The following is a 72089-nucleotide window of genomic DNA, read 5'->3' as shown; positions in this document are numbered from 1 at the left end:
AAAACTGATATCAGGGAAAAAGTAAAAAAAGTGAAAAACAAAAATGAAAAGCCATAGCTCTCTTCTGTCAATGTCCCTATAAAATGGCTTTGAAAACCAGAACAAAAAAGGATTTAACACAGTAACTAGTTGCCTAAAATGGATGCCGGCCAGATGGGCAAACAACAGCAACAAGCAAGGAGGCATGGATAAGAAAGAACACATGCAGGCCTGTTGTAAAAGCACACTGACTGGCTGTACAAAATAGCCACTGGCCACAAGATCTAACAACAACAGGCAAGGAGGCAATGGCAACAGAGAACACATGCAGCCCTATGGCAAAAGCATTCTGACTGGCTCCACAAAATGGCAGCTGGCCACATGGTAAAACAACAACAACAAGCAAGAAGGCATGGACAACAAAGAACACATGCAGGCCTATGGGAAAAGCACACTGGCTGAAAATACAAAATGGCCACCGACCACAAGGTCAAACAGCAACAATAAGCAAGGAGTCATGGACAAGAAAGAACACATGCAGGCTAAGGGCAAAAACATACTGACTGGCTGCACATAATGGCTGCCTGCCACATGGACAAAAAACAAGCAAGTAGGCATGGACAACAAAAAAACACATGCAGGCCTATGGCAAATGCACACTGACTGGCTCCATAAAATGGCCATCGGACACATGGTCAAACAACAAGAAGCAAGGAGGCATGGTCAATAACGGCTTATGGATAAAGCACACTGGCTGAATACACAAGATGGACATGGGCAAACAACAACAAGAAGCAAGGAGGCATGGACAAGAAAGAACACGTGCAGGCTCAGTAAGACAGACTTACTGAACACAAAATGCCACCAGCCACATAGTCAAACAACAAGCAAGGAGGCATGACAACAAAGAATACACGCCGGCCCATTGACACTGACTACACAAAATGGCCATCAGAGACATGGCATGCAAAATAAAGACAAAATGGAGGTCTATGACACACACACAAATACTAGCCAGACAAAAGAAGCATGGTAAACAATGAAGCAAGCACTATCATTAATTCAGCAATGTCAAAAACGAAAAGTGTCAGCTATCTCAAATTTTACAACACGCACTCTCCTAAGGCGTGAAATTATCTCACCAAAATATACTTTCTGCAGAAAAAAAACATGAAAAAACAAAAAACAAATTTTTCATTTAATCAAATGACATCCTTGGCCTAAACTATAGATGCTTTAAAACAAGTCAACACAACACGGAAACAATTGTTTAATATACCCAATGATTGGTACTGGCTGGATGGCCCACTGGCAGAGTAGGTCATAAAATAAAATAAATGAAAATGCAAATTTAACAAACATGGAGAAAATGTACTTAACTGTGCACCTTTTTCCCTTATAAATGACAAAAAATAAATGCCCTTACCGCAACTCCAGGCCACCCACTACAACACCAATCAAATTAAAAAATTGAATAAATCTACAAATAAAAATATTGGTGTACGGTCTCTATCAAACAACACCTTTATCCAAACGTTTTTGAAATTACTTGTTGTGATGTCACAAAAAACAAAGTTCTTAAAATCCAAAAGAATATATGCAGCAGAAATTGCAGACAAAAAAAATGATCCTTTCTCCTTGGAATCCAAATGAAACGTGACCAGGAGATGGACAAAGTATTTAGAGGAGGCTTTTGGATAGGTAGCGGAAATTGGAGTCCCTGGGGCACTACCTTTCTGTTGAAAAGAAGCAACAAATGCTTTTTCCATTAAAAATCAACCTGAACCAACCTTTCAAGTAGAATATTCACTTGAAAAGGTATTTTCAAGTTGATTTTCCTGCCTCTCGAGTTGAAAATCTACTTGAGAAGCAGAGGCAGGACCATTAGCGATCATCGGCATCACAAAATGGCCCTGGAAGGCTCCTGGGGGCCAGAAATCACACTAGCGGGCAGCAAATCCTGTTCACGCTTGCAAGCATTTGTTTATGGAGCCTCGAGTGCATCAACTGGAATATAATTCCGCCACTGCACTGGATGGTGGAATTTGACAGGAACTCCATGCTTTATGCATAACTCCCAAATTCTTTCAACTACGCAAACAGAATTATATTTCCTCCCGGGCCTAATTGTCACCACATTTGTCCTCAGGAATAAAAAAAAATGCTAAAATACATATAAGGAGGCAGGCTAGGAATAACCTCCATAACATTGTTTTTTCTGTTGTCCCCAAAGGTGGGTCAGGGCCTGGGAGGGTCAACAAATAGGGGAGGAGGATGCAATGTGGCCCCCCTCCCTGATAAGATTTCAGCCCAATGGGCCCCATCCCCGGGGCCTGTTGCATGTACTAAATGAGAGGGGTTGTGTGTTCCTTCATCCCCAACCTGATTAGGGCCAAGGGGACCCCTATCCCTAGGGCTTACCATCATTTTTCGAGGGGAGAAGATGCAAGCTTCTCCTCCTTGATAGTTTTAAGGCCCTAGAGACCCCATCTTCAAGGCCAATATTTTAAAAGAAGGGGGGTGAGGTTACCTCTGCGAGTCTCTTCACATGTGGCCCACTTCCTGAGCTCACAATGCCACAGGTACCCCATAGCCTGGCACTGCCTCACTTACTCTGTTCTGGGGAGCCCACCATGGGTTCTTTTTCCTCACCCATGTAATAGCGGGCAGGGAAGACTTATCTGCACTTACCCGGCAGGAGCTTCAAAAATGTTCCTTCTGGTGGAAGCAGACATTTGTTTACCTGACTACGCTCTTGTGTGCAGGGAATCTCAGATTCCTCCTGACTGGCAGAGCATGCAAAAACACCTGCCATAGCTGAGTGGGAGCAATGCCAACTCTCGATTCCCCCGGTAAGGGTGCATGCAGGGAACCTGTGAGGCCACTGGGCCCTGGGGCCCCTCACAACCCTTAATGGTGTGTGCTGCAGGTTCCCTGGGTGGGAACTGGACCACCCACATTAGGCCCTGGAGGATGGAGTTCCTGGGTGCAACTATTGACCAGTTTATAATGCCTGTTTGATGGATTTATTTTGTGGACTTCTGAGATGGCACCCCCAACATATTTGCACATATAGATGTATGTGTGAATGGGAGATGCTGTACAGTGTTCTCCTAAGTGTAGCTAATAAGGCACCCCTGAATTGGGTATACCTCCAGAGATGAATGATCAGGACACCACAGTCTTGGCGCATGTCCTAGAAAGATTTGACCACAAGGTCTTTGATCATATTAACAACACAACAAATACTGCAGCCTTTTCAGATAGTCCAGGTGACCTCCGACTGCCCAATCTGGATTGTGACATTATGCCATAGAGATGCACTTGCATGTGAAGAATCTGATACTCCACCGATCATGCATCCATCACCAAGCCAGTCTTGAGGATTCTATGAGGGGGTTGCAGTCCCATAAGCCCCTCTGAGATCTAGTACAATACGTCACCAGGTCCCCTTTTTTCCCCCAGAAGGTGATGTTTCAGGGGAATCCAAAATGGCATCTCCCTGAAGGTTTTGATCATGTGAACTAACTGGGCTAGCTGGTCAAGTCAATAGCATCCCGTATGTGGCAGTCTTTATCCACCTCTTTTTTGTAGTTGCATAGAGTATGAGGTATTTTAGCTTTGATTGCTTGCCACACCATGTAAGTGACCATATACTCCTGTTCATTTGTTGAATAAAGGGCCTTGGTGATTGATAAAGGCAGGATCCCAAAACATAGTTAAATCTGGGCACTATGGTTATTTTTAATGTCTACACCATCCCCCATAGGGAACCTTCAAATGTTTCCACCTTACCTTTTAAACGTTTTTTTCCATCAGAGGGACCATTAACTAGTTTACCCAGGTATTTAAGACAGAGGTGTTTTCATGAGAATGGCAGATCCCAAAGGGATGCAGGATTCATGGTCTGAGTGAGGGGTGATATGATAACCTAAGATGCTTGAGAAGAGATCGATCAATGCCACTAGTGATTTCACAGATTGTTGGGGCCAGCACAGTATCAAAAGAATAACATCTATGTAAAGACAATTTTTTTGGTCTCCTGCTTCCATCTGTAGGTCCTCGAGCTCCCTATCTTGGCACATAGCCATCACCAGCTGTTGTAGAGTCCAACTGGAATTGAGTAGATGTGAAACCCCCAGAACTGGCCACCACCTCTGGATCAGGATACATGGTCTGCACCCACATCAACAACTTATGACCACACTATGGAACCCTTTTTGCCATCTGGGAAGAGGAGTACTTTCTCACCACCATCATCCCTAACCTGCCAGTTAATGTTAGACAGGAGTGTAACGTGGACGGTAGAGGCATGTCCTGGGACAAATCCAACCTGATTAGGGTGGATGAGGGCAGCATTACAACCTTTCAGGTGGCCTGACAATATTTTGGCTAAATGTTTTGTGTCAACATTGATCAGGGAAATCGGCCTATATCAGTGCACTCCAGGGGATCTCTATCAGGTTTGAGGAATAAGACAATCCTAACCTTGGTAAAGTCTAGAGAGAGTCTGTCCATGGCGAGCGCTTCTTGGATAACCCTGCACAGTATGGGTTTTACAATCTTGAAAAACATTCTGCCAGGTAGCCATCCTCCCCAGGCACTTTCCTTGTCTTCAGATCATCTATTGCCTGCAGCACCTCCTCCTGCATGACGTCTGCATCTAACAAGGCTGACTGCTCTGAGGACAGCCATTGGAGAGGGAGCATGTCTACCCTACTCCATGAACTCTGTTGGTGGTTCTGACCTTTAGAGCGAGAGTAGAAGTCATGTAATTGTCAGATTATATCACTCTGATGTGTCAAGAGTTCTGCCTTCCTGTTGTGAATAACTGGGATAGTGCGATAGGCCTCCAGCCCTTTCAGTTGGGAGAACATGATGCATTCAGCCTTCTCTCCCCTTCTGTAATGCTCCTGCCACAGAAGAAATAAAGCTTTTCGAGCTGTGTGGTGTACAACCCATTTAAGTTGTATTTAGCCTTCTTTAGCTCTATAAGATTGTCCAATGTGGGATGATGTGTATATGCATTTGTGAGAGATCTAATCTTTGTCTCTAGGGAGAGCCTTTCTCTATTCACCCATTTTTGGCTACCACTAAATCTTGCTTCATTTCCCCTTTCTGGATGCCTTCCCTGCCCCACAGTGTTGAATATGAATCGACTGATCCCACATTCTCATCCAACAACTGTTGGATCTGTGAGACCAATCAGTACTTGTTTGCAGGGTCCTTGTATCTAGTCATGTTCATATTCCACTGCTTGGGAGGGAGAGACAATGCTAAGATTCATAGTGAGTGCCACCATATAATGATCCAAAAATCCTTCTGGTATGATGCTCTACGCCTCAGACCCTCAATATGGTGAATGACAGACAATGTTGAAATAAAGTAATCAACCCTGTTGTGCATCCAGCTGATGCATGAAGTAAAAGTATAAACGCACTCCCTTGGGTTCAGCAGTTTCCACAGGTCAACTAAAGCGAAATTCGAGAGGAAGTCCTGCAATCAACATTGACAGATAAGCATCCTGAAGGATCATGAACCTGAAACTTTACAATGATGTATCTCCTGTACTCATCCACGCACGTGTTGTGTAATCTATAATGGAGATCCTTATGGATGAGTATGCTACTCCTTTAGTCCTATGACTTAATCTTACATTCTGTGTTGGGGTTTGTTGAATATCGGGGCATGCATAGAATACCCAAACCACAAAATTCCTATACAATTCATTACATTCTGGCGGTGTCGAACGAGTTTCCTGAATCAGTGCAATGTCGGGCTTCCTATGGCCCACAAAGAAAAGCATTTTTTCACTCTTAACATAGTGTGTAAGGTTGTTAACATTGCGGGTTAACAATGTGAATAATTTCATACAGCCTGGCATCTCAGATATGCGCCTTTGAGGATACTGGGGGGCTGAGAGGTGGCTGTGGAGATCTGGCAGTAGGACAATGCAAGGAGGGCTTTAGTGGGTGTTGCTGAGCAGGTATTAGTAAGAGCAACCCGACGGATTGGGGTTCAAGTGTGTGTGGGCGGAGCTAAAGGAGTATACCATTTAGAACAATGCTAACTTTTTAACTGAGTACTGTGTACTGTGTAATAAAGTATGGGCAGATAGCCATGCAAAGGAAAAAAGGGGAGGGATAGGAAAGAGAGTTACCGACCCACAAAAGGGAGGTCTCCTGTGAGCACCTGTGTGGGAAAAGGAGAAACCACTGATAAAGCGTCCCTTTATAATTATTTATTACACATCAGGACTCGTTTTAGGCCAATGAATCTTTTGACCCAGTTGAGAGACACCTTAGGACGAGATAGCTAATCAATATGTCAATCAATACATCAATAATGTCATCAATATTTATCACAAAAATACATTTCACTTTAGTCAAAGTCATTAATCAATTCAAGACTCTACCATGACCTTGCAGCCATGAATAATCACACCAGTTTAGTAGACTTTTATGAGTTTTATTCCCTATTAGTTACAATTCTAAGAGCAGATCCGTTAATCTCAAAACCAAGAAACACAATAGCATAGTCGCAATATGGCAACTTTGATAAGATTTCATTAAGGCGAGAATCACAAACATCAAAACATAACACAGTGTGAACATAGATCAATTTAGCAGAGTGTCAATAACGCGTCAGTTCAACAAAGCATAGATTAAGTTGCTTGTCTATTTGTGTCAGTTTAGTGAACCCCTGTCCTAACCACTGATTAGCATTGGTATGTTGGGCTTCATGCAAAACAATTTAGAACACCAATTTGGAAAACTTCTAACTATGGTTTCTGTCAAAAGTAAGCAGTTGGTACCTAGAAAGGAAAAGCAAACAGACAAATCACAAATGCATTGTCATAATTACCCTCCAGGTTGAGGTCAGCACACAGGTTCAGTCTTCGTCTTCAGGACATCAGTCAAATCGCCATCAGTCAGAACTCAGCTCCGGGGCAGAATGGGGGCACTTCCCTCATAAGGAGGTAAAGTGTGAAATGGGCAATCTAAGGACGAGGATGGTTCTAAGCGAACTAATAAGTCACCAAACAGAGTGACAAAGTTTCTGGATAAAATCAATAGCATTCCCTAACCCACCTAAATGGCTCCCCGTGTCGTGGGTTTTTATCCCTTTTTCGTTGTACATTCCCCTAAAATGTCATTGGTCGTTGGTTATATCCCACTATCTTTATCCAATGGAAAAACAAATTATGTCATTAATCTTTCACCCCATATTATTTTACAAGCTTCTCATTGGTTCTCCTGTTCGATGTCTTCAGAGATAGCACGTCCGGTATGATTTCATCTTTCTGTAATTCTTTGCACATCTTTTGGTCAGTAGTCCCATTGTTTTCACCGGTTTAAATGACCTTGTACATTACATTAATCTACACTGTTGCATTTTGTTTAATATCACTTTACAAGCAATGAAGAATGCGTGAGAACGGATCTACTATGGTTACATTCAGCTTCTAGTTTGAAGAAAACAAGGGGTCATTTCCTTTTGTGAGTCAGCACACTGCAAGATAGGAAAAATACATTTAATATGAGAGCCAAGCGGATAAGCTTCGGCTCATGCTAACTTAAGATTTCAGCACAGATTCAATAACGCAATCATTAATAATTAGTATAAACTTATTTAGTATAACATTTTATAAACATTTTAGTCATCATTATTAGTCCACGTATACATTGGCGGCCACTCTCCGTGGTCACATTTCAAGTGAACGTTTAAGCAAAATTTTACTACATCTGTTGCCAAACTCAACAGGGAGGAGGGTGTAGGTGGTGTTTAACATACAAACGCCACATTTACAGTATGAACCATCTGTAACTCTGGGGTCACAAGCAACTGCCTTACCACTGGTGATGTGGCCTTTGGCAACTCTAACACAGAGCTTTCGAACACTGGACAGCAAACCATGCAGAAGCCATTATATAATATAGAAGTTGAGATACAAGACATTCCCCAGAAAATGTGACTCACCACTCCCTTTTGAAAAATACAATGAAAGGCAAAAGTGACTTCCTATTTATCACAACCCCCACTACCCCATCCCCCATAATGCCCCCGTCCCAGAAAAGCACAGGTGTACTATAATCAAAATTGATGCTAGTCCTGCCAGGCTTACAAGCATCCAGGAACCACCATGACACATGTGTTGTACTCTGTTGGCTGACATAAAATAATTGTGCACTGCCTTGGAAGTGCTGGGGGCAAATATATATATATATATATATATATATATATATACATACATTGGTCAAAGTTTCTGGGTGGAACATCGGAAACAGAATACATATACATATATATAGAGAGAGATATAGATATATATATAGATATAGATAGATATAGATGTATATAGTTTGAGAAACTTTGACAGACGCGTTTCAGCACCTGACTTTTGTCAATGTCTGTGCCCTAAGGTAACTTTAACTTGCGCCCTGGCACAGTTTTCTCCTCAATAATTTTACTGGACATATTGCAGCTATATTACTAATGATACCACAGGTGTGGTATGAGTTATGTAATATATGGGGTAGTCTGCAATGTATGTGCGAAGGCGTGAGTTATAGTGACGTGAAATAACTCTAACTGATGAATTTAGATGATTTTGTGCGAATAAATTGAGAACCTACCTATAACATTCCTGTAACCATTGGCTTTTTAGGTGAATTTCTATGTTGTGTTTTAAATTATATTTCTTAACTATATAGTCACTTGAAATAACTCTAACTGCTGAATTTAGATGATTTTGTGTGAACAAATTCGGAACCTAACTATAATGTTCCTGTAACCTTTGGCTTTTTAAGTGAATTTCTATGTTTTGTTTCAAATTATATTTCTTAACTATAATGTCCCTGTAACCTTTGGTTATTTTAAGTGAACTGCTATTTTTTTAAATTATATTTCCTAACTGTAATGCCCCTGTAACCTTTGTTTTTTCAGTAAATTTCAACGTTTTTTTTTTACCATTAAGTAATTTTAATTACTTTAATTACTTTAGGATAATCCAACCACCACTGAGCACGGCCTTTGGCCATGCATGGCAGGGGCCTGCCGCAGGGCCTGCGTGTTGGCTGGGCACTACAGCCAACCCCCTATAACACATGTTTCCCACCCCCAGGTTAATGGATAAAGAAAATGGAAGCTGCAACTTTTCTGCCACGTTGTAGCCACCCAAACATGACCTTGCTTTTCCCCTAGATCTGAGAAGGATTAGCGGAACCTCTATAAACAAAATGGCCCCTTTTTTCCCATGAGGTGTCCAATGGGGTCAGGATACCGCTTTATACTTTTTTACACCGCTTTTTTCCAACCCCCCCAGTCAACACGAGAAACACAATTACAGCTGCAACTTTTCTGTCAGGTTGCAGCCAGCCCATCAGGGCCTTTTTTTCCCCAGATTAGCAAAGGGTCCCAAAAGCATCCCAGAAGGATCCCAGGGAAATCCGTGCCTCTAGATATATAAATTTATTTATTCTTTAATATCTAAAAAACTGCCAAATGGGTTTGCAACAAATAGCAAAAAGTGTGATCCCCAGACCAAAGGTATCTTTCTGCTAAATTTTGTGTAATTTCATCCAGAGGTTCGGGCTGCAAGCATATTTAAAGACTCTGTTGGAATTAACATGGGAAGTGACCTTTTTTTTCCCTCCACCCCTTTTCTCAGCCCCAGCTTGACGGATCACCCCGAAACTTTCCATGCACAACAGACTACTAGAGGGCACTTTTTGGGAGCATTTTGTGAAGATGTGTCAAACGTCATCAAAGATGATATAGGAAAGTCAAAAAATCTAGGTCCTAACTATAGTTGATATAAGGCCTCCCACAATCGTAGAGTCCAGCGGTGGTGGTGGGGTTGGGCTCCTCGCAAGAATTATTAAGCACTTTCTCCCGAAGAACATCCGAAGACTGGAAGAAATCACATCCACTCAGTGGCATGTGTGTCAGTTCAAAGGTTTATTTACATAAGCCCAGCAACAACAGCTTCAACTAGGATGGCAAAATCACGGGTCGCAAAGTGAGCACATGCCACTGAGTGCATGTGAATTCTTCGGGTCCTTGGATGTTCTTCAGGAGCAAGCACTTAATTTTATACATATATATATATATATATATATATATATATATATATATATATACCCACATACATAAATGTGTATATATATTGCGTTCAAGCTAGATCAAGCCTGTAACAATGTTGCATTTCCAAAATGCTGCACTCCTGTGACTTCGTATGATGCCCTTTTATTCTTACATAAAACAAAATCCCAACCACAGATTCATTTCGACTATCAAAGTCTTGTTCACTGTAAGACTTGTTCATGGTACTACAGAGAATAGGACCTTGATAACTGAAATGAGTCAGTGGTTTGGATTTTGTTTTATGTAAGAATAAAATGGCAATATACAAAGCCCCAGGAGTGCTGTGTTTCTTTTAGAACTGCAATACACATAAATATAAATATATATATATATATATATATATATATATATATATACATATATATATATATATATATATATATATATATATATATATATATACACACACACACACACACTTATAAATATGCATATATATATATATATATATTCGAAAGGTTAGGTTTCCGGTATAGCCCAGCTTCTTCCACCTTTCAGGGTCAGTGCACGTTACAGCCACCGGCAGCAATTATTGTAAAACTGAAAGTATGCCACTCCTTCTAGGCATAAAAAAGATGCACTCCAAAGTTCTTAGATACAAATTCAATTTAATGGCGATGCGTTTCAAACGATCTTCTTCTCAGCCCATAAACACCACAGTGCTCCACTCTCTTTAAAGAGACATAACCCACCCACTAGTAAACATAGTAAAAATAGTTTGAAACATCCCTCCATTCGATCATACTACTAAATACCAAAAAAAAGAAGACGAAAAAAGAGAGAAAAAAGGGGGGATGGAGAATTTACAAGAAACTCAAAATATGTAATCAGTACCTAATGTGATTTAGCGAAAAATAACCGTTCTTCAACATAAATGTAATATTAAGTCTCCAATATTGCCTACTGATCACTTTATATCATTTCCTTATTTAAATAATTTCTACCCATTCCTTTTTTTCAATAATTCGATTTTATAATAAGCTAGTTATAACCTCTCTTCACTTTTCAGAATTCAACTTGTATTTGAATTTTAATTTCTTAAATTTACATTTCACATCTCTGGCCAAGTGGCCATAATAATATGAAGCTTCAAATTATAAACATTTCAGTTACCATTATCAAGGGATAAATCAGCAATTTGTCTCTCTATGAAAAACATATGTCCTTATAACATATTACTTATCATGACTTTGAAAAGCCATCTAATGTAACATTCATTTTGGGAAAATCACCTGGGCCTAAAATTCAGCCCAAATGTACAAAAAGTTCCTCACCCATATTGAATCCCATCGGGGTCTTACTGTGAAGACAGACAATATATTCTGATTCCATTATGCCCTTTCACCACCTCTAGGAGAACACAGCACCCTATCAATGACAAAAAATGAAAGCATGTTAGGATTTTGCGAGTGCATTTCTCTCCAATGCCTTGCTACTGGATAATACTGATCACAGTTCTTTATTGCCCTCAAATGTTCAAGTATTTGCTTCTTTACAGGAAAAATTGTACTGCTCACTTATATTAGACCACATGGGCAGGTAAGGACATAACTGCAAAAGTCACTGTTGCATGTAATAAATGTATAAATTTTCTTACTTTGTCCATTTGGTAACAAAAAAGTATTCACGTTCTTACTACCTCTACATGCCTTAAATTTTCCACACTTAAAGAAACCTTTCTGTTCAGACAACCATCTTTCCTGTTTGGTCTTCATACTCAAATTTTTGGGCACCAGCATGTCTCGCAAGGACCTTCATTTACGGTAGGTGATCAGAGGGTATGATGTAACCTACTTGTCAATAACAGGATCAATTCTTATCGGATGCAAATGTTTAGTGATCATTGTCTTAATCTTTGCTGACTCTGAATTATAGGTGGTGATCAGTCTTACTGCCACTTCATCTTTTTTAGTTCTGGGCTTCTGAGTAAAGAGATTTTGTCTGCCCTGAGATCTAACTCTCTTTTTGACTGCCCTTAATATAACCTGTCGATACCACTCATCATTAAACAAAAATTAGTTATTCTCTAGGCAGAATTTCAACATATACAAAAGCATCACTGTGTGATCCTATAAGTAGATGGCCTTATCTGGAAAAAAGAAACAACAGGTCCCAATCCCCAACGCATGACCTATACATGTATATAATGAGATCACATCAATGGTAGACCTTAGATATGTAGATTGCCATGGTATCTCTTCAATTTTGGTGATGAAGTCAGCGCTATCTCTGCAATTTGGGGGTAGACTTAAAACATATGGCAGCAAATAAAAATCTAAATACATAGAAGTAGGTTCTAAAAGGCTGCCATTTGCTGAAATGATAGGTCTACCTGGAGGATTATCTTTGTTTTTATGAATTTTAGGGAGCATATAAAAGCAAGGTCCCACAGGTTTTATACATACAAAAATTAAAACTCTTCAGTACTCAAAAGACCTTTTCTTCTCCATTCAGTTAAGAGATTATGATAGAGCACAATGGATTGCTCATAATCATAACATCTTGACATCTCATAGTCACTTACCCTCATCCCACAGAACCACATTGCCCCCTTTATCAGAGGGATTGATTACAAAAGTAGAGTCTTGTGTCAATGATTTTAAAGCTGAGTTTTGAGGTTCATCTAAATTTTCAGCAAAATGTTTCTTACTCTTTCCATATCTTCATGAGATCCCCCACTACAACCTCATGAAAAGTTTCAGTACTATCATGAGGTGTATTGGGGATATACTTTTATTTAGGTTTAAAAGAGTTCAAAACCGTTCTATCCAATTCAAAATCCAACGTCACTAGAAAATCTCTCTCTGTGTCATAATCCAACATCCATCCTTCCAAATCACTCAAAGCCATGAGTCCCTCAATATCACTGAGGCATAAGCTGTCAAATGTATGGTCAACATATAGGGGATTAGATTGAACCTTCATCCTTTTGCCTTCTTGTTGGGAGAAGATCTTTATCAATTTGAATTTACGAATAAACAAAAACAAGTCTATATGTGTTCTGCAAAAATCCATATTGGCCACAGGGCAGAAAGACAGGCCTAATTCCAACAGAGATTGTTCACCTTCATTTAACTCGTGTGAGGACAAAATTTATAACAGTTAAACAATCCTTACCCATCATTTTTTCTTCAAGCTTAAAATTTTTAATTTTAAATTATCATTACATCTGCCCAAGCTTCTTCCTGGAAATGTGCTGAATCTGTCAAGCGCGGCAAAGAAAACAAGGGGGGTCTCTAAACAAGAATTTACCATGTAAACCGCAAAGGAGAATTTACTCTCTCATACAGAACAAATGGCTGAAGAGGTTTACACCAAATCTGGCAAAAAGTTAGAGCAATTGAAATTTGAATTGAATTCGGTTCAGCAGTTTCTGATAAATTCATATTTAAAGAATTTCTTGTGTTGGGCATAGAGAAGTTAATAACTTAGTTATATCTGGAAGGTTTGTTCTCAGGCGCGGATCCCCCACTAAGGTGGACGAGTGTTGTCCCCCACCAGCAGCAGCAGTTGCAAAACTATACTTATTGTTTTTTTGTAAACGGGGCGGGGCCACGGGCGATGACAGGGACTGAAGGGGAGGGCACAGCACTTTCCCACAGTGAACATGTACAGTATATTTGGTGGATGTCTCCGGCTGGTCAAATACCCATGCGCACTGGATACTCTCCAACCCAGCACTGTCTTGCTGGGTTGGAGATAGAAGGCGGACTCACTCTGCCTTGGAGCACCCTGGCTTGGTGCACCGAACAATCAGACCAATCAGAATGCTTCTGTCATGCTGCCAGAAGCATGACAGCAGCATGACAGCAGCGCTCAGATTAGCCGCAGGGCAGACTGGAAGCCTGTGCCTGGGGCTGCAGTGAAGGCAAAAGGAGCAGCCCGGTGGTAGTGGCGGCATGTTTTTTCTTTATTAAATTAATTTTCCCCACCCCTCCCACCATGCGCTGCCCTCCTCCTTAAACACGCTGCAAACCGCTCCTGCTTGTTCTGCTGGAGTCACGCAGGGACAGGCAAAATAGGGTCCTTTGATTGGCTCTGGAACTTGTGACTATTTTTCCGCACTGTGGATGACTTGTAGCCTTGTTAAATATGCATCTCAGTCATTTTGCTTAAAACTATAATACCACAAGAAATTACATAAATATATCCATTTCTAGAGTGCCCCAAACTAAACCTCCCTCATCGTACTTGTTATAAATGGGGTCTTTGGTTGGCATTCAGGTTACCCCCTGTCCAAGCAAGGACCCTCACTATAGTCAGGGAAAGTCACACACAATCCAAATTATCGTGTGCCCACCCTCTGGTATCTTGGCACTGAGCAGTCAGGCTTAATTTAGAAGGCAATGTGTAAAGTATTTGTGCAATAAATCATACAATGACACAATATAGCACCACAAAAATACACCACACAGTGTTTAGAAAAATATATAATATTTATCTGGATATTTGCAGGTCAAAATGATAAAAGATGCAAAAATGGGGTGTGCGTCGGTTTCGCCCCTTCACACATGGACTTGCGTCGTTATTTTCCACATGGGGAAGACGTTGCGTCGATTTCCGGCGCGCGGACGGGTCTCCTCTTTGGGTTGTGGGGTTTTCAGACGCCCCGGGGTCTGTGCGTGGAATCCTGGCCTTGTTGACCGGCTGCCCGTCGTTCCGGTGTGCGATGCGTGGAATTTTCTCCCTCACGGCAGGCACTGCATCGATTTCCCCTCTGGAACTCGGGTGGCGTTGTCCATGCGGGCCGTGCATTGAAGTTCCGGTCGCACCGCAGGCGCCGCGTCGATCCTTTCCTCCCGAAGTCGAGCGGCATCTTTCCAGTTCGGTGTGCAGTGAATTTTTCACTGCGGAACAAGCAGTGCATCGAATTTTTCACCGCACAAGGAGTCCAGTTGCAAGAGAGAAGTCTTTTTGGTCCTGAGACTTCAGGGAACAGGAGGCAAGCTCTATCCAAGCCCTTGGAGAGCACTTTTGCAGGGAAGCAAGAGAGCAGCAAGACAGCAGGGCAACAGCAAGGCAGCAGTCCTTTGTAGAAAGCAGTCAGGTGAGTCCTTTAGGCAGCCATGCAGTTCTTCTTGTCAGGGTGCAGGTTCTGGTTCAGGTTTCTTCTCCAGGAAGTGTCTGAGGTGGTAGGGCAGAGGCCCTGTTTTATACCCAAGTGTGCCTTTGAAGTGGGGGAGACTTCAAAGAGTGGCTTAGAAGTGCACCAGGTCCCCTTTCAGTTAAATCCTGTCTGCCAGGGTCCCAGTAGGGGGTGTGGCAGTCCTTTGTGTGAGAGCAGGCCCTCCACCCTCCCAGCCCAGGAAGACCCATTCAAAATGCAGATGTATGCAAGTGAGGCTGAGTACCCTGTGATTGGGGTGTGTCTGAGTGAATGCACAAGGAGCTGTCAACTACACCCAGCCAGACGTGGATTGTAAGGCACAGAAAGATTTAAGTGCAGAGAAATGCTCACTTTCTAAAAGTGGCATTTCTAAAATAGTAATATTAAATCCAACTTCACCAATCAGCAGGATTTTGTATTACCATTCTGGCCATACTAAATATGACCTTCCTACTCCTTTCAGATCAGCAGCTACCACTTCAACAATGTATGAAGGCAGCCCCAATGCTAGCCTATGAAGGGAGCAGGCCTCACAGTAGTGTAAAAACGAATTTAGGAGTTTTACACTACCAGGACATGTAAACTACACAGGTACATGTCCTGCCTTTTACCCACACAGCACCCTGCTCTAGGGGGTACCTAGGGCACAAATTAGAGGTGATTTATATGTAGAGAAAGGGGAGGTTTAGGCTTGGCAAGTACTTTTAAATGCCAAGTCGAGGTGACAGTGAAACTGCACACACAGGCCTTGCAATGGCAGGCCTGAGACAAGGTAAAGGGGTTACTAAAGTGGGTGGCACAACCAGTGCTGCAGGCCCACTAGTAGCATTTAATCTACAGGCCCTGGGCACATATAGGCGGTCATTCTGACCCTGGCGGTCAAAGACCGCCAGGGCGGAGGACCGCGGGAGCACCGCCGACAGGCCGGCAGTGCTCCAATGGGGATTCCGACCGCGGCGGTAAAGCCGCGGTCGGACCGGCAACACTGGCGGGCTCCCGCCAGTGTACCGCCGCCCCATTGAATCCTCCAAGGCGGCGCAGCTTGCTGCGCCGCCGAGGGGATTCCGACCCCCCCTACCGCCATCCAGATCCCGGCGGTCCGACCGCCGGGATCCGGATGGCGGTAGGGGGGGGTCGCGGGGCCCCTGGGGGCCCCTGCAGTGCCCATGCCACTGGCATGGGCATTGCAGGGGCCCCCGTAAGAGGGCCCCTAAATGTATTTCACTGTCTGCTGCGCAGACAGTGAAATATGCGACGGGTGCAACTGCACCCGTCGCACAGCTTCCACTCCGCCGGCTCGATTCCGAGCCGGCTTCATCGTGGAAGCCTCTTTCCCGCTGGGCTGGCGGGCGGCCTGAAGGCGACCGCCCGCCAGCCCAGCGGGAAAGTCAGAATTACCGCCGCGGTCTTTCGACCGCGGAACGGTAACCTGACGGCGGGACTTTGGCTGGCGGCCTCCGCCGCCCGCCAAGGTCAGAATGAGGGCCATAGTGCACTCTACTAGGGTCTTACAAGTAAATCAAATAGTCCAATTTATTGTGATCCAAGGTTACCATGTTTAAAGGGAGAGAGCATATGCACTTTAGCACTGGTTTGCAGTGGTAAAGTGCGCAGAGTCTAAAAACCAGCAAAAACAGTGTCCAAAAAGTGGAGGGAGGCAGGCAAAAAGTTAGGGGTGACCACCCTAAGGCTGTCAGGTCTAACAGTTCTTAATGCACTCTCCCCCTGACCTTAAAGTCTTCCCAGACCTCTCATTCTCCAAGCAAGCCTTATTGCAAGTCCCATCTTGCAGCTCTTGTCATCTTTCCAAATCTTGTTACAATACGAAACTCTCACTTGTACAGGAATATAAATGTTCACGATCAGTGTCTCTGAATGCAATAATCCAAGCTGAGCCCTCTGCCTGTAAAAAGACCTTAAATATGACGGTTTCCATAACAAAATACCATTGCAAACATAAAAAAAAATATTCATCCATTGGAGAGCGAAGATGAACTAAATGGGCCGGAGGCGTCAAGGAAAAAGGCTACGCCCTCAGCACCTGAACGTGGTCTGCGGGAGCAGGGAGTCGGCCGGACTCACCTGCATTCGCGCGCCAGATGTAATGCCCCTTCGTCGCTTGTGAAAAAGAAAATAAAGCGGCTTGGTGGCCAGAATGCGTCAGGCCGAATACGAATAGGCCCTTGATTGCTGTCACCGAATGCCACACGCTCAAACACTACTCTCCTTGTTTTCCTATGAGCCAGTCAAGCAGAGGAAAGCAAGGTAGGCTGCAGCTGAACGAATGGTCCCGGGAAGAGGAGGAATCTTCTATAAATGGTTAAACGAATACACTTACATTTTTAGAAGAATTGCATATGATTGAAATGGGAGACAGCCAATTAAAAAGAACACCAAAACGAACACACACGCGTTCTTTGCTGTTTTTGTGCCAGTTCGATTAATCAAAAACGTTAAAACGAAATTAATTAAAGTAAAAAAAACATGATAGTAAAGGTTGCTGGTGGGAGCATCAACTTCAGTTTGCTCCTGAGAAATGCTTTGGATCCTGACACATACTTTTGTCGTATAAATTAAATACTGAATTGCCCTGCTTGATAACATTTTACATATCCTTTGCAATTGACGTTGTCCCCGTGCCTCTCAGTTTACACACATTTAATGGTGTCAGTGATAAGAGGCCTGCAAAATGTTAGAGCATATGATATAAAAGTAGTAATTATCTGTAATTATTATTATTACGTTAGGTTGCACCAGTGGCAATAAGCAATAACAATTAGCTGCTGTTTTTGTGCGTTTTAGTGTATGGTATGATCATCATTATCGATGCTCTAAAAGCGAGAACCTTTTAATATATTGTGAAAATAGTAAATAGTGTTGTAAAATGCATAATTTTCACCACTGATTTAGAACATTTTTTTCGGGGGAATAATCAAACACCCTCCCCAACATCCACCTACTCTAAGAGGCCTTAGCAGTGGCCGACCTCCTTTTTTCGGTGAAGGCTGGTGTGACACAATCTGCCAGGGCTGCTTTTGGTCACATCTTCAGCCCTGCACGATCCGATCGGCACATTTAAATCACAAAATGAGAAGAAAATAACTCTTTGTGACACGAGTCCTCTTCATAGCCATTAAAATGATGTGAATGTCTTCCAATAAAATGACGTTATTACTCTTTAAAGAGACCAATATTTAGGTTAATGTACTTGGAAGATGTCTCTAAATTTTGTCTAGGCAAAACTAAATTGAAAAGGTTGTGTTGCATTTCAGAGCATTTGCAGGCTTTCCCAAATGCTTGAAAGGAATCTGTGTTGTTTTCAGGGATGAGGTCAGAGGGAGCTGAAGGTAATTAAAAGATAAGTACAAGAACAATTAAAAGATAACCGAGTATAGAATATGCTTTTGGCAAAGTCTCATAATTAAACTGTGCAACAAAGACGATTAAAGTTGTCCTAATAATCAGCTTTAATCCCCGTTAGCAAAAACACAAAGAAACACTGTGATTGCAATTGATACCTTTGTAAACAGCTAGGATAGGAAAGACTATTTAATTATCAGTCACAAATTATTATATTTAGATTAACATCAACTCACCTGATCTATCCAAAACACAGTACAAGTGTACTTAACCCCTTCACTGCCAGGCCTTTTCCCCCTCAGGTGCCAGGCCTTTTTTGGCTATTTGGAGCAGTTCGCACTTAGGCCCTCATAACGTTTTGTCCACATAAGCTACCCACACCAGTTTTGTGTCCCTTGTTCCCAACATCCTAGGGATTATAGAGGTACCCAGATTGTGTGGGTTTCCCGTGAAGGAGACCACGAAATTAGCCAAAATCCAGCAAAACGTTTTTTTTTGTTTTTTTTTTTAAATGGGAAAAAAGGGCTGCAGAAGTAGGCTTGTGTTTTTTCCCCCTGAAAATAGAACCAACAAAGGGTTTGTAGTGCTAAAAGCACCAGCGTCCCAGCTTTCAGGAACAGGAAGACTTGTGAGTCAGAAAACCACATTTTTCAACACAATTTTGGCATTTTACTGGGACATGCCCCATTTTTACAATTTTTTGTGCTTTTAGCCTCCTTCCAGTTAGTGACATAAATGGGTGTGAAACCATTGCTGGATCCCGAACAGCAAAACATTTCTGACAAGTAGATCAAATTCAGAATTTAGCAAGGGGTCTTTTGTGTAGATCCTACAAGGCTTTCCTACAGAAAATAACAGCTAAAATAAAATGAATATTGAAATGGAGGTGAAAAAACAGCCATTTCTCTTCACATTTTACTATGTAACTTTTTCCTGCGATGTCAATTTTTTTAAAGCAGTATACCGTTACGTCTGCTGGACTCTTCTGGTTGTGAGGATATATAGGGCTTGTAGGTTAATCAAGAACCCTAGGTACCCAGAGGCAATAAATTAGCTGCACCTTGCAATGGGTTTTCATTCTATACTGGGTATACAGCAATTAATTTGGTGAAATATAAAGAGTGAAAAATAGGTATTAAGAAAACTTTTGCATTTCCAAAATAAGCACAAGATAAGGTGTTGAGAAGCAGTGGTTATTTGAACATCTCAGAATTCTGGGGTCCCCATACTAGCATGTGAATTACAGGGCATTTCTCACATAGACGTCTTTTTTACACACTGTCTTACATTTGGAAGGAAAAAATGTAGAGAAAGACAAGGGGCAATAACACTTGTTCTGCTATTCTGTGTTCCCCCACGTCTACAGATAAAAATGGTACCTCACTTCGGTGGGTAGACCTAATGCCCGTGACAGGAAATGCAAAAATGGACACATCACATTTTTACATTGAAAACTGACATGTTTTTTAGAAAGTGCTTAGCTGTGGATTTTTATCTCTTTAGCTCAGCAGGCACCTAGGAAAAGCTGTCAAACCTGTGCATTTTTTAAAACTAGACACCTAGGGGAATCCAAGGTGGGGTGACTTGTGGGGCTCTCACCAGGTTCTGTTACCCAGAATCCTTTGCAAACCTCAAACTTTGGCCACATTTCAGTGACAGAAAGTTTTGGAATCTGAGAGGAGACACACATTTCCTTCCACCCAGTGTTCCCCAAAGTCTCCCGATAAAAATGGTACCTCACTTGTGTGGGTAGGCCTAGTGCCCCTGACAGGAAATGCCCTATAACACAACGTGGACACATCACATTTTCCCAAAGAAAACTGATGTGTTTTTTGGAAAATGCCTAGCTGTGGATTTTGGCCTCTAGCTCAGCTGGCACCTAAGGAAACCTACCAAACCCTTGCATTTTCAAAAACTAGACACCTAGGGGAATCCAAGGTGGGGTGACTTGTGGGGCTCTCACCAGGTTCTGTTACCCAGAATCCTTTTCAAACCTCAAAATTTGGCCAAAAAAAGCAAACACTTTTTCTTCACATTTCAGTGACAGAAAGTTTTGGAATCTGAGAGGAGCCACAAATGTCCTTCCACCCAGCATTCCCCCAAGTCTCCTGATAAAAATGTTACCTCATCTGTGTGGGTAGGCCTAGTGCCCGCAAAAGGAAATGCCCCAAAATACTATCTGGACACACCAAAATGATAAAATACAAAACTAACTGTTTGTGTGGGGGGGGCACCTGCGTTTTTGGTCCTGGGCTCATTAGCCATACAGGGAAACCTACCAAACCCAGACATTTCTGAAAACTAGACACCCTAGGGAGTTCATGGTGGTGTGACTTGTGTGAATTCCTCAGTTTATTCTTACCCAGTATCCTCAGCAAACTTCAAATTTATCTAAAAAAACACCCACATTTTTCCCACATTTCTGTGTGGGATCCCTGCACCGGGACAAATTTCCTGCGATCCAACGTTCCCCTCCATCTCCTGCTAAAAATGATACTTCACTTCTGTAGGTGGGCCAAGTGTCTGTGACAAGAAAGAGCCAAAAACATGTCGAAATTGAGGGGGAACCAAAGGGGGTCCAAAATGGCAGTTTGGAAAAAAACATTTTTAGGCTGACAAGTGGGGCAGATTTGTTATCGGTATAGATGAGACAATGCTGGGTGATAGGCATTTTGTGGATTCTTGCAGATTCCAGAAGGTTCCATCACAAAAATGTGGAAAAAATATGAGATTTTCAGCAAAGTTGGAGGTTTGTGGGGCTCTCACCAGGTTCTGTTACCCAGAATCCTTTGCAAACCTCAAAATTTGGCCAAAAAAAGCAAACACTTTTTCTTCACATTTCAGTGACAGAAAGTTTTGGAATCTGAGAGGAGCCACAAATGTCTTTCCACCCATCATTCCCCCAAGTCTCCTGTTAAAATGTCACCTCACCTGTGTGGGTAGGCCTAGTGCCCGCAAAAGGAAATGCCCAAAAATACTGTGACAAGAAAAAAGTGTCTGTGACAAGAAAGAGCCAAAAACATGTCGAAATTGAGGGGGAACCAAAGGGGGTCCAAAATGGCAGTTTGGAAAAAAAAAATTTTAGGCTGACAAGTGGGGCAGATTTGTTATCGGTATAGATGAGACAATGCTGGGTGATAGGCATTTTGTGGATTCTTACAGATTCCAGAAGGTTCCATCACAAAAATGTGGAAAAAATATGAGATTTTCAGCAAAGTTGGAGGTTTGCAGGGCATTGTGGGTAAGAAAATGGTGCAGGATCCATGTGAAGCACACCACCCTGGACCCATCCAGATGTTTAGTTTTTAGATGTGTCTAGGTCTTGTGGATTTTTGTACATGACAACGTCCCAAAGTCCAAAAAGTGCAGCCCTCACCATTCCAAGTGGGACGATTTTGAAAGTTAGCCAAGCTCTCTCTCATGGCCCAAATGTAAAACCAAAACCCAAAATAATCAAATGTCCTCTTGCTTGCCGTGGGAAAAGCTGTTTTACTGTGCGGGGGAAATCTGAAAGACTGTTACCCCTTTCAGTTGGGTTGGGGGCATGGTTATGCTGGTTGGTAGCCACCACCCACTATTTTTAGTTTTTTTAATTCCCTGGCATTAAGTAGACTTTCTGACCCCCCCGGGGTGGGGATCAGAACAACTTTGGCCCCATTCATGTGGGGTGGGGGTATGGCTATACCCCCACCCTCTTATTTTGAAACAAAAATCTTCCCTGGACTCTGGTGGGCTTTCTACCCCCTTTGAGGGCATATGGGCCTTCCAAAAATAGGCTAATAGGCAGATATGGCCAACAGTAATGTGCCCCCAAGGGGAGCGTCCCTTGCCCCCCAAACAAAACACACACACACCAATCCCTGGTGCCTAAGTGGTTTCTGCCCCCCAGGGGGCATATCAGCCTAATCAAAATAGGCCAATCTGCCCCCAAGGGGGGCAGAAATGGCATAAAGACAATTTGCCCCCCCCAGGGGAGCAACCCTTGCCTAAGGGGTCTCTCCCCTCAAGTGAAACTGACAAAAAAAAAACTTGTTGTCTAGTGGTTTCTGACCCCCCTGGGGCATATTGGCCTAATAAAAATAGGCCGATCTGACCCGAAGAGGGGCAGAAATGGCCTAGGGTTAATTTTGCCCCCAGGGGAGCGATCTTTGCCTACGGTGTTGCTCCCCATATATTAAAAAAACACAAACAAAAAAAAGATCCCTGTTGTCTAGGGGTTTCTGCCCCCCCTGGGGACAGATCAGCCTAATTATAATTGCCCAATCTGCCCCCAGGTGGGGCAGAAAAGGCCTAAAAATATTTCCCCCCCCCCCCGGGGAGCAGCCCTTGTCCGAGGAGCTGCTCCCCTCATTCACAATTAAACAAAACAAAAAAAATCCCTAGTTTCTAGTGGCTTTTCTGCTGCCTGATCACATCACAATCGGACAGCAGAAATAAAGAGAGAGAGAACTATTTCTTAATGCAAACTGTCATCTTGCACCCATTTTGGATGCAAGGGAGGCATTTTGTGATAAAAAAAAGTTGCGCTAAATGCTCTGGATAAGTTAGGATGAAAATCCTACCTCAAAAGTACATTTGGCAAGCACGAGCAGCTGTTCGCACTTGCTATTCATGTTCTGTTGTATTTAGCACTATTTCTCAGCACACAATGGGCCATATTTATACTTTTTGACGCAAAACTGCGCTAACGCAGTTTTGCGTCAAAAAATTTAACACGGGCTAACCCCATTCCAACGCGCCAGCTGGGCGTCATATTTATGGAATGACGCTAGCCGGCGCTGCTGCCTGGTGAGCGTAAAAAAAAATTACGCGAACCGGGCAGCGCTGGCGTAGGGAATAATGGGGGTTGTGCGTCAAAAAATGGTGCAAGTCAGGTTAGAGTAAAAAATGTTGACGCTAACCTGACTCGCGTCATTTTATGACGCACAACCACCATGGAAATGACTCCTGTCTTAGCAAAGACAGGAGTCATGCCCCACTGCCCAATGGCCATGCCCAGGGGACTTCTGTCCCCTGGGCATGGCCATTGGGCACAGTGGCATGTAGGGGGGCCCAAGTTAGGCCCCCCTATGCCACTTAAAAATAAAAAATTAAATACTTACCTCTACTTACCTGTACTTACCTGAGATGGGTCCCCCCATCCATGGGTGTCCTCCTGGGGTGGGCGAGGGTGGCACGGGGTGTCCCTGTGGGCATGGGAGGGCACCTCTGGGCTCCTTCCGAGCCCACAGATCCCTTAACGCCTGCCCTGACCAGGCGTTAAAAAATGACGCAAATGTGGCTGCACGTAATTTTTTAAGGCCAGCCCCCTCCTGTGCGTCATTTTTGCACGGGAGTTTAAATAAGGCGCAAAGGCCTTAGAGTCATTTTTAGCGTGGAAACACCTACCCTGCATCTCATTAACGCAAGGTAGGTGTCCACACTAAAAAATGACGCAAACTCCAAGAATTTTGACGCTAGACGGGTCTAGCGTCAAAGTATAAATATGGAGTTAGCTTTGCGTCGGATTTGCATTAAAAAAAAACGACGAAAATCCGATGCAAACAGAGTATAAATATGCCCCAATGTATTCACCAGCCTATTCTTGATATGAGGGCATTTTTGCATTAGAAAACAATGCTAAATGCAGAATTAATCTTCTCATGCGTAATCTCACAAAATGTGTCAGTACGGTGATTACGCTACACTGCATTACATTGTTATATCTACCTATAATTTAAACTGAGCTCAACCCCTGGTAGCTGTAGCATAGAGAAGACAGCACTAAGTTAAGAAATGAGTAAAGCATTTATAAGTAATAAAATAGTTAAAACTTCAAAATCCTGCTCCAATTAAAAAATGGAGAATAATTCAATTAGCAAAATCTCACCAAACAACAAAATTTAATAAGGGAAACAGGAGATTTTTCAATAATTTCAAAATAACATCAAAAACAATAAGGGCCTCATTACGAATTTGGTGGTCCGGCTGCCAGACCACCATGGTGAAAGCTACCAAAAGACTGCCATGTTTCAGATCTCTCAGACCACAGTATTACGAGTTACACAGGCAGGCCCACCAAAAGCAAGCCAAAAATCCAACCTCACCAGGACTCTGGAGGATAGGAAATAGGTGGCCCGACCACCGGCACCGCCAGGCTGTCAACCAACCACCGAACCTATTACAGTTTGAAAATCACGATGGCGGTCTTGCCATGGCAGCCCTCCAATCGCGTTGAAAACCACAGTGTTCAGTGGTCACCAGAGTAATACACAGCACCACATTGGATGCATTTAAAAACAACACAGCTGACTTACATTCACAAACTTGGCACACCGACAAACCACACCATAAAACACACCCCTTCCTACACCTCAGTCCTTTGCATTTCCACGCCGAACGATCCATGTGAAGCACACCACCCTGGACCCATCCAATGTTTAGTTTTTAGCTGTGTCTAGGTCTTGTGGATTTCTCTACATGACAACGTCCCAAAGTCCAAAAAGTGCAGCCCTCACCATTCCAAGTGGGACGATTTTGAGAGTTAGCCAAGCTCTCTCTCATGGCCCAAATGTAAAACCAAAACCCAAAATAATCAAATGTCCTCTTGCTTGCCGTGGGATAAGCTGTTTTACTGTGTGGGGGAAATCTGAAAGACTGTTACCCCTTTCATTTGGGTTGGGGGCATAACCATGCCCATACTGGTTGGTAGCCATCACCCCACTATTTTTTGTTTTTTAATTCCCTGGCATTAAGTAGACTTTCTGCCCCCCCCCCGGGGTGTGGATCAGAAAAACCTTGGCCCCATTTATGTGGGGTGGGGGTATGGCTATACCCCCACCCTCTTATTTTGAGAAAGAAATCTTCTTTGGACTCTGGTGGCCTTTCTACCCCCTTTGAGGGCCTATGGGCCTTCCAAAAATAGGCCAATAGGCAGATATGGCCAACAGTAATGTGCCCCCAAGGGGAGCGTCCCTTGCCCCCCAAACAAAACACACACACACACCAATCCCTGGTGCCTAAGTGGTTTCTGCCCCCCAGGGGGCAGATCAGCCTAATTAAAATAGGCTAATCTGCCCCCAAGGGGGGCAGAAATGTCCTAAAATAAATTTGCCCCCCCCGGGAAACGACCCTTGCCTAAGGGGTCACTCCCCTTGCGTGAAATTGACAAAACAAAAATTTAAATCCCTGATGTCTAGTGGTTTCTGCCCTTCCCCCTTGGGGGCGGTTTGGAGTAATAAAAATAGGCCGATCTGCCCACAAGTGGGGCAGAAATGGCATAAAGACAATTTGCCCCCCCAGGGGAGCAACCCTTGCCTAAGGGGTCTCTCCCCTCAAGTGAAACTGACAAAAAAAAACCTTGGTGTCTAATGGTTTCTGACCCCCCTGGGGGCAGATTGGCCTAATAAAAATAGGCCGTTCTGACCCGAAGGGGGGCAGAAATGGCCTAGAGTTAATTTTGCCCCCAGGGGAGCGACCTTTGCCTACGGGGTTGCTCACAACATATTAAAAAAAAACACAAACGAAAAAAAAGATCCCTGTTGTCTAGGGGTTTCTGCCCCCCCTGGGGACAGATCAGCCTAATTATAATTGCCCAATATGCCCCCAGGGGGGGCAGAAAAGGCCTAAAAATATTCCCCCCCCAGGGAGCAGCCCTTGTCCGAGGGGCTGCTCCCCTCATTCACAATTAAACAAAACAAAAAAAAATCCCTGGTTTCTAGTGGCATTTCTTCTGCCTGATCACATCACAATCGGCCAGCAGAAATGAAGAGAGAGAACTATGGGTGACATGTAGCAAACTTTTGCGACTCGCAAATGGCCCGATTCGCAATTTGCGACCCCGCAAAATCGGAAATGGGATGCAAAAATCCCATTTCCGACTCGCAAAATGCGACGCAAGCCATTACCGGCTCGCAAAATTTGCGACCCGCAAATAGCAAGTCGCAAATAGCAAGTCGCAATTTGCGAGTCGCAAACCGTATGCAATACCAACTCGCAAATTGCGACTAGTCTCAAAAAGCCCATTTTGCACTTTCAATTTACCACTAACTCAGAGCAGGTGGTAACCATTACCAAAGTATAAAAGGAGACCCAGAAGGAATCTGGGTTACTCAAGATGGCGGAGATATACCTGATAGCAGTGAGGCAGAGAGCCCACGCCGCCCAGCAGAGGAGGAGCCAGAGACAGGAGAAGATATACAGAATAAGGCAGACACTTTTCCAAGAAACTGAGGAGGAGATTTATGAGAAATATAGACTTAGCAGCGCAGCTATACTAGATTTAATAGAATTACTCAAACCACAGCTAGAATGCCAGACTGTGCGCGGCTGCGCCATCCCTACGCATGTGCAAGTGCTATGCTCAATGCACCTCTTGGCCTCGGGTAGCTATCAGGGGGTCATTGCTGTGGCAGGTGGGGTATCCCAAAGTGCACTCTCACGGTTCTTTAGGGCATTCCTAGACGCCTTACTCACACACATGTCGAGATACATATACCTACCCAGGAATGAGGCAGAAATCAACAGTACCAAGTTGGAATTTTACAGGATTGCCAACTTCCCCCATGTCATAGGATATGTAGATGGGACACATATACAAATATGCCCTCCTGCAAACCTGGAATATCTGTTCCGCAATAGGAAGTGTACCCACTCACTCAATATTCAGGTGGTATGTGACGCCCATTATGTCATCACTGACATGGTTGCTAAATTTCCAGGCAGTACTCATGACTCCTACATTTTCAGGCACAGTGGGATACACCAACGCCTAGAACGTGGGGAGTTTGGAGACGGATACCTCCTAGGTAGAGCTGATAACACCTTGCAACCATACACACAGGTCAATGTGGAAACCACCCATGCCCTGCTAACATTGTACTTTTTGTGCCAAACAGGTGACAGTTCATATGCACTACGACCATGGATACTTACTCCGTACCTAACACCCAGCAATGATTCTGAGAGGCGATACAACAGTGCACATAAGAGGACCAGGAACATCATCGAACTTACCTTTGGACTGCTGAAAGCAAGGTTCAGATGCCTCCACCGAAGTGGAGGTGCCCTCCAGTATACCCCAATAACAGCTTTCAAAATCGTTGTCGCATGCGCTATACTGCACAACATTGCCACCAGACGTGGGCTACCTCTCACCCCTGAAGACCCAGATTCTGAGGATGAAGAGCAAGAGCTACCACATCGCCATCATGGGGATAGGAGCATCGCAAATCAAGGCAGACTGAGACGGGAACACATTGCAAACCAATACTTTGGAAGGTACGTGCTAACTTTTACCACACTCACCAATGTAACACACAAAGAGTCCATGTGTTAAGTGGAAAGAACAAGTGATTTAATAAGTGCAAACACAAAAACTATTTACAATTGGAACAGTTCAGGGGCTTCAATAGTCCACCTGGCATGGGACACATTGACGTCATGTGCCCCAACCCCAGGACTGTGTGGAGCTCAGACCCTATGGTGGGCTCGGCCAGCATGGCTGGTACTAGGGGGGTCAGCAGTGCCCTGCCTTGTGCTTCCATTGCGAAGCACCCTGGTGTCACCGGCAGAGACACTGCTGACAGTGGAGCCCTACTCACTGTCCTGTGGCGTGTCGCCTGTGCCCATGGCCACCTGCCGTGCCTCCATTAGGTCTATAGCGTGGCTGAGACCGCCCAGTCCACATGCCACGTCGCTGGCAAAGTGGCCCATGTCCACCTGGAGGCTGACCGTGAGCCTAGACAGACCTGTTGTGTTCACAGCCAGCCTTACAATTGAGGAGGACATCCTGTTTAGGCGGTTCAGCAGCTGGCGGTCCCTGCGCCGTGCACTCTCTGTCTGCGTTAGCAGTCCTGCCACTAGTTGGCGCATGGAGAGTGCAAGGTCGCCCATGTTTGAACGGATCAGTTGCAACTCTGAATGTACCAGCTGCATACTGTTGCCATGATTGCGCTCCATGCGCTGCAATGCCCCGGTAATCCTCCTTAATTCCTGTGTCTGCAGGCGCTGACCCCGTAGGAGTGCGGCCTCGGTTTGTGATGTGGAGGCATCCCCTGACTTTGCCTGCGGATGGAGTTCCACGTCGCCTGCGATGCGGTGGAGGCCCTGTGATGTCTCCCGTGGCACTTTGGCTGGTACCTGGTGCAGGCTCACACACCACTACTGCAACAGGTGTTTCGTGAGGGGACATGGTGTCGGTGGTGCAGGTCGCAGTGGTGGCTGGTCCTGTTCCCTCGTGTGTCTGCTGGCTGACCAGTGGCCCCTGGCTGCTTGGGCTGGTGGGGGTGTCTTGTGGGAGACCTGTGGGACATAGGGAACACACTGTCAGTATCTACTATCTGTTATCAACTTCCTAATAAACTGTTGCCTATGAACTGCCTACTTGACTACATTGCCCATAATGCACCATACTGGTGTTTGCTACTCTGAAATGGAACTATTTTGGTTGTGCATGCTCCTGTGTACAAGGTGGGTGGGGGTATGGCATTAATGAGGGTACATGCATGTCACATGGTACTCACCGGTTGATGGTCCTGCCTCAGAGGTGTCCAGATCTCCCATCCCGCTTACAGCCTCAGGCTCAAGGGTCTCTTCTACCCTTTCCTCGAGGGGTGTGGGTGGTGGTAGTGTTGATGGTCCCCCTCTGGTGCCTCTTATCTCCCGGAGCCGCTCTGCCACCCTCTCCTTGGTCCGGGAGCGCAGGTCGTACCACCTTTTTTTCAGTTCCTCAATACTCCCGTGGCTGACCCCCAGGGAGTTGACTTTTTCCTGGATCTCCATCCAGAGTCTCCTTTTCTATGTCTCTGGCACGGTGAGGGCTGCCCTGCCAAACAACTGGTCATGGTGCTGACAACACTCCTCAGTCAGCCCCTCCAACTCTTTTTCAGCAAACTTCAGTTTCCTCTTCCTTGGGTTTTCAGCCATGGTTGCTGGAGCTCTGTGTGTTTGCAGTGCTGCAGTTGAAATGGGTGTGGTCCTCCCTCCTCCCAGGTGTATTTGTAAACTTCCTGGCTGTGATGTCATCATCATGTGCCAGGAAGTGTTTTCCAGAGTGTTCTGCAGCACCTGCATTCAATTTTTGGCACAGTCGCAATTTGCGACACCCACTCGCAAATTGCGTGTCCTTTTTTTGCGCGGTCGCAAAAAGCGACCTCGCAAACAGCGGACTCGCTATCTGCGGTGCGACTCCGTGTGCGAGTCGCAAATTGTCCTCACGTTTTCTACCTGCATTGCAGTTAGCGAGTCGGAAATTGCGAGTCGCAAAGAGTCGCAATTTGCGAGTCGCTAATTTTTACCTACCTACATCTGGCCCTATTTCTTAATGCAAACTGTCATCTTGCACCCATTTTGGATGCAAGGGAGGTATTTTGTGATAAAAAAAGTTGCGCTAAATGCTGGGGATAAGTTAGGATGAAAATCCTACCTCAAGAGTACATTTGGTAAGCACGAGCAGCTGTTCGCACTTGCTATTCATGTTCTGTTGTATTTAGCACTATTTCTCAGCACACAATGTATTCACAAGACTATTCTTGATATGAGGGCATTTTTGCATTAGAAAAGAATGCTAAATGCAGAATTAATCTTCTCATGCGTAATCTCACAAAATTTGTATTACGGTGATTACGCTACACTGCATTACACAGTTGTATCTACCTATAATTTAAACTGAGCTCAACCCCTGGTAGCTGTAGCATAGAGAAAACAGCATTAAGTTAAGAAATGAGTAAAGCATTTATAAGTAATAAAATAGTTAAAACTTCAAAATCCTGCTCCAATTAAAAAATGGAGAATAATTCAATTAGCAAAATCTCACCACACAACAAAATTTAATAAGGGAAACAGGAGATTTTTCAATAATTTCAAAATAACATCAAAAACAATAAGGGCCTCATTACGAGTTTGGTGGTCCGGCTGCCAGACCACCATGGTGAAAGCTACCAAAAGACCACCATGTTTCAGATCTCTCAGACCACAGTATTACAAGTTACACAGGCAGGCCCACCAAAAGCAAGCCAAAAATCCAACCTCATCAGGACTCTGGAGGATAGGAAATAGGTGGCCCGACCTACGGCACCACCAGGCTGTCAACCAACCACCGAACCTATTACAGGTTGAAAATCACGATGGCGGTCTTGCCATGGCAGCCCTCCAATCGCGTTGAAAACCGCAGTGTTCGGTGGTCACCAGAGTAATACACCACATTGGATGCATTTAAAAACAACACAGCTGACATACATTCACACACTTGGCACACCGACAAACCACACCATAAAACACACCCCTTCCTACACCACAATCCTTTGCATTTCCACGCTGAACGCAAGCCAGAGCACTGCCCAAAAACTTCACCAGCCATAGTTTAGGCACCCTTCTAACATGCAGTAAGCACATAACCCACACCCCCACCACACATATTTGCACCGCTACACTTCATGTACTCTCCATCACCTCCTCATTACACAACACCTGTGTTTTCCACCACTGAAAAATCCCTGTTTCACAGATGCAGAGTTAAGAGTCTTGGTGGATGACGTTGTCAGAGTAGAGCCACAACTGTTTGGAGCCCAAGTTCAGCAAACTACTATTACTCGGAAAATGGAAATGAGGCAAAGGATAGTCAACAGAGTGAATTCTGTAGGCTGCTACCCGTGCACAAGGCACAACATCAGGTAGAAGTGGAACGACCTCAGGGGAAAGGTTTGTTCCCTAGTGTTCAGGCACCCTCTTGCAGTCATGAAGACTGGAGGTGGCTGCCCACCTCCTCCCCTACAACTATCCTCATGATAGGAGAAGATCTTGGCTATCCTGCCTCCTGAGGCTTTGACAGGAATGCCTGGGCAAGTGGAATTGGGTAAGTCACAACAACAAAAATGGCACCAAAATGTATTGGCATGCATGCTTACTGATCACCTCTTGTCACCTACAATGTCACCCCACTCAACAGTCCAGTGTCCACATGTCCATAGACTGGTTTCCAACATGTCAAGTAGACTCACCTGGGGGAACAACATTTTTGTATAGTGGGTGTAGTAGAAGGATTGACAGCAATAAAAGTCCCAGCAGGCACTGTTCTACTATCACTAAAACCAGAACAGAGTAGCATGATCAAAATCATCTTGTTTGTCAATCTCCATTGGAGTGTACCCACCTGAGGGGATTCCATCTGTATAGTGTGTGGGTAGGACAGACAAAGACAGGAATGCTAAGGCCAGGAGGCACTGGGACTCTCACTCCACTCAGCGAAAACTGTGTTTTCTGCTGCTATGACCTCTCTCCCTCTACTCAGCCTTTGACCTGTACTCACCTTACAGGGGGACAACTCTACAATGTGTGTAATACAGGGAGAGAAATGGTTAGTATTCGTAGGAGGATCCCTTACTCACACTGCAAGCAACAGTACAGTGTACACCTGCCAAATAGCTTTACCTGGAAACACCCTCATGACGTGTACACACCCGTTAGAGTCAAATTGAAAAACTGCATGTAGTGCAGGGGGTCACATGACTGTAGAGGCCAGGAGGTTCTGTCTACCCAATCCAAGTACCCAGTGTACTCTGCATATGGTCAAACATCCCTGTTGGTATACTTTTTATGAGAGTCCACTCACCTCAGAGGACGGCAGTGTGAACTGTGACTTGTGATAAGAGTGACATCTGAATAAATTCAAGGAGGACCAGGCCATGCAACCCTAAACACCAGGCCACTGTCCATATGATATTGTGCCACAGTCCCTGAACCCACAATGAACATGATACATCTCGGAGGGACAAAGATACAGGTCATAGTAAACCCTGTGATGTGGCAACACACCCAGATCCATCTAGAGCTGACATGCCAAGATGAAATAGTGTAGACAGGAAGGACAGCTCAAATTGTCTGGAAAGGACTTCCTACAGAGATCAAAGGCCCCAACATGTTCTGCTGTATGGCATTGGCAGTGGTCACATCCACAATTGCACTGACCACAGGATGACAACTATCATATATAATCCAAGGTTCTGACAATGCCTGCATGAAAACAAATAGCTTTCAAGATGACTCATGCAACATTCTGCCCAGCCAATGTCCTGCCGCCACAGGAAATTGTATGTGGCCACAATGTCAGCTCACTACAAATGACAATATGTGTACCTGTCACATAAGGGAAATCAGAAAATACAATGTGAACATGGCCCTAGCCCAATGTCACTGTCAAGTTTTGGAGGTAGATATCACAATACAACTACTAACATTGTCTCTCTACATCAACAGGTTGTGCTGCCACTGGAACTGGCACTGCAACTACTGACACCACAAAGGAGACTGCCACTACCCCCATGAAGTGAAACAAACACTATTGGACTGCTGGACATTGAGGACAGTTCTGGCCCATTGGGCAACCTGGCCAGATAACACCGGTCAGCCTCAGCCTGACCACATCAACTCCTCCCAGCCATGGGGCATCAATATATCGCAGGCATCCAGTTGCCCCTGGACTTGCATCTCTAACATCTTGTGCCTCCTCAGACCAGGTTCTGCCAACCCTGGCAATGATGGACCTGGAACCAGTGGAAGGGGACAGGCTGCATCAAAGATTCAGACATGTGGGGGTAGGGTGTGTGGGAGGGATGGTGTGGCACAGTGCTAAGGGGCTGCTGGTGATGCCCCTGGCCAGGAAACCATCAGCCAGGTCTTGGTTGCCTAACAACTTTCCCGAGTTGTGATGAGCCAGGTATCGACCAGACTCAGGTAAATCAAGGAGCTGCAAAGGAATTTCCATTGTGAGATGCAGGAATAGGGGCAGGCCCACAATTCCAACATGGCCTCCCTAACAAGGGTGCTGAGGGACATTAACAGTACCCTAAGCAGGGATAGGCAACATCACACCCCTTTCTTTGGTGCATCCACACCAGGCCCTTCATCAGTGCCACCAACTGGAAAGGGGGTTCTGCCAGGGGGAGCACCTGTAGAGACTGAGCCCCCCTACAAGCGGGGACATCCAGCCAAGCATCAAGGAGATGCGGATGGCAAGAGACCGACCACAACCAGCAAGTGACCACTTCCTGATGTTACTGTTTTGTGTGCCACGGACTCACTCAGTTGACTGTCCTTAACCACTTTCCATTGTCCCTAGTATTAAGACTCTGGACACCAAATGTTGTGGCCTCTACTCTATTGATTGCATCCACCGTGATGATCCCTTCACCTTATGCATTTTGTTGTAATGTAAATAAACACCCCCAACACTAAAACGCTGCTTATTACCACTCTTTTTTTATCTGTCTGGAATGTTGAGGTGAATGTTAATCACATGTAATGTACATGCTTAAGACATTAGAAGACAATGGATGGAGGGAGATGTCTCAGGTAATGTCATGCTGAGGATGACTAGCAACACTATGGGGGTCATTCTAACCCTGGCGGTCCAAGACCGCCAGGGCTAAAATGACAGGGGCACCGCCAACAGGCTGGCGGTGCCCCGCTGGGCATTCTGACAGCGGCGGTTTGACCGCGGTCAGAAGTGGAAAACCGGTGGTCTCCCGCCGGTTTTCCGCTGCCCATTTGAATCCTCCATGGCGGCGCAGTTCGCTGCGCCGCCATGGGGATTCTGACAGCCCATACCGCCATCCTGTTCCTGGCGGTTCGCCCACCAGGAACAGGATGGCGGTATGGGTTGTCGTGGGGCCCCTGGGGGCCCCTGCAGTGCCCATGCCAATGGCATGCGCACTGCAGGGGCCCCCGTAAGAGGGCCCCACAAAGAATGTCACTGTCTGCATTGCAGACAGTGAAATTCGCGACGGCTGCCACTGCACCCGTCGCACCTTCCCACTCCGCCGGCTCCATTCAGAGCCGGCGTCCTCGTGGGAAGGTAGTTTTGCACTGGGCTGGCGGGCGGCCTTTTGGCGGTCGCCCGCCAGCCCAGTGCAAAACCCAGAATACCCTCAGCGGTCTTCCGACCGCGGAGCGGTATTTTGGAGGGGGAAGTCTGGCGGGCGGCCTCTGCCGCCCGCCAGACTTAGAATCACCCCCTATGTCTGGTCACATTGAACGTTTTATTGTACTGAATTGCACATAGGGTGTTAAGAATGTCTACACAGTCATAGCCAAGAACATCCTAGCCGTATGGAGTCAGGTCAGACATCGCATTACAGTAATGTACTAGACAGTGCCAGAAAGAGCCTGTAAGACCTTGCCCCATAGATTAGGCAAAGAGAGTATGGGATGTTGTCTCCAGTTTGACCCTTATCATATACCAAAACCAGGCCTGCCAACTAAACATATGCCATAGCACAGAGAGAAGGTAGTACAACAGAGCCTGAACCCAGGCCCTTCCCATTACAATGAGCAAGCAACTGGTGGAATGTCACAACCCTGTTTCGGTGTTGTGGCACAGGCACCCTGGCCTGCAATAAGGAAACACATTGACAGCCACTAACAGGTCATACAGGATCAATGTCAACACAATGTGAAGTTAGAAGGAATGGATTGCACAGGATGACATGTTGCAAGGCCACGCGATCACACCCATGAGATAATTGGACCAACACACCACAACAAACAGGTCTATTGTGTAGCTCAGATTCCTGTCCTCTCACTGTCCAGGCAGCCTGGGTATAGGACTCATACACCCCAAATCTGCAACTAACAATACCTGGATCAATCCATGTCCACTTCCCATGTCAGACCAGCAACACCCACCTGCCAATGATACAACTCTTAAATGCCCACATGAGGATGGTATGGGGAAGGGACCTGGAAGGAATAAGTGATATGCAAGGAGTTTAGGCAGGTAAAGGAATACATCAGACACAAACTTCATTTCAAACTTCAGTTGTTTCACTGACAGTGCAATGTGACTACCCCAAACAAAGGAGCTCCTAAAGAGAGTCACATCTTCAAGTCTGATGTAGTTAGCAAATCTCGGCTGTATGATGCATAGCATGAGATACCCTGTCTCAAGGTGACAGAGATACCCTTCTCAACAAATCCTGGCAGTATCCCATGCAGTAATCACAGAACATCACATGCTTACACTCAAGTGAATTACCGATTGACAAGATCTGCCTGCTTGTCTCTACCTTCATCCTCATCACTGTTGTCCTCCCTTGGCATTTCAGGAGACCCAAACAGTGGCACTGCTAGCTCCCCCTCATCAAGGAATGCATTGGATGTTTCTCCTCAGGGCAAGGTTGTGGAACATGCAGAGGCCACAATGATCTTACACACTTTTGCAGGTGAGTAGATGAGGGCTCCACCTGTCTTATCAATGCTCCAGAATCTTGCCTTCTGGAGCCCAAAAGCCCACTCCACTACACACACTGCGTCCTTCCATGTGCCTTGTTGAAGCGGACGTCCCCTGGCGTAGTTGGGTTCCTCACCAATCAGGTGCAGTTTGGGTATGCAGAGTACCCTGTAAGGAAATGCAACATGTGTACAACCATGAGTCCAGGGCATCGTCTTACTAGCATCAGCCAGGCCCTCTCCGGGTACAGTTGTCATCAGCTGTGGAATAGCACTGTTCGCATGATCAAGGCATCATAAACCGAATTCGGGTACCGGGTACAGGCTTGAGAAATGTAGAGGTCTGTCAAACAAACTACTTGAACATTGATGGAATGGAAGTACTTCCTGTTCCTATGGACCTATTCATTGCCATGTGGTGGAACCAAGGCACTACCATCAATGGCTCCCACAACATGTGGGGTGTGTGCCAACCGTAGAACTCTGCCTTCACATGGGCGAAATCTTCAGGTTGAGGAAACCGAATGCAGCTGTCCAGGTATTTTAACATTGCTGAGAGAACATCCTTCAAGACCAGACTGAACATAGGCTGGGACATCCCAGTAGTTAGGGCCACTGTATTTTGGAAGGACCCTGCAGCCAGGAAGTGCAACACTGACATGACTTGTGGAATCAGTGATATGCTATTTGGATGACAGATGGCTGGCATCAGATCTGGCTCCAATTGACATCAAAGATCCACAGTTGTCTGCCTATCCAGGTGGTATATCTGGATTACATGCCTGTCCTCCACGGCCTGCAAGTCTGCTGGTGGATGGTACACAGGAGGTTGTCTGATCCTTCTCCTTTCAGGGTAACTATGTGGTACAAAAGGAAGATATGGCCATCAGTCATTGTGTCCCTTGCAATTTCCATAATACATGTCATATACAAACTGTGACATGTCATGTGAGTCACTGAAAACATGATACACAGCACCACATCAATACTAACAATTATACATTTGCAACACGTTACCTCCTTGCTTTATGTGTACACAGCTCTCTGGACAGCAACATTATGCAACTTGCAACTCTGACTGTGATTCACTGCCCCAAATCCTGGATTGCCCTTGGGGGAGAGGGAGGTGGCTGTGCCCCCAATTATGTTGTCATATGTGCTAGACCACATACCAATATGATTACTAAAACGATTGACCTAATGACAGGACAAGGCGAGCACTCAAGATTTGCCAGGAAATTTTCCAAATTGTGACGTATCAAAAATAGTGTTTAACTACATTATATGCCTCTAAAGTGGCAGCTCCCTGACCTTACAAACTTGACATTAGGAACCACCCACGACCGCCAGTGGAAGTTGTCATGGAGGTAGGCGGAAAGCTACTGTGGCGGACTTTGCCATAAGATAACATTGCTGCCTGTGGCGGTCTTAGGTCAATGGCAGTGTCCGCCGGTGGTGACGGTCTCATAAGTGGCATATGTGACCGCAATCTTCTGCTGGATCCCTCACTTGACTCCTGACACTGATGCCAGCAAGACCTCCACTACCTGAGCGGCAGTGTACTGCTTCAGGGAGCAATCATGCCTTGTCTAACAGGTGATAGGGCTCCTGTCTTTTCTCCAGAAGAGCTGGAGAAGTTTGTGGAGGAGGTCCTACCCCTGTATGAACAGCTCTATGGTGCACCAGAGGAGCAGGTAAGTGCCTCATGTGCACACTTTTCTCTGAACCTCTACTTATCTTAGTTTTAATTAGCCTAGGCGTAGGCCTAGTTTGTCAGCTTGTGTACTCTAAACCCTGTAGGTGCTGTCAGTGTGCATTAATGGCATGTATATATGTCAAGTAACAGGTTTGAGTCCTGCAACAATGTGGTGAGTGTGTATTGAGTATTCCCTGACCCAAATTGTGTTGGCTGCACATGACTAGGTGAGGTGTCATGATAGCCATCCCCAGGCAACTCTTGCCAGAAGAGGTTTTTAATGCTGGGTCACATGTAATTGCATGTCAGCAGGAGGAGTGACTGCATGTTGTATGCGTCAGTTGATCACTATTTGAGCTCTTTCTCCATTTTCACAGTGTTCTCTGGCCACATCTGGCCTTGTTGAACAGTTGTTCTGAAGCCAGGTAATGACTTACTATGCCCCTCAGGTCTGCACATAGACACCCAATCACAATTGGGTGTAGGCTACATGATGTACAGTGATGCACGTGATTTGTCGGATATGGTGTTTTGTTTAGGTCTGTCTGTTCAGCCTGCAGAGACTGACTCCTGTCTTTTGTTACTTCAGCAAAAGTTGAAATCTGGGCTGGTATCAATTCCCTTTTGCAATGCCAGTGTGACACTCTGCCAACACCCTGTATCACTGCACAGCATCATGCCTCACTGCCAAATGCAGCTTCTCGAGCCTCTGTCCACTGATTACTATGGGGATTGCATTGGGGACAGGGTGGTGATCTGTGACTGCTTTGTTCTTTTCAACTCTGACAATGTGTGTCACATAGCCTTAACTGGTTGCTTGATCCCACAGCCCTGTTGTCTCTTTCATCCAGCTTGGATGTGTCCTGTGCAGGCTCCTTGCATTTTGGACATCACACATTTGCAAACAGTGTGTTGTTAACTGATGTGCCATGATGTCGGACTCTGTGGTTTGGGCAAAAGGTGGGACAAGTACAATGCATGGCCAGGTTTCTCCTAAGGTACTCTAGGTTTAGTGAACATACATGTGTGGAAGTGTGTATTGTAATGTTGATATGACACACAGACCCCCTACCCCTGAAGAAACAGGTGCCTGTATCTGCACATGTCCACACATGGACGTGCTTGACTCTTTTTGTGCTCAACATTTCACTCCCTTTGTTGTTGTCCACGCACAATGGGTCAGTCTGTAGGCTGGCTGTGACTTTTAGAAACTGTATGCAGAGGGTGACATTCATAGATAGTGGATGTTTGTGTCCATTGTGTGCTGGGTGATGTACCTGTCAATTGCCACTTTGTATGATGTGTTCCATTGTGTTTCTGGTCAATTTCATGTGGCTAGCTCATGTCCTACAAAAGTCACAGTTGGCCTACCTGGTCAGGGCAGGGCCTGAGCTGGGGGGTGGATTAGGAGGGGTACCCTATTGGGGAGTGTTTGAAGACATGTCCCTGTGTCTAATGACTGCAATGTGCCACAGGTGGACCGGATGGTCAAGACAGGATATTATTAACTTGGTGCACTGAAAGGTATGTGACTTAGCCATTTTGCATGGGAGTTGGAGACATAATATGTTGTCTTGTCATTTGAATTCATGCAGGTCAATGCCTATCAGAAGAAGGGGATCTGGAGAGCCATAGCCAAGAATGTGCAAACTCTGGGAGTCCACTGCCGACAGAGCGCTCATTGTTGGAAGAGGTGGGAGGTTCTGAGATGCTGGGCCTAAAAGATTGAAGAGGCCCAGCTGGGCTGTCCTCCCAACGAGGACGAAGTGCCCGTCAAAGTATGACCCCCTAATGACCTGCATTTTGGCAGTGGCCTACCCAAACTTGGATGGGCATTTGAGGGCAGCACAGCAGCCACAAGGGGGTGAGTACAAGGAAACTTCATGCTTGACCCTTTGCTAGGCGATTGAGCGAGGGACAGACTGCCCCCCGACAATGTGGAATGTGGCATGTGTCACACATTCTCTGGGATCAACTTTGTGTAGACAGGCCATGTATTTTCAGCTGGTGTGCTCATCCTTTTGGTGCTGGGGCCTAGGACTAAACTGTGGTGAAACCCTGAGTCCAATTGCACAGCAGGGAGCACGTATGGCTGTGTTTAGTGTTTAAATATTCTGTTTTACCTACTCTAGTGGTTGTTAGTTTCCACCAACAGATAATTCCTCCCAAATGTCACAGTACAAAGGTAGGTAGGATGTGGCTCATTTTCCTCTGCCATGTGTCTGGGAATATGTGCAGTTTGACATCTGCAACCCATGTGCAAGTTTTCTCCATTGTATGTTGGGTGCTGGTTACTCACAGCTGTCTGTGATGCATGGGTATCCATCATACGTGTGACATGACTTACATGGCAAAATCTTGGCAGCTGTAGCAAACTACTTTCTATTGGTAAGTGGGGAATGTGCATTGTCATTCGTGATGTGTCATCAGTGTAGCCAACATTTCTTGTGCCTATGTGTCTGCATGTGTTCCATTCCCACTAGGATACATATCTATGCATTAGATGTAGGCATGTGCGAGCCGTGGAGATGGGATGATGTCTGGAATCCCTCACATATATGTCCATGGGGTCCCGTTGTTGTTATGATACTGTGATACTCCAGACAGGACTGGGTTACCATCATATGTTCTCAGACAGATACAATCATGCTTCATCGTATGTCATTAGCCATGTGTAACTGTAGTAGCTATGATGGACATGACAGGTAGAGTCAGGGTGTGGATCCCCATCATCATCATTTGTACCCTTGATGTAGAATGTTGATTGTAGGTGCCTGGCAGCTGTATGTTAATTGGAAAATATCCCCTGACTTTTGGGATGCATCATGGATTGATGTGTAGCGATGTTCGCATCACATGTGTTTGGGGTCAGGGATTCATCCACAGACAGATGCCATGTTTGCCATGCTTGAGATGTGGGTAGTGATGTTACTTCGCATTGTAAAGCAATTTGGTGTTCTTCTGTTAGTGATTGCAAGGTCTGTGTCCCTTCTTCCTGCATGGTACAATTGTCTACTACAAACATACTCAGAAGTAAACATGGAAATGGGTGTGAGACATTGGTGAGGGCTATCCTGGGCTTGCAGGACCATTATTGTGTATATTATGGAGACATCTCTCCATGATGTTTAGGATCTGCCTTCATTGTTGTTCCTTGCAACATCATATGTGGGGCACATCTGAGTGACCTTGCTACTACCTCCTTGACTCATTTTGGGCAGGTGTCACTTGTAGAACCGTACATTATTGGGATGTGTCCACAGTTACATGGATGTTTCATGTCGCCTAATCCAGGTCTGGCATGTTTGTACCAGTGTTCTCTGTCTTTGCTTAGCAACATCTGTTATTGTTGATACATTACCTCAGTGCAAGTTAGATGTGTGCATGGGCTTGTGTCTGTGTAATTGGTAGGGCACTTTACAATGGGATCCAATTGTTGGCTATTAGTTCCCTGGGTTGTACTGCATGTGGCACAGGTTTGGGGTGGAGTGGTCACCTAGTAGTAGTATGGCTAATTTGGTAGCTAGACTTCATCCCTGCTATTATAGTTGTCTGAGACCAATATTTGCTCATGGGTAATTCCAGATGGCATGCATGGTTTTGTATTAGCACATGATGGTGTCACTTTGATGGCACTTCATGCAGGGGGTCACTTGACATGATGGTATCTTTTGTCTATTTGGGTTGTGATTGAAGTGTTTTCATGTCCATTTTATGACCCTACGTCACTTTCTTTTGGCAGCATCAACACCAGCAGGCAAAGGAGACAGGGCCGAGTCGATTGGGAAGCATCTGACCACGGGACCTCGGGTCAAGACACTACTGACACTGAGGTACCCAGTGGCTCGGAGGGCAAGAAAAGTACCATGGGGGAGACCGGATCCGCATCCACATCCTCTGATTCCTCCTCCGGTGGCCACTCCCTAGTGGTGGCAGACCAATCTGGGTCCCCCCAGTACCATCTTTATCTGCCACCCCCACTCTTTCACCGCCCTCCCTGTTGATCCCCACTCAGTTGGCCGTGCCCGCTCACCCAAGAGGGTGGGTGTCTCTTTTGCCTTAGGACCTCTGCTCTGGCCCCTGTTACCCCTGCTGCCCTCAGTGAGGAGGCTATTTACCTACTGAAGTTGATCTCTGTGGGTCAGTCTGCCATCGTGAATGCCATCCAGGGACTATAAAGCGAAGTCCAGCAGAGCAATGCATTCCTGGAGGGCATTCATGGTGCAGTGGCATGCCTACAGAGATCTTTTCAGGCTCTGTCCTCCACACTGATGGCAGCCAGTCACCCCTTATCTTCCATACCCCCTCCACCCAAAGCACACAGACAGACTCACATGCATCCACCTCACCAGACAAGGGTAGTGCACACAAACACAAGCACCACAAGACATACCAGCAAGGATACAAACAACATCCACCTGCAGATAGAGCAAAAGATACAACTTGGCCTGACACCACTGCACCCTCAGCATCACACACACATTTGACACACCTACAGACACCACATCACCAGTCAACCTCCAAATCCCAACATCCTTCTGATTCCCGTCCCCATGTGTCTATGAAAGGTTTCCTTTGTGACCTTGACCTTACTCCTGTTTGCCCCCCGTACTACACCCAAAAGGACCATTTCCCTCCAAAGGCTATCCCTTCCACCTCCAAGGCCTGCCTTGGCCCCTGCAAGCACCCATACCCCTCCCTCATCCCCTGCCCCCAGATCATCCCTGAGGTGCCTACCTTTCCCCTTTCCCCTTGATGCCCCTACCTGTGGATATTACATGGTAGTCAGGAGTTAAGTAGGGGCCCAACACTGTACCTTTTGGCCCAACAATTTTGTACTGGTCTATGGCCCTGGACTTTAGTTACAAAACATCAATTCATAATAAAGGCAACCAGTGTTGTTTTGATGGATACACCTTGGTCCTGCATTTCCTTCCCTAGCTTTCTATTGTTCCTGAGTGAAATTAGTTGTGTGCCTGTAGTTGTGTGTGTTTAGACTGCTTGCTGCCCCATGTGGTGTTTTTTGCAGTATGTGAGTTTGTTTGCAGTGCTGTTGTCCCCCAAGGGAAGGGTGTGTGCTGTGTGATGGGTATGTGTATGTAGAATGAATTTTGGTGCTATGGCATTGTATTGTATTTGTTGTGATGTGTATTTCTTTTTGTGTATCGAGATGTGAGCATGTATGATGTAGGACTTGTCCCCCTGATATCACTATTGTCTACATTGGCAAGTGTGTTCTTGAGTTTTGTCAGTGCAGACATGGAGTGTGTTGAGTTTTGATAGTTTGCTTTGCATTTGAGTGTGCATAAGTCCATTTAGGTGTATGTCCCTCGGAGCTGGTTGGTGTAGGGGTATGTTCCATGAAGTCTGAGTTGTGTGTGCTTTGCTGCCTTCCACCTCCCCATTGTGTGACTGTGTATGACAATTGACTGAGATCCCACTGGGGCCACTTCCTGTGTTTGTGGCCCTGTTCAACGTGATATGTGTCCCAATGCAGCCTCCTTCTATATATAGTCCTGATGCTCCCAGCCCAGCTGTGCAGGTATTCTTGTCATGGTGCGCTTCGTGTCTTTTGTCTATTTGTCTCTGTGTGTATTGTGCATGGAATTGTGCTTTCATTGTGCTATGTGTGTGTGTCTGTGATGTGTGTGCCGATTGTAGGGTTGTTTGATGGTGGTGTTGTGTTTGTGCCATGGCACATGGATGTTTATGTGTGTGGTATGTCTGGCCAGTCCCTGGCCAGTCTTGGGTGTGAGTGTGTGGAATGTATTAGTTTATGTGCAGTAACCATGTTGTTTCAATGTGTGTAAATGATGTGTGGCCTTCTGTGTCCCTGAGCCTGTGCTGTGTAGCCATGAGTAAATGCGTAATATTGCTGTGTAGTGTGTGTGTGCTGGCTGATGTGTGTGTGTTGTGAATGTGTGGGTGTCCATGTTGCAGTCTGTAAGTGTGTGTGTGTGTGTGTGTGTCAAATGTTAGGTGTAGCTGCTGACTGTGGCATTCCCCTGAAGATGTGTTTGCTAGCGGGACAAGTTTTTTTTGTTCTATCAATAATACTGGTAGGTATGTGTGTGTACATACAGTTGCTGTCATCCACATCAGCATTGATTTTGTTGCCTTTTCGGCAAGCAGGAGCAGCAACATGATGTTTAGGAATGACTCCATCGTGATTCCTGATATGTATGGCTGTCTGCAGGTGAGTGTCTCCCTTTATACTGTCTGTTTCTGCATTGGTACATTGTGGTTGGACAACCATGGTCACATTGGTGGTGTGCAAATTCCTAATAGGTCTGGCAGAAACTTGGTCTCCGATGGCCTGTCTGTGCTGCCTGGCGGTGGCGGTGGACCGCTGGTGGTCTTCTATTTGCTTGACTACCAAACTCATAATAGGGTGGTCCGCTCCGCTAGCCCTTTGGGCCACCAAACTCGTAATCAACCCCTAAGTGCTGACAGTGGTCATTTGGCTGCGCTTGAACAGGGCGTAGGAAAGATTTAAGGCCAACCATGCTGGAGTGTGGGTCAGAAGGTTTGTTCCGTGGGAAGTTTTACCTTCTTAGTCTCTGAAAAGGAAAACAAATATCCTTGTTGGGACAAGGCAGCAGGCTGTAGCCAAGAAGGACTCTACGAGGCTGGAGAGCAATCAGACGACATCCTAGTGAACCCACTGACTTTTAGTAATGTTATACAGTTGACTTTTGGTAATGTGAAGCTACTGAATGTTGTTGTTGCGAAAGGTCAGAGTTGGGGAAATTCAAGATTTGTACCAAAGAAGGACCCTTGCTGGCCACGTTCTTTTGATACCTGTGTCTGGTGAAGATTTCTATGTTTGGACTTAGTCACTTTTTTGGAGTTTATATTCCTCCAGCAAGGCAAAGCTGCTATCAGTTTTTGATTAGGGCTCCATGAGCCCAGGTAGCTTCTCAGCGATGTCCTGCTAAAATGGATTTGCTGCTCCAAGAAAGTTTGGATTGGGAGCAACCTGAATCTTTGGCCCAGCTATAAAGCACCTTTGTCACATTGACTTGGCAGTTGTTGTCTCAGGCCTCTGTCCCTAGAGACTATAGTTAAAGTAACATTTCTAAATGTAGTCAACAAGGAAAATACAGTTTATTAAAATATTAAAGTGCAATACAGAGAAATGAAAAATGCAGCAGCAGTCCCGCTGAATCAGACAAAGGAATAAAAAACAATTGCTATGAGGCTGTCAAAGGTATGTAAAATAGAACATTCAGCAAAATCTAAATCATAGACTATGGGACACATTTATTTTCTGGCAGACGGCCCGTTGTTCCACCGGAGCAACGGAGTAAGTTACTCCATTGCTCTTGTGGAGGGAACACTCTTCACAGTTATAAATAATCACCTTGCTGGGGTCATTTATAAAGCATTGCCTGAAACCACCATAACTGCTGTTCATGTAAATGCAATTTGCTGTTTAGTACAGGGCTCAATTAAAATAACAGAGCCCTGCACTAAACAGTTTTCAAAAAGAAAATTCCAAAATATCATTTTATTTAAAAAAATAGATATACAAATGATTCCCATGGCGAAGAGAGGATTTAGCAGTTCATAGTGCCCCTTACTGCTAGGGTTTTTCTGGTGGTGACAGGAGTGAAATCTGACCTCTAATTCCACCCATCTAAATCAGGACAGTGAAATGACAGGTCTGCCTCTGATGGCCCTATCTTCACAGGACAATTGCATGGATTTATTCACAGCCAAGGTGGAGCAATCTCCACATGGATAAACCTATGCTCCACTGACAGGCAGGTGGCCCATTATCCTGGTGGTATGCATAAACAATCGCCAATTCAACAGAGTATCTTACCGCTAAGATATAAATTGAGCCCTAATTCTCAAAATACAGAACATCACTAGAGAATTGAATAGCATCCTAGTAGAAACCACAAAGTCTCTGGTACACCCCCAAATTGGAGAGTTTATATAGCCAAAGTGACCATATTAAATGATAGAAACTACAATGTTAACATGGTGCGAGCAAAAACATCATTATTTTGACAAATTCAATTTCAGCATTTTAAAACATAATATAACCCTACCATCTTAACACTATCCAGCCACATTAATATTGACGTGCATCTTCTGAGCAAGTGTCAGAACATAGTAGCTACATACAGAATAGGGAAGAGCCAAAATGAATGCAATACAATGTGCTAGCAGGAAGAGCATTGGAGAGTAAGAAAGGTTTTCTCCAAATAGTTCTTCAAGAACAACATGTCATAAAAAAACAGTGCACATTTTGCTGCATGCAGTGTCAATGAGAAATAAAAATACTTAATGATTAATATAAAGTCAGCAGACATGTTTACAAAGAAGGAGTTGAGGTGTAGTTAGCATTAGACTGTAGAAAATGATTTTCACATCACAACTTTGTTTCAACTGAAAATGATTCGTATTATTAAACACATATAATGCTAGCTAAGAAAACTCTAACAGAGTAATTTTCCTTATCCAAACTACAACTGGAAACTGTCCAGCCTTGTAGGTATCACAGGTCTCAATAGTAGGTGTCTTCTACAGGTTCAGTAGTATTCTGGAGAGTATCCAGTGGTGCAACATTTATGCCTAGGTCTAGCCCGGGTGCGTCAGTGGTTCTTGGTCCCTCCCTATACCAATGGGGAAAAAGTTTCAGGGGTAACCCTACCCACTTTTTTGTAGTAGTTCCTGTGTGCCCTTCTACAGACCATCCCATAATACATGTTTGTACCTAAAACCAACATATTCCCCTGTGCAGAGCTTCTATGCTCAGCCTAGAGGTGTGGCCTAGAAAATTGGCAACCACACCTCTTCAGTCATCCAAAACCATTTCTGGCACAGCTTATCTCCCACTGGCCTTGGTACCTGCCTGTGTAGGTGGACAAAAGAGGCTCCCATCAAGATATCAACTAATATTCACTTGTGACAATGTAGGCATCTTTGAAAATAAAAGTTCCTGGGCAATTCCCAGATGGTCATCCTGTCAGAGTAACAGAACACCTTCCAAACTCAAGGCCTTTGTCTCAGTTATGGAAGCAAGTTCACACCTCTCAAAGGGGCTATTGAGCCCCAGGGTGAGAGTTGTATATATTTCACAGATATTCTTTATAAAATATTGTCTCAGTGGTGTTACTAATAGAAAATCTACAATATAATATAATATATTTATACTCAGTCATTAACACACAATATTTATATATGGCAACATTTCTGACTGCAATATTCTGACATACAATCAATGTTGCAACTCTATTGTCAGAACGGAGCTCATATGCTAAAGGAAGAAGACAAGATGTCTTCTATGTTTCTAATATCCTCCTTGCAAATGCCACCATCCAAGTACAGGTCCATTAGATTATATCCCTTTGCCACATCTGCAGGAGCTGACAATCAGTCTCTTTGAGCAACACCTTATTATACAGTAACAACGTGGATGGTGAACACTCCTGAGGAGCTTCTACTCCTGTCCATTCCCACTACACACCCTCTCCCATATATACTTCAAACATTCCATGCCCTTTGCAGACACTCTTTGCAAGCCACTACCAAGAACACCCCCCTCACCACTGAAAAGCAGTGATCATGATGCTCTATCTTTGGCTTCCTTCTTTTCTGTCAAGTACCTACTGTAATAGCCTCACTGGGGACATCACTTGATTGTTTTGTAAAAGATTCCCAACACCATTTTCAAGAGTGCTGATTAGGAACATTTTGCATTGTGAGATATGTAGGTATGTGCAAACTCATAAAGATAATTTGTGAATATGTCAAACTGACACATGTGTGCACTAGTTGACTTTGACCCATGCATCTTGCCCTCATTCAGATTTGGGCTCAGAAAACATGATGGGGAAGTTCAAATGTAGATTCCACTGCATTCTCCAGTCAAAGGCAGATACACTGAAACCTCTGCCTAAACACCACTGGTTGATAGTCGTGGGCAAGTTCAGGGCTGATTCAGTGGAATGAACAATACAGACATGAGTCAGTGTCTGTTTTACACTACTCTTGATGAGTCATGTAGTACAGGAATGATAGAGAATAGATTCAAAGCTCATTTATGGCAAAGTACCCCCATATGTGACATGGGTCTTGAAGGTGAAGACTTCTCCATTAAACAACCCTTTTACTTTGCCCGTATGCTTCATGGAAGCCAACAAATAATACAACAGTGGATGCATGCCCACTATTGTATTGTGGACATATGTCCAGGTTGCATACCTGAGAAGTAGATTCTCATAAACTAATTAGGTCTCCAGCCACAGAAAAGACTGCCACACATTGGTGAGGGACAGTTTGATGCTCTCCGTTTTACAGCCTCATTTTCATGAACATGGCTGGGAGAGCAAATTTATAACCGAAGAATATAAAATAACAAAACCAGTCAATGAACTGTGCAGTAAATTCAGGACTCGCAGGCATCTAAAACAAGTCGGATTAAACATATAGCAATTTACCAATAAAAAAGTTGCCTCAATTCTAATCAAATGACAAGTATTAGAAATAAAGGATCAATGGAACATATGGACATGCAAGAGTCACCAAAGAGTAGCGGAAGTTTAATAGATATATGAACTGGGGACAGTGAAGTATGTAAACGTCTGATTAAAAAAACGTTATGTAATTAAAGATAATTGTAGGAGGCTGCAGCAGGCAAGTTAGTTTCAAAGCAGTATAAAGGATACTCAGTACTCAGAGGCTTGGTTAACAGACTTACAAGAGATCAAAATGAGTTTGCCAGAGTGAGCTTTGGAGACAGAAATTCATTTGTCCCTCTAGCAGTAAATGGTCTGACACACTTTCCCTCTACTGCCTTGGTACAAACTCTTTTCACCTGTAGAGTGTCGAATATAGCTACTGTTAATTTTCCCACAAAGTGGGATGCCTTTCCAAGTTCCTGGCATGCTTGGAGTGTTTTACCCACAATGTCAAGGATATTTTATAGGTTTCCTGTGCAAGCACAACCTGACCTATCTGGGGGCATTCCACAAAGGCAAGAAATAGGGCCAGACAAGTGATACTGAATCAGACAAAGCTGATGAAAGTGCAATCATCAATGAAAGCGCCATCACATCACTGACTCCCCCAGTCTCTCTATGGGGGAACCCAAATTATTGCAGTCTTGACCTCCACCAATCCATGTCAGATGTTTTAATACCCCTGTCCTCTAATTAAGGTAATACATACTTGAATCTCCCCCATTCTTAGCATTTGGAATGATGAAAAATAGACACTATATACAAATATATATTTCATTGTAGATGATTCCATTTTAACAACAAACAACATTACTACACAATTGCTATGCTTTCCATGAAACTTGAGTATATGCCTGAGCCTCCCACAAACCCACTATTTGACACCCATTAAAGATTATGTAAGGAAACCAGCTGCTATACTCGTCAAAGTCTACTGTGATGTGTGCTTCAAGAAGGATATATTATGGTTTCTCTTTAGGACAATTATATGTGAATTCAGACAATTAGTCCTATTGCAAGATGATGATGATGCTGCATGCCTGTCACTGACTCACAAGTTTAAGGGACATAAGCAGACAAGAAGAGCAGTGGTGATGAGAACTGCCACATATAGACCCTGGCAGTCTGACTGCCATTGTCTGCCAAGTTGACGGCAAGTGGAGATCGTAATCCACCGGTGAAGCTATGCATGCAGCGCTGTCCTGTGGATTATGAACTCGTTCTCTGGCAGCTTTTTCATAGAGGTTTCACCACCATGCAATTCTTCAAAACATGGACACATAGAGGGTACTCAAAATAAAATGTGTGCACAGCTTCATGGATATTTTGAGTACTTATAAGCAATTGATCCCCCCACCTTTGGTTTTCTGGGGCAGGAACTCCATCTATTTATGACATGGCTCCTGCTGTGCCGAACCCTAAACAAGGCTATAAATGTGGAGTTCTTCACAAATTTAAAAGAATTCCATGACATGAAATTAAATAAACATTATAACGAGTGCGCAGCATGCCTACTGAACATGCTCCTTGTAACAATGGCTGCCCTGTCATTACTTAACATTCCTGAACTATATATCCACCACACAAGCTTTGTAACTATGCTACTTCAACAATACAATCTAAGTAACTTTGTAAACTTTACTACAGCTCATTTCGCCCCCTCCTGTCCAACACGGTTTCTGTGTCCAGAAGCAATTAAGTTTTCCAATGTGCACAAAACAAGCAAAATAACATCATTGTTCAAGGTAATCATTTAGTTAAATAAGTATCCCATTCTTGTTTTACTTAATCACTATTTGATTAGAGGGAAGGAACAGAACACGTTTTAGGCTTTCCTAAATATTATTTAATTTTGGATTTTTGTAAAGTGCTGAAAACCATCTTAGAATAGCAACTGTAATGTTGCAGATTAACTATGGTGAGAGGATTTATTAAAATTACCAATTTAAATATATATTTTTTTCTATTTGTTAATCAATTAATGCTCACACGATTGTTCTGTCTTAGCCTGTTTACATCTCCATTTCTAGTGTAAACCATGGTCCCTTTGGTAAGTGTAACTTGCTCTTGCAGTACTTCTGATTTCTTAAACATTTTGGTAGTATGTCAGGAGTACTCTGGCTTAATCCTAGAATCTAGTAATATGTCAGGAGTACTCCAAAAGTAAGTTGAAGCAAAATCTTTCTTGAGGTGGCGCAACAGTTTTAAAGTTTAGGAGGGTTGCACGTCTATTGCTCTTGCGTTTTGATTGCTTTCCTAAATTTATTATATAATGATTTAAGGAAGTACGTCCATGTGAAATGTTGACAGCAATCATTTCACGTAATGTTGATCACCTAAAGATTTTCACCCTCATTACGAGGCTGGCGGTCTAGCAGTGGCGGTGAGGACTGCCATATAAAGACCCAAGCAGTCTGACTGCCTGGGTTCTGCCGGGTTGATGGCGAATGGCGGTCATAATTCACCAGGGCAGCTCTGCATACAGCGCTGCCCTGCGGATTATGACCTTGTTCTCTGTCAGACTTTTCATGGAGATTTCAGCACCATAAAAACGCTGGTGAAGAACAGGTGCGGGGCCACACACTGACCATGCACTTGGGTCCCCCTGCCCAACACCATCCCAATGTTCACTGTCTGCATTGCGAGGGTGATGGTACACCCTGAGGGCAACAGAATTGCTGCCGGCTTGATTCCGAGCCGGAGGCAATACTGCCGCCTGCATCAGCCTAGAGGGAAACACCTAATAGGTCCAGAAGGGTGGTGACCACTACGGGGCGGCCACACAAAGCCACCGTAGGGTTGGGGTGAAAGTGACGCAATGAGGAGAAATGTATTTATTTCTCCTTGTTTTTTCACTATGGGGGTCATTACAACATTGACGGTAAAAGCCGCTTACTGCCGTGCAGAAGACCGCCAACACACCGCAGCGGCCGCGGAATTCCGCCATGGTCATTATGACCCAAAGGCCGGAATCTGCCAAAATCTAGACACCCACACAAGTCCGCCACACCAAAGGTCAGTGATAAACTGGTGATAAGAAATCCTCCACCCTCACGCCAACAGGAATACGCCCACACTATCATGACCCACGAATCCATGTGGCGGTCTTTCAACTGCGGTATTCCATTGGCGGTACACACCGCCGCGCTCAAAATACACACACATATACAAAACACATCCACATTGGACAATTCGAAATACACACACCTGATACACATACACACACCACTCCCACACACCCAATACAATATAAAACACACACCCACATCACGCACAAACCCTTACGACCACAATTGCGACTGAAGGCCACAGAGAGACACCACCATCTACAAACGAGCATCCACAAGCACTCAACACCATCACCCACATAACATCCACGCACCTCACACAACACACCACTAAATATCACCCCAAACATCACCCACACCACCCCATGGCACGGCAAAGACACCCCAGGTTCTCTGAGGAGGAGCTCAGGGTCATGGTGGAGGAAATCATCTGGGTAGAGCCACAGCTATTCGGATCACAGGTGCAGCACACCTCCATAGCAATGAAGATGGAGCTATGGTGAAGAATTGTGGCAAGGGTCAACGCAGTGGGACAGCACCCAAGAAATAGGGATGACATCAGGAAGAGGTGGAACGACCTACGGGGGAAGGTGCGTTCCGTGGTCTCAAGGCACCACATCGTGGTACAGAGGAGTGGCGGCGGACCCCCACCTCCTCCCCCACAACTAACAACATGGGAGGAGCAGGTCTTGGCTATTCTGCATCCTGAGGGCCTTGCAGGAATGGCTGGAGGAATGGACTCTGGTAAGTTTAATCTTTACTATTACATCCCCCACCCTACCTGCATGCCATCACATACCCCCACCCTCGCCCTCACCCCATCACTCCTACTCCTTACACATGTCCCAATATCACAAACCACCCATCCCAAAACCAAGTCCTGCATGTAACACCAAAGCATGGACACCCATCACCAAAGCATGGCCACTGCACATACACATACACCCCTCTAAACCATCATCACACAAGGTCCTACACAGGAATGCAAGCACTGGGGTACACGGTCACCCACCCATTTCACCCCATGGCACACAGAGATGCAATAATCATGCTTTTACCCCCCTGCAGGACCCCTACCCAACGTCATCGGACAGGAAGGTCCAGACATGTCCACTCCACCCACAGAAGGGGCCCACAGTGATGACAGCAGCTCTGTCCAACTGGATCTAGACGACCAACCCGGCCCATCTGGGACCTCAGGACAGTCGGTTCCCCTCACACTGGCACAGGCCACTACAGAGCTTCCCCCCTCTGGAAACACCAGCACAGCACCCACCCAGCGGGACCATACATCTGTCCCCAGGACACGTCAAGCAGCAGTGTGTCCACCACTACAGGGAACCCAGGCTAACCCACCACCCCAACAACACCAGGGACCTGGGGGCAGTGGCAGTGGGCACACCGTTCAGGGGACAGAGGCCCAGGAATACAGGGGAACTGGGTGGGCTGCTGTGCAACAGGGGGAGGACAGGCCCAGGGAACCCACTCTCCACGAGGCCCTCTCCAACATCATGGGAGCCTACCACCATTCCCAGGAGACGATGGCAACGGTACTGGCCACGTTTCAGGAGACCCAGCGGCTGCAGGAGGAACAGTATTTGCGCTTCAGGGAGGAACTTAAATCCATCAATTCCACCCTGGGCAGCATTGTAGGGGTGCTGAAGGAACTCCTCAACACCAAGACTGACACTGTGGCACAACAAGGGGCCCCTGACACTAGCCTGGACGATGAACTGCCCACCACCTTCGCCGGCGCTAGTGGACAGGAGGCACCGCCACAGGGCCACCACACCAGCAACCCACCCCCTGCAGAGGGAGAACCACCCCACAACCGGTCCCTGAGATCCAGGACAAAGACAGAGAACGATACCAAGACCCCCGCCAAGAAATGAGACCACCCTGATTGTCATCCATTTGTCCCACCTTGTCACCCTGTCCATACTTAAACTGCCCCAGCTCCACTTCCTATGCCCCTTTGGACAATGCATCTGTGAGACTAATAGACTGTACTCTGCCATGGACATTCCCCCACCATCACCCCAGCCCATTTTACAACCCCCTCCAATATTGAGCACTTAAATAAACTCCCTGAAAGCGCAAAACAATCTGGAGTCTGTCTGTGATTTAGAAATAGTGTATTAGCAATTACAGTGCCAAAATGCTCTTTCAAATGTAATGTCAACATATCTATGTCAGACAGCTCTAGTCCATGAGGAAACAAAGCAGATGTCACAAAGTGGGACCCACATTTTTTAAATCTTAAGGGAAAGTGACAACTCAGTGACCATACACTGGGTGAAAATGACAGACAGTAGAGATCTCGTAGATTTTAATTAGATGTAGCTGGCAGGTTTGTCTTCTTACCTGTGTCTCACTGGAAGTATTGCAGGATCACCGTGTTCCTGTTGTCGATGTCCTCTTCTTCTGCTTCCTCATCTTCACTGTCCACAGGCTCCACAGCTGCCACAACACCTCCATCTGGACCATCCTCCTGCAGAAAAGGCACCTGTCGTCGCAAAGCCAAGTTGTGAAGCATACAGCAGGCCACGATGATCTGGCACACCTGTCATATGGAGGCACCTGAACCTGGCCTTCAGGAGGCCGAAGGTCCGCTCTATAATCCTCCTAGTTCGCCCATGGGCCTCAATGTAGCATTCCTCTGCCCTTGTCCTGGGATTCCTCACTGGGGTCAGTAGCCATGACAGGTTGGGGTAACCAGAGTCACCTGCAAATGACGAGGGACAACTGTTAGACACACTCTAACTCACAGGGACATCCACAGACCCAGACAACTATTCCCACTGATTTGGGTCCAGGTGCTCACCTAATAGCCACACCCGGTGCCTATGTAGTTGCCCCAACACATAAGGGATGCTGCTATTCCACAGGATGTAAGCGTCATGCACTGAGCCAGGGAATTGTGCAATAACATGGGAGATGTACCGGTCTGCCAAACACACCATCTGCACATTCATCAAATAGTAACTCTTCCAGTTTCTGTACACCTGCTCACTCCTGCGGGGGGTACCAAGGCCACATGTGTCCCATCAATTGCACCTATGATGTTGGGGATATGTCCCAGGGCATAGAAGTCACCTTTCACTGTAGGCAAATCCTCCACCTGAGTTAAAACGACGTAGCTCCGCATGTGTTTCAGCAGGGCAGACAACACTCTGGCCAACACGTTGGAAAACATAGGCTGGGACATCCCTGATGCTATGGCCACTGTTGTTTGAAAAGACCCACTTGCTAGGAAATGGAGTACTGACAGCACCTGCACTTGAGGCGGGATTCCTGTGGGATGGCGGATAGCTGACATCAGGTCTGACTCCAACTGGGCACACAGTTCCTGGATTGTGGCACAATCAAGCCTGTAGGTGATGATCACATGTCTTTCCTCCATTGTCGATAGGTCCTCCAGCGGTCTGTACACCGGAGGATGCCGTCATCTCCTCACATGCCCCAGCAGACGGTGCCTATGGAGGAGAACAGCGAGCACAGAGTCAACCAACTCTGAGGTACGTAAACACAGCTTACTCTGAAAATATTCATAAATTGAAAATTGCCTGTATGAGTGGTTAGGCAAGGCCTAGGTATGTGTGACGCAGTCAAAAATAAAGCCATGTGGGCCCCTGAAATGGCGGCTGCCTGACCGGTAAGGTGGGACAAGGGGATATGAGGTAACTGCGCTGGCGTTGTACACCATCGCGGTAGGCGGTCGAAGACCGCAGCACAATTCTGCATTGGTTAACATTGGAACCTTTGGATCCCAGGAGCCAATGACGATGTACGTCGGCGATGACGGTACGCACCGCCGCGGACGTGACCACCAGGGCTGCTGTGACCTCAGTCTGGAAGAGACAATGGCTCATGTGTCTGGGGAAAGGGCCCCTGCTTTCAGCACGGAGGAGTTGGAGAAACTCGTGGATAGGGTCCTCCCCCAGTATATGCCACTCTACGGTCCTCCAGACAAACAGGTAAGTACACTGTGAGCATGCTGTATGGGCAATGCCTGTGTGGAGTGGGGTGAATGAAAGATAGGGGGGGTGAGAATGAGGCGTGCATGAAACGACGGTGAGTGCATGTGCGTCATGGCAAGGGTAGGGATGCTGGCCAATGACTGCGACGGTGCAGTTGGCAATTACTTCTCTTTTCCCCTGTACAATTCCTGTAGGTCAGCGCTCACCAGAAGAAGGACATCTGGCATGCCATCGCCAAGGAAGTGCGGGCCCTAGGGGTCCACCACAGACGGAGCACCCACTGCTGGAAAAGATGGGAGGACATTCGCCACTGGAGCAAGAAGACGGCGGAGGCCCAGCTGGGGATGGCCTCCCAATGTGGGAGGGGTGCCCGTCGCACCATGACCCCCCCTGATGTTCAGGATCCTGGCGGTGGCGTATCCGGACTTGGATGGGTGCTTGAGGGCATCACAGCAGCCACAAGAGGGTGAGTACACTCTCATTCTGCTGATTCAGCACGCATTTTAGGTGTCTGGGTGGGGGAGGTGGGCTGTGGGTTACCCTAGGCCAGGGCGAGTTTGGTAGTTAAGTTCCCTTCTTCAGGCAGGCCCTGTGGCACCCCACCCCATCTGTGTACAGTTCCAACTACACCTAGTCAGGCTCCTGTGACATCCATGTGTGCAGAAATCAGTCATAGCCTTGTAAGCCATGTCCCTAGGATTGAATAGTGGACCGCAAGTGCGCGGCGTAGTGCAGGGGGCTTCTGTGTCTGTCGTGTCCGCCAACGGTAGCGGTACTGCATGCACTGAAAATGTCTTTCTTCTGTCTTCCCCCCCTTTTTGTGGTCTCCCTGTACTTGTGTGCATTAGCATCATCAGGCAGAGGAGCACTGGCACCGGAGCAGGAGGGAACTGCATCCCACATGGCCCTGGAGGGCGACACTACGGACTCCGAATTCACCAGTGGGACGGAGGGCGAGGGGAGCTCCACGGCGGGACAGGAGCTGACACCAGCGATACCGACTCCTCCTCTGATGGGAGCTCCCTTGCGGTGGCGGCCCCATCTGTACCCCCCGCATCTAGAGGTACAGCCGCCACCCCCCCTACCAGCACGCCCTCCCTGGGTGGGCATTACCTTCGCCCCAGGCACCTCAGGCCCTGCGCCTGTCACCCCTGCTGCCCTCAGTGAGGAGGCCATTGACCTCCTCAGGTCCCTCACTGTTGGGCAGTCTACCATTTTGAATGCCATCCAGGGTTTAGAGAGGCAGTTGCAACAGACAAATGCATACCTGAAAGGCATTCATTCTGGTCAGGCAGCCCTTCAGCGAGCTTTTCAGACTCTGGCCTCAGCACTGATGGCAGCCATTGTCCCTGTCTCTAGCCTCACCCCTCCAACATCCTCCACCCAGACCCACACCCCTGTACCTCATCCTATCCCAAGCGCACCATCAGACCAGCATGCACACACCTCAACACAGAAGGGAAGCTCTGGCAAACATAAGCACCACACATGCCACAGGCACTCACGCAAGCATCACACACATGCAGACACACCAACATCCACTGCCTCTACTGTGTCCCCCTCCTCCTCGTCTCCCTCCTCCCTCCCTGTCTCGTCTCCACTCACACCTGCATGCACTACATCCTCAGCCACTACGTCCATCACCAGCACACCCACCACCACACCCCGCACATGTGCAGTCACCACCCCACTACCATTCACACAACCCCTGTGTCCTCTCCCAGTGTGTCTGTGAGGCCACCTCCCAAGGTACACAAACGCAGCCACACACCCTCCTAGCAGCCATCCACCTCACGACAGCCTCCAGCCCATGCACCTTCACCCAAAGTCAGCAAACGTACACCTCCTACAACCACAACCTCTTCCTCCACTCCCAAACCCCCTCCAGCTACCCGTTCCAGTGTTCCTAAGAAACTTTTCCTGGCCAGCCTTGACCTCTTTCCCTCACCTCCCCCACCCCGTCAGTCTCCTAGGGCCCGACTCTCCAGGTCCCAACCTAGCACCTCTGCCACAATATCGGCGGGACCAGTGGTGCCAGTAGTCACCGGATTATGGAGTGCAGCAGGGCAGCCAGTGTGGCAAGGAGCCACAGCACGGACAGTCCCAAACTTGTCAAGCATAAAAAGTTGGCCAGTGCCCGGTGGGAGAGGGGAAAGAAACCAGCCACCAAAGCCGCTCCCAGGGGTACAGTTGGGAGTGTAGAGACAGCTGTGACACCATCCCAGGTGGGAAAGGGGGCACAGTAAAACTGGCAAGTCTGGGAAGATCAGCACGGCGGACAAGACCACCAGCAGCCACACTGCCCAAGAGAAGACCGCCGGCAGCAGCCCCGCTGCCCAGGAATCGACCACCAGCAGCCCTGCTGCCACAGACAGGACTGCCAGCAGCAGCCCCGCTGCCCAGGAGGCGACCGCCAGCAGCCCCGCTGCCACAGAGAGGACCTTCAGCAGCAGCCTGCTGCCCAGGAAGCGACGGCCAGCAGCCCTGCTGCCACAGACAGGACCACCAGCAGCAGCCCCGCTGCCCAGGAGGTGACAGCCAGCAGCAGCCCCGCTGCCCAGGAGGAGACAGCCAGCAGCCACACTGCCACAGACAAGACCGCCACCAGCTGAACCGCTGCCCAGGACACTGCCGCCAGCAGCCCCGCAGGCCAGGACAAGACCTCCACCAGCTGAACCGCTGCCCAGGACACCGCTGCCAGCAACCCCGCAGGCCAGGACAAGACCGCCACCAGCTGAACCGCTGCCCAGGACACCGCCACCAGCAGCCCCGCAGGCCAGGACAAGACCACCACCAGCTGAACCGCTGCCCAGGACACTGCTGCCAGCAGCCCCGCAGGCCAGTCAGCGCCATTGATTCCTACGCTACTGAGTCCGCCACAGGCAGGATGAAGCACTCTGGGCACAAGGCCCCCTCCAGAACCTGTGGTAAGATACATCCACTACCTCAATCCTTGGCAGGATGAAGCACTCCGGGCACAAGGCCCCCTCCAGAACCAGTGGAGTATCACATCCACTACCTCAGTCCTTGGCAGGATGAAGCACTCTGGGCACAAGGCCCCCTCCAGAAACCAGTGGAGACTGTTATCCACTTGAGAGACTGTGGCTTTCCACTCCCCAGGATTGAACAGTGGGCAAACCACCCACTGTAGAGACTTGAGAGACTGTGGCTTTGCACTCCCCAGGATTGCACAGTGGGCAAACCACCCACTGTAGAGACTTGAGAGACTGTGGCTTTGCACTCCCCAGGATTGCACAGTGGGCAAACCACCCACTGTAGAGACTTGAGAAACTGTGGCTTTGCACTCCCCAGGATTGAACAGTGGGCAAAGCACCCACTGTAGAGACTTGAGAGACTGTGGCTTTGCTCTCCCCAGGATTGAAGAGTGGGCAACACATCCACTGTAGAGACTTGAGAGACTGTGGCTTTGCACTCCCCAGGATTGAACAGTGGGCAGGAAGCCCCCTCGTGGATCTGCCATTGTGCACTGAACCGGCTCAGGTGCCCCCCTTTCCCTTCCCCCTGAGGTGCCTGTTTTATTTCTATCTGATGCCCCTCAGTGTTCTCTCTGTTTTGATCGGGTATTGAGTGTGGGCCTCGCCCATGCCTTTTGGGCCCCGCCCATGCCTTTTGGGCCCAGTGATCCACGGACTATGATGGTGGAATCCCTTGGACTTGTGTTCTTGGTGTATATAATTGATTATAGTATAAATGTATGTATTTGTAAATATTTTTTATGTATGTAATTGAATATATCACAATTATTCGACTCATTTCCTTTTGTCCTTGCATTCTTCCAGGGGGGGTTGGGGTGTGTAATTGTTATGTATCAATATGTATTAGCGTGTGTGTTGTAGTGGGTGAGGGTGGGGGTGTTGCATGTGTGTTTCACTGTTTTTCCCTAACCCCTCCCCTGTGTCATAGGTGCAGTACTCACTGTTGTCTTCGCCGCCGGCGTTCGTGCTCCTGGTAGAGGAGCAGGAAGATAAAGGCTGGCAGAATCTGGAGCTCGGGTTCCATGGCGTCCTGATTCCTCGTGGGTTGTGTAGAGGTGAGCGTTTTCCCTTCGAAGTCCTGTTATCGCCGTGTTTTTGTTCGTGGTGAATCCGCCCCGGAAAAGGTGGCGGATTGGTGGGTTGTAATAGTGTGGACGATACATTGTCCTCCACCTGTCTGTTGGCGGTTACCACTGCATTGTTTGTTTGTACCGCCGTGGTGGTCGGAGTGTTAAAGTGGCTGTCTATGTTGGCGGTTTCCGCCACGGTCGTAATTCCATTTCTTTTACTGCCGGCCTGTTGGCGGTTTTACCGCCGCTTTAACACCGACCGCCAGGGTTGTAATGACCGCCTATATGTGCTGCATTCTGCAACTCACATAGAAGGAAAGAAATGACAAAAATTATTGTTTATGTGCAGGAAGGTGTGCCGTCCTGCACATAAACAATAATTCCTTGCAATGCAGGAACCCTTGCACCATGGTGCAAGGGTGCCTGCATTTGCACTAGGCTGCCAATTGTGCACCAGCACTGGTGAAAGTACAGTTATGCATCGCATTGGTGTAAATGCAATGCATCCTTTGACTTTCTAGTAGCGCAGCTCGGTGCCGCATGGTGGCTTGCGGCACCAGGCTGCATCATTATTTTGTAAGTATGCCCTATAGTTCTACCACACACATGCTCATGATATGTATATTGCTTTACAAAGAGAGGTAAGTGCAGAAATGTCCAGTGTTAAAGCTGACAAACACCCAAAACTCTGAACTGAAAAACAGATACACTCTTCTTCACTACTGAACTAATCCTGAATTAAAAAAATAACACTAGTGTTATTTATCATGAGCTATAATTCTAAATCCCTTCAAAATGAGGGACCACACTAATAAGAACCACACTTCATGTATTTTTATATGTCAAATGGTGAATGTTTTCTGTATTCCATCTTTAAAGAAATTCCCTTTCCTGTGACATGCATAAAATGGATTTAACAGAGTTTGATACAGAGAATCATGGCTATGTTTCCCTAAAGCTCTAACAAAACCCATCCATAACTCAGAGGCGTAGCTCCAGGGAAGTTTTGTGAGGTGCCACACCCCTCTAAAAATGTACCCTCCAGTAATAGTTGCATACAAGTGCTTTCAGTCGGGTAATGTCAAGTGTCTGTCAGATTTCACCTGGGATTTGTACATGCCCACATTGATCAAAACACACACTCTTCCATCTATATATCAAAGGCCTTAAAAATGTTGATTAGTTGAGAAAGTATTGTGTTTTAAGTACCCCTAACAGTTATATTCCCTTCTCTCCACTGCCCATTAATCCCCCTCTGCTTCTCATATATGTGTTTTAACGCAATGACCCAGGGTGATTGTTGGGAAATCTGAAGTTCACCCCCCTAATCATATTGGCCAAGCTACACCTCTGCTATAACCTTTTTGAATAAAGGAAGATATTGGACACCAATTTCTTGATAAACAAGTCTCATACTGGGGTCACTGGAGAATTAGAGGAGATAGATGAAAGGGGCTGAATTGCATAAATGATGGAGGCAGCAGAGGGCTCCTGTTCCAGCAGCCAATCACTGACAAGGTCTAACATAGTACATGGAGTCTGTGGTGATGACACCTATCGGCTTGCTCTGCCACTGCATCACGAGAGTCAGCACACTAGAACTTATAAGCTACAGGGTGCCATTATTGTGAGTGCACAGGGCCTCAGAGGGGATTCAGTGCTTCTAATGAGTGTCTTCCATGAAACATGACTATTAATATAATCAAATTCCTATAATATCCTATACACTACTACACTAAAGAATTTTACTGAAAGCATGTTTTAAGCTAATGAACAGTTCTGAATCATGAAAGGCTTTCCTATGATTTGGAGGCCTTATACTATTTGGTTTAGAGGAAGTGGAGTGCAGTATGCATATAAATAGAGGGTTCTTTCTGACTGACTCGCCTGCGACAGAGGGGTCTCTCTCTCACATCATCTGAACAACAATAGTGGGCACTTTGCCTACCACTGCAGATGTGCTGTTCAAGGTAGACGGAAGGAGCACCTTTAGCAGTATTTCACATACACTGTGATACATTCTCCATGCAAATCTATTAGGGGGGGTGTGCAGACCTCAAACCTCCACTTTGAATATAACCAGTACCCACACAAATAAGTGAATTCCCTGGAACCCTCTGCTCCACATGAGAGATAGATGCTACAATTTACCTAAGTAGAGAAAAGCTGCAAAGACTCACAAGCATTTGGAGCAAAACTGAGAGAATGCTGCTCTTTACAGAGGCTGTAACTGGGAAACATCATAAAACTGCAAATGATCCCAAGTACTCAATATGGTAGATACTATGTTAAATATCATTATAAAGGAAAGGGCGGTATTAAAACAATCCAATGGGTGCACTGCCACTGGCATATTCCCGTTGCGAAGTGGCACAGCAGCATTTACCTCAAGATAACAAGCAATGGAAACCAAGCTGAAAAAAATGGAAAGGAAGATTCAGAGACTGTAGACTGGGAAAGTTTATCAGTGGCAATTCCTGCAAGAAATTAGCACAAAATATTGTCTATTACTTACATTGATATGCAATATCAAATATATGAAAACACATATTATTGACAACAATATTATCATGAAAAAAGGAACAAATATTAATTAAAATTATCACTCTTTTTCTAAAAATAAGATGAAAATAAAAATATAAATACATAAACAGTACACACAAATAATGAATTGTATTCTATAAACATAAAATGAATCCTATACAAAACTGTATCTATTCATAGTGCACATACTGTTACAAATTAAAACACATTTTGAAAAGTCAGATTATTACAAGAAAATAAATATTACAGCAGATATTAAAATAATAAAAATTAATATAACATTTTAAAATATGTAAATAACACAACAATCCAACTAATACACATATTTAAAAATAAAACAGAAGCACTAATTAGCGTCCTCCAAAAAGGAAATAACTGAAAAAAGATTCAGATTACACACATTGTAGCCAATAAAATCTACCATAACACAAGCTCACCAAAAAAATCTAAACCTAAATAAGTCAACACTATAGAAATAGCACACAGCCTGGCAATATTTCACAGGAAAAATCTAATTGCTACAAGAAAAGGACACTGCCTACTGTATGAAGAACAAGTAGAAGGTAGACTTTGATAAAAACAACATGCCGCCTTCACAAGTATGTTTCAAAATTAACTTAACTGGAAGGCAACTTAAGCTAATTTTCAAACACAAATGTATGAATAAATCACTAAACTTTATCTTTTACCTATATTACTCATTAGTTACTAAAGAAAAGACAAATTAATCCTAATCCACATTTGTAAACCTGGACAAAGACACTTTCAAAGTAAATATAATAAATACAGTTTAAAAATAAAATAACATTAAACTTAAATGCAATCCCCCATCCAAACTATCTAAACCTCTATTTTTAACGTAAAACTAAAACAAATATTTTCTCACCAATAGAAAAAGAAAGCCAACCTGACCCAAATCTCTACTACTTTAAAGACACACAGAAGAAGATCAAATGCAACTTTAAGCAACAGTATGTTTGTAAATATGAAAGTCAAAGCATGTTTAATTTAAATGAGCAAACATAATGAACATTTTTTATATTTAAAATGGTATTCATTTTAAAACTATACTACTTTCAGACAGAATGGCAGAAAGGTACACATACATTTCACAGATGACCAAACAATTACTTTCACACCTGGGATACACATACACCAAAGAAAGCACAGAGAATGTTAATTGGAAATGTACTAAGAATTATGCAAATGCTTGTTACAGGGTGGCTACAGCGAAATATGATGTTGTAATTAATGTCAGAGAACACATCTACTCCCCAAATGTAACAGAGATGAAAGTAAGACATATACTTCAAGATTTAAAAGAACTAAACACTAGTTCCGAAGAACCCACTAGTAAAATTTTAAAGACGTATTAACATTAGTGTTTAGTGATTACCAAATAGGCCATTTTGGGGTTTTGCTATTTGATAATTGCAAACACTAGTCTATGAAAGTGTGTTTGGCACTTTTGTGATTCTTAGTGGTTTGCAAATAGCCTACCTTGTGAATATTAACCTCTTCTGTGCCTTGGACGAGATGATCTCGTCCAAGGCTACAGTTCCCCTGTGCCTTGGACGAGATCATCTCGTCCATGGCACAGGGGAACTTGGGGGCGCTCTAGGCACCAGGGACCATTTTTTTTTTTTTTTTTATGTTTCATTTTTTTTTTTTAGGTGGGGAGCGACCCCTTAGGCAAGGGTCGCTCCCCTTGGGGGAAAATTATATTTAGGCCATTTCTGCCCCCCTTGGGGGCAGATTGGCCTATTTTTATGAGGCCAATCTGCCCCCAAGGGGGGCAGAAACCACTAGACACCAGGGAGCTTTTTCTTTGCGTGAATTTCACGCAAGGGGTGCGACCCCTTAGGCAAGGGTCGCTCCCTGGGGGGGGCAAATTTATTTTAGGCCATTTCTGCCCCCCCCCTGGGGGCAGATGCCCCCAGGGGGGGCAGAAACCTCTAGGCGGCAGGTCAATTTTTTTTTTCTGTTTTTTTTTTGTTTCTTTTTTTAGGGATGGGGAGCGACCCATCAGGCAAGGGTCGCTCCCCTGTGGGGCAAATTGTATTTAGGCCATTTCTGCCCCCCTTGGGGGCAGATTGGCTGATTTTAGGTCAATCTGCCGCCCAAGGGGGCAGAAACCACTAGGCACCAGGGCAAAAAAAAAATTGTGTTTTTTTTTTTGTTTGTTTGTTTTTTTAGAGATGGGGAGCAACCCATCAGGCAAGGGTCGCTCCCCGGGGGGGCAAATTGTATTTAGACCATTTCTGCCCCCCTGGAGGCAGATTGGCAGAGTTTAGGTCAATCTGCCCCCAAGGGGGCAGAAACCACTAGGCACCGGGGATTTGTTTTTTGGCGCCAATGTCACGCAGGGGGAGCGACCCCGTAGGCAACGGTCGTTCCCGTGGGGGGGGTGGGGGGCAAATTTATTTTAGGCCATTTCTGCTCCCCCCCTGGGGGCAGAAACCTATAGGCGCCAGGGGAATTTTCAGGCAAGAGTCGCTCCCCTGGGGGACAAATTGTATTTAGGCCATTTCTGCCCCCCTAGGGGGCAGATTGGCTGATTTTAGGTCAATCTGCCCCCAAGGGGGCAGAAACCACTAGGCACCGGGGATTTGTTTTTTGGCGCCAATGTCACGCAGGGGGAGCGACCCCGTAGGCAAGGGTCGCTCCCGGGGGGGTGGGGGCAAAATTTATTTTAGGCCATTTCTGCCCCCCCCGGGGGCAGATCGGCCTATTATTATTATCTCAGATTCCAGAACTTTCTGCGACAGAAATGTGAGGAACATGTGTTTTTTTTGCCAAATTTTGAGGTTTGCAAAGGATTCTGGGTAACAGAACCTGGTCCGAGCCCCGCAAGTCACCCCATCTTGGATTCCCCTAGGTCTCTAGTTTTCAGAAATGCACAGGTTTGGTAGGTTTCCCAAGGTGGCGGCTGAGCTACAGGCCAAAATCTACAGGTAGTCACTTCGCAAAAAACACCTCTGTTTTCTTCCAAAAATGTGGATGTGTCCACGTTGCGCTTTGGGGCGTTTCCTGTCGCGGGCGCTAGGCCTACCCACACAAGTGAGGTATCATTTTTATCGGGAGACTTGGGGGAACGCTGGGTGGAAGGAAATTTGTGGCTCCTCTCAGATTCCAGAACTTTCTGCCACAGAAATGTGAGGAACATGTGTTTTTTTAGCCAAATTTTGAGGTTTGCAAAGGATTCTGGGTAACAGAACCTGGTCCGAGCCCCGCAAGTCACCCCATCTTGGATTCCCCTAGGTCTCTAGTTTTCAGAAATGCACAGGTTTGGTAGGTTTCCCTAGGTGCCGGCTGAGCTAGAGGCCAAAATCTACAGGTAGGCACTTCGCAAAAAACACCTCTGTTTTCTTCCAAAAATTTGGATGTGTCCACGTTGCGCTTTGGGGCGTTTCCTGTCGCGGGCGCTAGGCCTACCCACACAAGTGAGGTATCATTTTTATCGGGAGACTTGGGGGAACGCTGGGTGGAAGGAAATTTGTGGCTCCTCTCAGATTCCAGAACTTTCTGCCACAGAAATGTGAGGAACATGTGTTTTTTTAGCCAAATTTTGAGGTTTGCAAAGGATTCTGGGTAACAGAACCTGGTCCGAGCCCCGCAAGTCACCCCATCTTGGATTCCCCTAGGTCTCTAGTTTTCAGAAATTCACAGGTTTGGTAGGTTTCCCTAGGTGCCTGCTGAGCTAGAGGCCAAAATCTACAGGTAGGCACTTCGCCAAAAACACCTCTGTTTTCTTCCAAAAATTTGGATGTGTCCCCGTTGCGCTTTGGGGCGTTTCCTGTCGCGGGCGCTAGGCCTACCCACACAAGTGAGGTATCATTTTTATCGGGAGACTTGGGGGAACGCTGGGTGGAAGGAAATTTGTGGCTCCTCTCAGATTCCAGAACTTTCTGCCACAAAAATGTGAGGAACATGTGTTTTTTTAGCCAAATTTTGAGGTTTGCAAAGGATTCTGGGTAACAGAACCTGGTCCGAGCCCCACAAGTCACCCCATATTGGATTCCCCTAGGTCTCCAGTTTTCAGAAATGCACAGGTTTGGTAGGTTTCCCTAGGTGCCGGCTGAGCTAGAGGCCAAAATCTACAGGTAGTCACTTCGCAAAAAACACCTCTGTTTTCTTCCAAAAATTTGGATGTGTCCACGTTGCGCTTTGGGGCATTTCCTGTCGCGGGCGCTAGGCCTACCCACACAAGTGAGGTATCATTTTTATCGGGAGACTTGGGGAAACGCTGGGTGGAAGGAAATTTGTGGCTCCTCTCAGATTCCAGAACTTTCTGCCAGAGAAATGTGAGGAACATGTGTTTTTTTAGCCAATTTTGAGGTTTGCAAAGGATTCTGGGTAACAGAACCTGGTCCGAGCCCCGCAAGTCACCCCATCTTGGATTCCCCTAGGTCTCTAGTTTTCAGAAATGCACAGCTTTGGTAGGTTTCCCTAGGTGCTGGCTGAGCTAAAGGCCAAAATCTACAGGTAGGCACTTCCCAAAAAACACCTCTGTTTTCTTCCAAAAATTTGGATGTGTCCACGTTGCGCTTTGGGGCGTTTCCTGTCGCGGGCGCTAGGCCTACCCACACAAGTGAGGTATCATTTTTATCGGGAGACTTGGGGGAACGCTGGGTGGAAGGAAATTTGTGGCTCCTCTCAGATTCCAGAACTTTCTGCCAAAGAAATGTTAGGAACATGTGTTTTTTTAGCCAAATTTTGAGGTTTGCAAAGGATTCTGGGTAACAGAACCTGGTCCGAGCCCCGCAAGTCACCCCATCTTGGATTCCCCTAGGTCTCTAGTTTTCAGAAATGCACAGGTTTGGTAGGTTTCCCTAGGTGCCGGCTGAGCTAGAGGCCAAAATCTACAGGTAGGCACTTCGCAAAAAACACCTCTGTTTTCTTCCAAAAATTTGGATGTGTCCACGTTGCGCTTTGGGGCGTTTCCTGTCGCGGGCGCTAGGCCTACCCACACAAGTGAGGTATCATTTTTATCGGGAGACTTGGGGGAACGCTGGGTGGAAGGAAATTTGTGGCTCCTCTCAGATTCCAGAACTTTCTGCCACAGAAATGTGAGGAACATGTGTTTTTTTAGCCAAATTTTGAGGTTTGCAAAGGATTCTGGGTAACAGAACCTGGTCCGAGCCCCGCAAGTCACCCCATATTGGATTCCCCTAGGTCTCTAGTTTTCAGAAATGCACAGGTTTGGTAGGTTTCCCTAGGTGCCGGCTGAGCTAGAGGCCAAAATCTACAGGTAGGCACTTCGCAAAAAACACCTCTGTTTTCTTCCAAAAATTTGGATGTGTCCACGTTGCGCTTTGGGGCATTTCCTGTCGCGGGCGCTAGGCCTACCCACACAAGTGAGGTATCATTTTTATCGGGAGACTTGGGGGAACGCTGGGTGGAAGGAAATTTGTGGCTCCTCTCAGATTCCAGAACTTTCTGCCAGAGAAATGTGAGGAACATGTGTTTTTTTAGCCAATTTTGAGGTTTGCAAAGGATTCTGGGTAACAGAACCTGGTCCGAGCCCCGCAAGTCACCCCATCTTGGATTCCCCTAGGTCTCTAGTTTTCAGAAATGCACAGGTTTGGTAGGTTTCCCTAGGTGCTGGCTGAGCTAAAGGCCAAAATCTACAGGTAGGCACTTCGCAAAAAACACCTCTGTTTTCTTCCAAAAATGTGGATGTGTCCACGTTGCGCTTTGGGGTGTTTCCTGTCGCGGGCGCTAGGCCTACCCACACAAGTGAGGTATCATTTTTATCGGGAGACTTGGGGGAACGCTGGGTGGAAGGAAATTTGTGGCTCCTCTCAGATTCGAGAACTTTCTGCCAAAGAAATGTTAGGAACATGTGTTTTTTTAGCCAAATTTTGAGGTTTGCAAAGGATTCTGGGTAACAGAACCTGGTCCGAGCCCCGCAAGTCACCCCTCCTTGGATTCCCCTAGGTCTCTAGTTTTCAGAAATGCACAGGTTTGGTAGGTTTCCCTAGGTGTCGGCTGAGCTAGAGGCCAAACTCTACAGGTAGGCACTTAAAAAAAAACACCTCTGTTTTCTTCCAAAAATTTGGATGTGTCCACGTTGCGCTTTGGGGCGTTTCCTGTCGCGGGCGCTAGGCCTACCCACACAAGTGAGGTATCTTTTTTATCAGGAGACTTGCGGGAACATAGATTAGCAAAACAAGTGTTATTGCCCCTTGTCTTTCTCTACATTGTTTCCTTCCAAATATAGGAGAGTGTGTAAAAAAGACATCTATTTGAGAAATGCCCTGTAATTCACATGCTAGTTTGGTCACCCCGGAATTCAGATATGTGCAAATAACCACTGCTCCTCAACACCTTATCTTGTGCCCGTTTTGGAAATACAAAGGTTTTCTTGATAGCAATTTTTTACTCTTTATATTTCAGTAAATGAATTGCTGTATACCCGGTATAGAATGAAAACGCAGGGTGCAGCTCATTTATTGGCTCTGGGTTCCTTGGGTTCTTGATGAACCTACAAGCCCTATATATCCCCGCAACCAGAGGAATCCAGCAGACGTAACGGTATATTGCTTTCGATAATCTGACATTGCAGGGAAAAGTTACAGAGTAAAACGTAGAGAAACATTTATGTTTTTTTCACCTCAATTTCAATATTTTTCTTTTTCAGTTGTTATTTTCTGTAGGAAACCCTTGTAGGATCTACACAAATGACCCCTTGCTGAATTCAGAATTTTGTCTACTTTTCAGAAATGTTTAGGTTTCTGGGATACAGCATTGGTTTCATGCCCATTTCTGTCACTGACTGGAAGGAGGCTGAAAGCACAACAAAATTGCAAAAATGGGGTATGTCCCAGTAAAATGCCAAAATTGTGTTGAAAAATTGGGTTTTCTGATTCAAGTCTGCCTGTTCCTGAAAGCTGGGAAGCTGCTGAGTTTAGCACCACAAACCCTTTGTTGATGCCATTTTCAGGGGAAAAACCACAAGCCTTCTTCTGCAGCCACTTTTTAATTTTTTTTTAAAAAAAACGAAAATTTCACTGTATTTTGGCCAATTTCTTGGCCTCCTTCAAGGGAACCCACAAAGTCTGGGTACCTCTAGAATCCCTTGGATGTTGGAAAAAAAGGACGCAAATTTGGCTTGGTTAGCTTATGTGGACAAAAAGTTATGAGGGCCTAAGCGCGAACTGCCCCAAATAGGCAAAAAAAGGCCTGGCACAGGAGGGGGAAAAGGCCTGGCAGCGAAGGGGTTAATGAGGTAGGTCTCAGTTAGTGACCCATTGGGAATCGTGAAAATCACAGGGATGGTGGTCTTCTGGGAACAGCAGAACACCATGTCAGGGATTGCTTCTAAATAAAGCAGTCTTTTAAAAAAAAAACGCACCCAAATTGCCTTAAAGGAAAATAGGATGCAATAAAAAAATGAAAACTTTTCTTTTCATCTTTTAAGAGTAAGGTGTGGTCCATGGGACCACTGCCTGCTCTTAAAAAATATTTTCCCAACCATTCTCAAAGGGAAAGTGATCGATTTGGGAATGGGTTACCACCAACTTTGAGTTGATGGTAAAGTATGTTGAACATACCATTTCGATGCAGTGTTAGGAAGGGACACTCTCAGCACACCCCTTCCAAATACTGAATCGTAAAACCCATATTGCAATTCAGTTACAATCACAATTTAGACTTTGTACATCACAAAAAACATTTTTCCGGTCTCAAACAGTCTGATTCTGTGAAAAAAATGCTTTGTACATCTGGTCCATATTCCCTAAAGTACCTCAGCCCATTACCGGTCATCTGTCAGCAATTCCTACTTTAAAATGACTAATATCATTGTAAGGATACAGGCTTTTTCACCCCTCTACGCCCACTTTTCGCCCTCATTTGAACTATTAGGTGCTGCTTTTTTTTACTCTAAGAGTGCACTGATGCCTTCTAACCAGACCTCTGTGCCAGTGTTTTAACCTTATGCAAACTGCATGTCGAATTGGATACACCCAATTGGCAAGGCCTGGCTTACTTATAAGTCCCTAGTATAGGGTACCCACGGTAGCTCGGACATATAAGACAGAATTTCCAATCAGGGCTGCAGCACTATTTGTGCCATCCTTCATGTGACAAGGTACAAAATGGCTCACAGACTACCCTGGAAGGACTGGAAGGACAGTGGAAACACTGGCAGTTCGACTTTGCCATTTAAGATGATGACAAAGCCACCCTATCCCTTAACATTATATTTAAGTCTCCCCTAAGGAAGGCCTATAGACTCTTATGAGAGGGAGCTTAATTTTATTAAGTAAGATGTTTGCTTTATGACATGTCTTAGCAGCAACACTTTAAAAATTTTGTTTTGCTCTGAGGAAAGTTGGTAGCCCCATTGGCTAATACAGAGTTACTGGGTGGCATCCCAAATCAGCTAACGTTTGACTGCGACTAAAAAACTGGGTCATGTAAGGTAACAAATCAATCATGGCATTAAGGTGGTCATTACAACCCTGGCGGACAGTGTTAAAGCGGCGGTAAGACCGCCAACAGGCCGGCGGTAAAAAATGTGCAATTATGACCCTGGCGGAAACCGCCAACAAAGACAGCCACTTTAACACTCCGACCGCCACAGCGGTACAAACAAACAGCGCAGCGGTCACCGGCAACAGACAGACGGGAGACAATGTACCACCCACACTATTACAACCCGCCACCTTTTCCGGGGCGGATTCACCGCGGATAAAAACACGGCGGAAACACGAATTCTGAAGGGAAAACGCTCACCTCTATACACCCCACGAGGAACGAGGACACCATGGACCCGGAACTCCAAATTCTACCTGAGATAGTCTTCCTGCTCCTCTATCAGGAGCACGAACGCCGGCAGCGAAGACCACGGTGAGTACTGCACCTACGACACAGGGGAGGGGGGAGGGAAAAAACAGGGACACACACACGCAACACCCCCACCCCCACCCTCACCCACTACAACACACACACTAATGCATATTAATACATCACAGTTACACCCCCCCAACCCCTCTGGAAGAATGCAAAGACAATAGAAAATGAGTGTAACCATTGTAATATATTAAAATTAAGTGGGCAAAAATATATATATACACCATTTACAAAATATATACCAAGCATGGTAGTCCAGGTAGTGCTCCAATAAAGTCCGTGGAACACTGGGCCCACACGGTATGGGCGAGGCCCACACAAGATCCCTGACCATGCAGGGGCTTCAGAGAGCAACTAAACAGGCACCTCAGGGGGAGGGAAAGGGGGGGCACCTCAGCCGGTTGAGTGCACAACGCCAAATCCACGAGGGGGCCACATGCCCACTGTTCAATTCTGGGGAGTGCAAAGCCACAGTCTCTCAAGTCTCTACAGTGGGTGGCTTGCCCACTGTTCCATCCTGGCAAGTGCAAAGCCACAGTCTCTCAAGTCTCTACAGTGGGTGGCTTGCCCACTGTTCCATCCTGGGGAGTGCAAAGCCACAGTCTCTCAAGTCTCTACAGTGGGTGGGTTGCCCACTGTTCCATCCTGGGGAGTGCAAAGCCACAGTCTCTCAAGTCGATAACAGTCTCCACTGGTTCTGGAGGGGGCATGGTGCCCAGAGTGCTTCATCTTGCTAAGGACAGAGGTAGTGGATGGATCTCTCCACTGGTTCTGGAGGGGGCATGGTGAACAGAGTGCTTCATCCTGCTAAGGACAGAGGTAGTGGATGGATCTCTCCACTGGTTCTGGAGGGGGCATGGTGCCCAGAGTGCTTCATTCTGCCTGTGACGGACTCAGTAACGTCAGTGCCCTTGGCGCTCATGGGCCAGCGGTGCTTGAGGTGGCGGTGCCCTGTTCAGCGGTGCTTGAGACGGCGGTGCACTGTTCAGCGGTGCTTGAGATGGCGGTGCCCTGTTCAGCGGTGCTTGAGGCGGCGGTGCCCTGGTCAGCGGTGCTTCAGGCGGCGGTGCCCTGTTCAGCAGTGCTTGAGACGGCGGTCTCCATTGCAGGGACTCAGCTGCTGGCGGTCCTTCGTGGCCCAGCTGGGCTTTTGCTGGCGGTCCTTCATGGCCCAGAGGGGCTTTTGCTGGCGGTCCTTCATGGCCCAGCAGGGCTTTTGCTGGCGGTCCTTCAATGCCCAGCGGGGCTTTTGCTGGCGGTCCTTCATGGCCCAGCGGGGCTTTTGCTGGTGGTCCTTCATGGTCCAGCGGGGCTTGTGCTGGCGGTGGCCTCCTGGGCAGCTGGGCTTGTGCTGGCGGTGGCCTCCTGTGCAGCTGGGCTGGTGCTGGCGGTGGCTTCTTGGGCAGCTGGGCTGGTGCTGGCGGTGGCCTTCTGGGCAGCTGGGCTGGTGCTGGCGGTGGCCTCCTGGGCAGCTGGGCTGGTGGTGGCCTCCTGGGCAGCTGGGCTTGTGCTGGTGGTGGCCTCCTGGGCAGCGGGGATGATGGCGGTCTTCTCCGCCGTGCTGCTCTTCCTAGGCTTGCCGGGTTTCTTGTGGCCCTTCCCCACCTTGG

Source organism: Pleurodeles waltl, chromosome 5 (assembly GCF_031143425.1).
Source record: "Pleurodeles waltl isolate 20211129_DDA chromosome 5, aPleWal1.hap1.20221129, whole genome shotgun sequence".
Lineage (NCBI taxonomy): Eukaryota > Metazoa > Chordata > Amphibia > Caudata > Salamandridae > Pleurodeles > Pleurodeles waltl.
This window is presented reverse-complemented; position numbering follows the sequence as displayed.